General features: G+C 35.9%; 5 protein-coding genes and 1 pseudogene across 6 annotated transcripts; 1 reads left to right on the plus strand and 5 right to left on the minus strand.

The window, feature by feature from the left end:
* Positions 1 to 9,427: 9,427 nt before the first annotated feature.
* On the minus strand, positions 9,428 to 14,148 carry LOC141604629 (uncharacterized). 2 transcript variants are annotated; one of them, XM_074423056.1, is made up of 10 exons: positions 13,556 to 14,148; positions 13,010 to 13,046; positions 12,768 to 12,882; positions 12,525 to 12,570; positions 12,324 to 12,422; positions 11,509 to 11,577; positions 11,119 to 11,425; positions 10,829 to 10,980; positions 10,416 to 10,607; positions 9,428 to 10,305 (listed from the first exon to the last, which is right to left on the minus strand). In XM_074423056.1, exons 1-10 carry the CDS (start codon positions 13,994 to 13,996, stop codon positions 10,303 to 10,305), a joined length of 1,461 nt encoding a protein of 486 aa, XP_074279157.1. In that variant the 5' UTR covers positions 13,997 to 14,148; the 3' UTR covers positions 9,428 to 10,302. The 2 variants fall into 2 exon arrangements, with proteins under 2 accessions (XP_074279157.1, XP_074279156.1); XM_074423055.1 differs by having other exon boundaries at positions 9,428 to 10,607.
* A 6,104-nt stretch (positions 14,149 to 20,252) lies between these two features.
* LOC141604631 (uncharacterized) lies at positions 20,253 to 24,389 on the plus strand. The gene is made up of 9 exons (XM_074423058.1): positions 20,253 to 20,535; positions 20,706 to 20,732; positions 21,644 to 21,723; positions 22,650 to 22,722; positions 23,243 to 23,300; positions 23,541 to 23,592; positions 23,697 to 23,721; positions 23,812 to 23,903; positions 24,014 to 24,389. The coding sequence occupies exons 1-9, from the start codon at positions 20,416 to 20,418 to the stop codon at positions 24,066 to 24,068; spliced, it is 582 nt and encodes a 193-aa protein (XP_074279159.1). The 5' UTR covers positions 20,253 to 20,415; the 3' UTR covers positions 24,069 to 24,389.
* A 454-nt stretch (positions 24,390 to 24,843) lies between these two features.
* Positions 24,844 to 30,882, minus strand: LOC141604630 (putative protein phosphatase 2C 27). Its single transcript, XM_074423057.1, has 4 exons — positions 29,904 to 30,882; positions 28,069 to 28,263; positions 27,532 to 27,737; positions 24,844 to 25,898 (listed from the first exon to the last, which is right to left on the minus strand). The coding sequence occupies exons 1-4, from the start codon at positions 30,123 to 30,125 to the stop codon at positions 25,343 to 25,345; spliced, it is 1,179 nt and encodes a 392-aa protein (XP_074279158.1). The 5' UTR covers positions 30,126 to 30,882; the 3' UTR covers positions 24,844 to 25,342.
* Positions 30,883 to 31,451: 569 nt separating this feature from the next.
* Positions 31,452 to 42,615, minus strand: LOC141606951 (uncharacterized; annotated as a pseudogene).
* A 4,728-nt stretch (positions 42,616 to 47,343) lies between these two features.
* On the minus strand, positions 47,344 to 51,873 carry LOC141604643 (glyceraldehyde-3-phosphate dehydrogenase B, chloroplastic). Its single transcript, XM_074423078.1, has 9 exons — positions 51,489 to 51,873; positions 51,017 to 51,121; positions 50,123 to 50,284; positions 49,851 to 50,018; positions 49,105 to 49,265; positions 48,921 to 48,982; positions 48,494 to 48,543; positions 47,901 to 48,307; positions 47,344 to 47,651 (listed from the first exon to the last, which is right to left on the minus strand). Exons 1-9 carry the CDS (start codon positions 51,591 to 51,593, stop codon positions 47,513 to 47,515), a joined length of 1,359 nt encoding a protein of 452 aa, XP_074279179.1. The 5' UTR covers positions 51,594 to 51,873; the 3' UTR covers positions 47,344 to 47,512.
* A 782-nt stretch (positions 51,874 to 52,655) lies between these two features.
* LOC141604645 (uncharacterized) lies at positions 52,656 to 58,026 on the minus strand. The gene is made up of 5 exons (XM_074423079.1): positions 57,786 to 58,026; positions 56,150 to 56,264; positions 55,459 to 55,555; positions 54,251 to 54,343; positions 52,656 to 53,028 (listed from the first exon to the last, which is right to left on the minus strand). Exons 1-5 carry the CDS (start codon positions 57,847 to 57,849, stop codon positions 52,885 to 52,887), a joined length of 513 nt encoding a protein of 170 aa, XP_074279180.1. The 5' UTR covers positions 57,850 to 58,026; the 3' UTR covers positions 52,656 to 52,884.
* Positions 58,027 to 58,943: the final 917 nt, after the last annotated feature.

Consider the following 58,943-nt stretch of genomic DNA (forward strand, 5'->3'; position numbering starts at 1 on the left):
ACTAAAATCAATGAATGTTTCAAAAATGAGGGGTTAATATGATTAAATATGTATGATTATGAATTTAATTATTGTATTCTATATTGATTATAAAATATAATGAGAAGATTATTATTCATTAGCTTTTTTAGGAAGATTTCTACCCATTTTTTCAAATTTTGGGTTGTTAACTTGTTATATCTCCAACTCTCCAGTCTCTGAACACAAATTCTTGTTTCAACCGGAATATCCGCCAAACATAATAAAATATGGGTCAAATAGATGGATAACACACACAAAAAAAATGCCTATAGGATGACCGACTTTTGTCCCGTCCATCTATACGAGATAATATTTGGCCTGTTTTACACTTATGACGAATATAGCTGTCATAAGTGAGAGACAACTTGTCTTAGAATACAATAAGAAGACCATGAGGGGTAGAGTTCGCAAGTGTGTGGGTATGATATCATTATAGTTGTCATTAGTATTATTTTGGAGGATTATTATGATTATAAATTTATGATTTATAAAGGTTTTTATCTATATGTTGTTAATGATATTCCTAATTTAAAAATAATTTGAAGTCAACTCTTATTCCTAAATAGGGTTTGATTAATATCAAAACATGAATTTTACAAGTTAATTATTGGATGGTAAAATATAAGAAAAATAGGTATCCGAGTTATAAATTACTTTGGGAGTACTTCACCAGTTCCAATTGTGTACTTCTGAAAAAATATACTCCATAAAACCAAACGGAATGGAGGAAGTACGTACCTAGGGATGGCAGTTCGTGCCTCAGCAAGGTGGGTGGCACGGCGAGGCACGAGCCCAGGCACGGTCAGCACGGCACGGGTGGAGTTCTCGAGGTGGCACAAGCACGGCACGACCGTGCTTGGGCCGGGCTGCGACACCAAAATCTTGAATATCACGTGCCCAGGCACGGCACGGCCCATTCACGGCCAGGCACGACACGCACCAGGCATGCGGGCCTGGCACGAACTGCCATGGCACGCTAGTGGTTGTTTATAGCCATTAGAATTAGCCGTTGAGGTTGGAGTTGGATGATGAATTGATGATGGCTGGCTGCTGACTTCTTTTTCTCCTTCCTCTGTTTTGTTGCAACGGTTGTTTTGTTTATTTTTTATTTTTATTTTTTTTTATAATTCCAAACTCTATAAATACAACCTTAATTCAATTCATTTCTTCACAATTCAATCCATCTCTTATTCTCTTCTACTTATCTTAATTCATATAATTTTACAATATAACTTATAAATATATAAAAATCTTATATAAAATAATTAGTTATAAAAAATAATTAGTTAATCGGGTTTGTTGAACCGGAACATCGGATTTTATAATAATCAAGTTGTTGAATCGGGTTCAAGCAAGGGTTCAATTCTTTATTTCGATATTCCGAATTTCGATAGCTTTGTTTGCATTTTCTAACTCTTACTTTTTACTATATTGTTTTAATTTTTGTTTGTTGAGTTAAATTTAGTTAATTAATTCTATTTAAATATTAGTTTGTCTTTTAAAATTTAATTATAATTATGGACTCACAAAACTCGTCTAAGAGGTCATGTCATATTAGTGAGTCGGATTCACCAAACCCCGAACCACCATTAAACATGAACCAATATATGAATTTTAACCGTCACCACTTGAAAACATGCATTTTGCAAATACTATTTTCGAAAATCAAGCTTTTGAAGGACCTAGTACAATGCCTATTTTACCACCTTTTGTGACCGGGGGGGATAAGACCACCGTCCGAACATGGGTCATCTACCGAGACATCACTACCCCAAACACAACCCGAACAACCCGTAGAAGATGTATGGTGTACCGAACAAGAAATGGACGAAATACGTAAAAAGGGTCATTCTAGTGAAGCATGGAGTCATTTTTTTAAGTGTAAAACTAGAGCAGTTTGCAAATGTAGATATTGTGATCGCATATTTAGTTGTGCTACTACGGGTGGTACCGGTCATCTAAATCGACATTGGAAAAGTTATACTAAACGAATCCAAAGTGACCAACCTACAATGGACCAATTCGTGACTCACCCCGATAACCAATCATCCAATTATAATTACGATGAATATTCCACCCAATTGGCTAGAATGATTATTCAAACGGAAAAACCGTTTGCACTAGTTGAACATCGTGCTTTTAACAAATATGTTAAAACAAATCAACCCCGCCACAAAGAAACAAGTAGACGGGCCGTTAGAAATAAAGGCATGGTATTATTTTTGACGGCACGACAAAACCTTATTTCTGAGTTTGAAAAGACTAAATGTAAATTTAGTATAACTGCTGATGGGTGGGATTCGGGCGTCGAGTATTCGTATATATGCATTACCGCTCATTGGTTGGATGACACTTGGACTATGCAAAAACGAATCATTTACTTAGCTAAATTAGAATACCCTCATAATGCCGAAAATACACATGCAATTATCATGAACGGTATTAATGATTACGGACTTGCATCTAAAATTTTAACTTGTACTTTTGATAATGCATCTACCATGAATTATGTTGCTAACAAGTTAAAAGCTAGTTTAAATGATGTTATTTTAGATGGTGATTTGTTGCATGTTAGATGTGCATGTCATGTTTTAAACTTATGTGTTAAAGATGGTCTTGAAGGCATTAAAACTTATCATGCGAAATTTAAAAATATTGTTATGCATTTTAACTCGGCAAAGTGGAGATTTAAACAATGGAAAGATTTTTGCGAGGCCGTAGGATATAAATGCATAAAATTTCCCGACGAAAATAACACTAGGTGGAATTCTATGTACATTATGTTGAGTGCTATGATTCCCTATAAAGAACCTCTTACTACTTTTTGGAACCGTTCTTTTCCCGATAACTTGTTATTAGAGGAGGATTGGACGAAAATTTCATTGTATATTGATTTATTAGGTGCTTTTAACTTTGCAACTCTCTCTTTTTCACATGTTTATAAACCTACCGCTCCTTATTTCGTTGGTAATGTTATTCCTATTGCGTAACTTTTTAACAATTATCGTCAAAATGCTATGTTTAGCGGGTTTCTTCCAAAAATGGAGCAAAAGTGGCTCAAGTATTGGTCCTATATTTCCATTGTTTACGTTTTTTGTATGATTTTAGACCCTAGGTGGAAATTAGAGGAAACCATACAATTATTTGGTGTTTATAGGAGTCTATTACGTTTACCGTTTGACGAAGCTCAATATAGAGAAAGAATTAGTTCGCAATTTTTACTGTATATAACCATTACGAGTCTGTTATTGGCAACTTCACTCGTGTTTCTTCTCATCCTACTTCTAGTGCAGGTACTAGTGGTGGTGCTATTCAAGGAGCGAGCTTGACCGCTCTTAAAGGTTTGATGAGTCGAGTAAGGCCGAGTCGACAACAATCTACTCCAACATCCAACTTGGCCGAGTATCAAATGTACACTAGCTACGATTATATGCGAGGTATGACCGAAGAAGAGTCAAACAACCTTGACCTTTTGCAATGGTGGTGAAATCAAAGGAGGTCGCTTCCGGTGATGTCGGCAATAGCAAGGGACTTCTTAAGCATTCAAGTGTCTTCCGTTGCATCCGAAAGTTGCTTTAGTGGAGCAAAAAGGGTATTGGATGAAAAACGAACTCGTCTAAGATCCGATACACTTAAAATGTTCGTGTGCTATAAGGATTGGATGGATGCCGAAAATCGACAACAAGACTTTGTCGATCATGAGCACGAGCTTGATTCCGACGAAACAAGCATCCCGTCAGATTCATAGTTGCATATCATATTAAATAAACTTGTATTTTGTATTTTTTCTTATTATTATATTAGATTAATATCGTTTCTTAATCGTTTCATTGTTTTTTTAATTGAATAAACTTGTAGACGTGTAGTTACATCGTTTCATGTTTTTTTAATAAAAGATTGAGGTATTTTTTTTTAACATTGTTTATTAATCGTTTAATAAAAAACTCTTTTTTTCATCGTTTGTTAATTATTTGATTAAATCGAATATATTAAAAATACAAGTAATCAAGTACATTAATATTTAATAAAATATATATTTTATTTAAATTATTATATTAATAAACGAAAAGTACTAAAATCATACAATTATTATAAAAAGTTCTTTGTTTTTTTTTAAAACAAAAAAGGAAAAAAGCACGATGGGCCGGCCCATGAACAAGGCACGACCAGCCCATGGGCCAGGCACGGCCCAGCATGAAAATAACCGTGCCATAGGCGGGCCGCGACTGGGTTAACCAAGTATGGGCCAAGCACGGCACGGTGGGCCGAATTAGCGTGCCTGGGCCGAGCCATTTTTGGGGTAAGGCACGGTGGGCCGGTCCAGCACGGCCCACTGCCATCTCTATACGTACCTCGACTTGATCACTTTTGTTATATTCGGCTGAATGTTTTTTAATTGCACCGAGAGCTGATTTTAATTAAGTTAATCTAACGACGTTCGTGGTAACACAAGCATGCACCTAGGTTAGTCAGTTTAATCGTAACTGGAATTGATAATAATTATTCTCGTATATGAAACCGTACCTATGTGAGATTAAAATTACTTCGTACTAGATTAATAATTATTAAAAAAGAATTATGTAGTCCGGATTGTTAAAAAATCAAAGAAACAAGAGTACTAATAATTATTAAAGGAAAAAATCAACTTGTACACGAAAATAAAAAAATTATATAGTCGATTAAATGCGCCGATGAATATATTTTCATCATTGTCTTCATCAACAAATGCGTCTAATAAAGTATCTTCGTCTTCTTCATCGTCATCAAATTCAACATCAGGTTCATTATCGGTTTCATCCACATCAAGCTCAAATCGACAAAGAGCACACGAGTGACACGTACGTAGCCACTTAAGTGTGCATACATCATGAAACATATGTTGACATGGCAACCTAGCCAACCTCCTAATAATCATGTCACCACCATTACTGATATTATTATCCTCGTCATCATCATCGTCCTCATGCTCGTCATCGTTGTTGTTATTATTATTATTATTATTATTAGTATTAGTATTATTATTATTATTATTATTATTATTATTATTAGTGTCCGTCTTAAATGAGCATTTGTGCTTTTGGGTTGGATATATTTATGTTGTCAATGGAGTATTAATTAATTCATACTCCTAATTTAGCTTGAAGTCAATTCTTATTTCTACTTAAGAGTTTGTTTAATATTCGAACATGGATTTTATAAGTTTTCATAATTATTGGATGATAAATTTTAAGAAAATTATGAATACATATCCCGTATCCAAGGCTATAAATTACTCTGCAAATATTGCATCTGTTCCTTACTTTAGTACAAGGATGAAATGAAAAACATAAATTCTCATGTAAGAGAGATATATCCGTCTTAACCTTAAACCGGGTCAAATAGAATGATCAAGACAAAAAAAAAAGTTCTTAGCAAATAGCAAAATAATTGTAATAGTTGTTCTACATATATATCTAGCCGAGGGGAGCATTATTTGACCCGTTTTTCCTTAAGACGGATATATCTGTCTTAAGAAAGACCAATCGAATGAAAAACAAAACTTCATGAATATGTTGGCCATCACATTTTATTTTATCATCAATAAAAAAAAAGATGAGAAATTCAATACAAGGTGAAATACATCAATAAACACCCACATAGGTTGAACTCAAAGTCAAAAACCTAAAAAAGACAGAAGGAAATAATGGCCAATCATTGTGTAACACTTCATTTTACACGGTAGATGGAATATTGTCCTCATCACTTGTGATCTGCATATATTTCAACAAACTGTTAGTGTAAGTATTTGATTCAAACCAACATTATGAAAAATATTTATCTCAAAATCAAGGGTGAATGTAAAGTGTTCATTATAAAACGATAACAATACGAAAAATGAGATAACATTATGCATGATCGACTCGTTTCACATATCACATACGGAGTATAATATATGGGTACCTTTAGACGGACCAACCTTGGTGACAGTGACTTTTGGGTTATTACTAAAAACTACTCTCTCCAATTCGTTAATCTATTAACATTTTTCTAATTTTTTGAACGGGGTATTCTAATTAAAGTTAAACAAATGATTGAGATGAAGGGACTACGTTATGAGATTATTTTGACAAACTAATATGTGATTTGACGTAAATATTTGTGTTAAACCGCCTTAAGAGTATTCGTGCAATGTACCTGAGAGGGAGTCATAGTGAGGATAGCAAAAATGGTTGGTTTCAAGTTATCGAGTGGGCAAGAGGCAGCCATTTGTTAAATTAACAACAAATTAAAGATTTCACGTTAGTTGAAATTTATATGAATGCTAGTTTTGAATTGCTTGGTAGTATGAGCCTAACTCTTGGGCATATTTATATAGGCTACACTCTTATACTAATATAGTAGGTGATTAGTATTAGTATCATATATTCTAAGTGCATGATATTATCCATGAATCGTGAAAACCAAAGGATGTTTCAAACATGTGATAATATGATTTAATCGGATTAATTACCAAAATATAATTAGAAGATTATTGTTCATTACCTTTTTTAGGAAGGCTGCTATATATCCATTTTTGCAAATTATGGTCTGTTAACTTGTTATGTCTCCCTTCCATTCTCCGAACATAAATTTTTGTTTTAGACAGAAATATCCGTCTTACATAATAAAATATGGGTCAAATAGATGGATAACACACAAAAAAATGTCTACGGGGCGACATACTCTCGTCTGGTCCATCTATACGAGATAATATTTAACTCATTTTATACTTAAGATGAATATAGTTTTTTAATGAGACAATTGGTCTCTGAATACAATAAGAGGATGTATGAAATGATAGATGTCCAGGAGCAATGTTTTTTATTCAATAAGTAAATATTTTTTGCTAAATATATCAACAAAAATCTTTTTATTGATTAAATGGTCGAATCAAATCCAAGAGCGGCTAAGCCCAGGTGCAACCTGAGCAACGGAACTGGACCACTAGTTCTTTTGGGCCTGAGAACTTCATTCTTGATAAAACATAAAACTCGAAGTCTTAAAAATTTGAAGTTGACATGTATTAAGACTACCCTTTACCAAATTCAAATCCAACCTTACAAGAATAAAGCATATGTAGGAGCTTACAAGTTACAACGAAGAAACTACATATTATAATCTATGCAAATTTCAAGACAAAATTGTTAGTTTTTTCTTTTTTTCTTTTTTTTTTTCTTTTTTTTTTAAAAAAAAACTCTCACGCCTTAATTTTGGGTTTGACCAAAATCCTTATATTTTTACTTTTGGATCAAAGTTGTCAAATTAAAACCTTGGCTATTCAAGTTGAAACAGTTTGCTATGAAGATTTGATATATTGACAGTCAATCTTGAGGTATGAAAATATAAGAGAAGTACAAATCCGAGATTATAGATTACTTCGAGAGTACCTCGTCAGTTCTATTTAAGGTGTACAGTTTTTTGGAAAAATTTCGATCAAATTTTAAAAACTTTGACCTCTAAAAACGCAAATGAGAGAAACGAAATTAAATGACTATTATCATGAAACATAAAGGGTTAAACCAAATATTAATTGAAGACTCTTAATAACCCAGAATTCAATAGTCGATCAAATGCATTCATGAAAATCTCTTCATCGTCGTCATCATCTTCAGACTGTGCGTCAAAGAAAATATCTTCTTCTTCTTCATCGTCATCAGATTCATAATCGGATTCATCGACAGTAAGCTCAAATCGGCAAAGAGGACACAAGTGACACTTACGTAACCACTTAAGTATGCATTCATCATGAAACATATGTTGACATGGCAACCTAGCCAACCTCCTAATAATCACGTCACCACCATTACTGATATTATTATCCTCGTCATGGCCATCGTCCTCATCCTCGTCATCGTCATTATTATTATTGTCCTCATCAGTTTCACTAATAACAAGTCCCTCAAGACAAATACAACAACTCTCCTCCCTCACCTTCTCCTCCAAATCCTCCACAACCACCGTCTCGAACGGGCCCACCTCCAAAGCCACAGCAAGCTCCTCGTCCGTAATAGGTCGTTTCAAAAGATACTCGAACGAGTAAACCACGCCATGACCCCTACAATTACAAGCACACGTGTCTTTAACATTAACTAATCGGTCCATCTCATTTCTAACTTCCATGCGTAAATTTTTCAAGTTGTTGAATGGACTATAACACTTGTTGTGAAAAAAGTCGAGGAATGCCCGCTGGCATTCATTACAAAACGGGTTAATCGGGTCAGATAATACCAGGTCTGTAATTGGAATAAAGTGTGGTGTCTCTATCATTTGGTCATTACCGTTGAGGTAATACAACGACTCAAATTTTTGATAAGTGTAAGTAATTTTTAAGGTATGAACGAATTTTGGAGAAGAACACGAGGGGTAGATTTTGCAAGTGTGCGGGCATGATATCGTTATAGTAGCCATTAGTATTGTTGAGGATTATTTTGAGAGAATTAGAGATGATTTATAAAGGTTTGTGTGTGTATATATATAATATGGTGTTAATCATACTCCTAATCAAAGTTAAGCTTGAAGTCAATTTCTATTCCTAATTAGAGTTGGATGAATATCGAAACATGGATTTTAAAAGTTTCCATAATTATTAGATGATAAAAGCCCTCCAATTCATCATAATGATCTCATTTAAGATAGGCACAATACTTAAGAAAAATGAATAAAAATGAATAAAGGACAAATGTGGGGTTTGTTGATAGGAGGGAGAAGAATTATTAGGAGTTAAATAAGGAGTTGTGGGGCCAAAACATTAAGACTAAGTTTATCCACAGATCGAATATGAGTCTTAACAACAGTAAAAAGGACTCACTTTACCATTAAGACTTAACTCAGACTCTCTTATTTATTCCATTTTATCTCTCAAACCTATCAAAAATCTCAACAACAGTAAAAAGAACCCACTTTTACACAAACAAAACACTATTTACCGGTCTTAAAGTGAGTCTTGGAAATCCAAGACCCACTCTAAGACTTTGCTAAAGTTGCTTTTTCTTTACTTTTTGGCTGGTATTGTTGCTCATTCCCATTGCTCGTCCCCCCGTTAAACATAGCCTAAGAAAAGTAATAAAATAAGAGTAAAAGAATTGTTTGGGGTTTGATAATAGGAGAGAGAAATGAATAAAATAAGAGTAAAAGTTACCAAAAAAAGAAAGGGGAACATTATAGCGAATTAGAGGGAGTAAGAGAAATAGGTATAGGTATCTATTTCGTTTGATTATTTTGAGAGAATTAGAGTTGATTTATAAAGGTTTGTGTTTCTTGGATTTTGGTCTTGAGTAATTTTAAAAACTTTAGACGAAAAGTAGCTATGTGAAATAAGAATTTGCGAAAATAAAGGGTTAAGCCAAATATATTAGTTTTATTTAAGACACCTGAAGAAAAAAAATCAAGAAAACGAGCCGAAATAGCTGGTGTTGGCTTCTGGTACGATCATAAAAATTCCTGTATCACTACATCAATAATCAATAACTTGGTACAAACTAAAACCAATTCAACTACGGCGGCCTACGGGTCATTACCCTCTACAATTCTTTTCTTTCGTCTTACCCTAAAACCGAAAAAACTGTGAAAATCAGCAATAATATCAATTTCCCTCTTGAATCAAAGATTCAAACCCAATATGACGGCGAAAAATTCTGTACAGTGTTTCACCGTCTTTCTACCACCACTGTATGTCCGGCAATTAGTCAGTCACTAGAAGACTGCCAATACTTGCCTATATCTAAAACTATACTTTGACACTTCATTTTTTGGCTTAATGTTTTAAGCCAAAACATGATTGTTTTCGCAAATAGAAGTGCCCGGCATTTTGGCTCACATTTGCAGGTGAGCCGGAGTAACATAAACCTAAAAGAACTAGCATTTTCGTTCATGAATCAAAGCTGTAAGACCAAGTCTAGTTGTGGCGGAGAGCCAATTGGCAAACCGGAGTTTCTAGAGCTAGATGCTTGAAAACCACCATTAACGTCTGCAGGATAAAGCCGATCACATCTTTCTTGTATCGGCATGTTGTTCCAGTAAGGTGTCCCGAAAGCGCCTATATCAGTTTCAGGGTTCATCATACCATGGTAATCAGCTGGTGGCGAGTGCAAGTTGCTCCGGACGGCACTAGCAGAATTCTCAAAGGCGCTAGACACCATGGCGGTGTTAAAAAATGATGACGAAGTTGGTCTGGAAGTGGGGCCAGGTTGTATTACTCCGTTAATGCCGTTCAGTGAAGACCATTCACCATTATAATTTAATTCTCCAGCTCCCGCGTAATTTTCACTACAAGAAGCAGAGAGTTTGGGGACAAAAGTTGATTGTGTAAAACCCGATGGCAAAGGACTATGAGGTTTGTTATTGAAGGTGTCTTGTAACAAAGAGCTTGACTGTACCAACTTATCTGGCAAGGGAGAAAGCTGAGTCGACGATTGCTTGATTTCCTCAACCCATCCAGGACCAAAATCCACATTCAGAGGCAAGATACTTCTGAGTTTTTTCGATACAATACTCCAAACCGCAGGTCCAAGGTCTGCACCAAATCGTGCCAGGCTTCTCGCATAACTATGATCAGAGGAGGGACCTACCTGCATGAGTGAATGTTTCATATTTAGATTAGACTTTTCTGGTATAAACGAGGGCGGTTTGATGCTATCAGGTTTCACCGGTTAGGACCACCAACCCTCGATGCCTTCATGAGCTACTAGTTGACATGTTTTAGATTACAGGCATGTAAAAAGGCCAACATGTGTGACAAATGAGAGACTGAAAACAATACAAACAAATAGATATACACAATAGTACTCACCGGAATCAATTGCCGGTCAGAGCTTCCAAATGCCGCAGCTAAACAATCCTGGTCAGAATCAAATTGGGAAGAAAAATATGTGTCGCGCCTATTTTCCTCTGATCCACATGGCATTTTACCATACTTTGTTGACATGTATCTAGAAGAAGATGCTGCAGGACAGTAACAAACACATCAGTTTAAAGGAGGACGAGTAGGAAAAACAAAGATATTAAAACAAAGAAATTATGAACAAAACTCAAGAAGAGAAATGAAAAAATCAAATCGGGCAAAAGTGACCACTACATTACCTGAAAAATCGAAGGAGTTCTCAAGTTTACGAGGAAACCGGTACAAACTAGGTCCTTTCCGCAGATTATAGGAGCCTGATCTTGTTGCATCATCTTCTCGAGAAGCAGGTGTATGTGTAGGTGTAGTTGTGGCATCTGGTGGAGACTCGGCTACACTGTTATCAGCAGGTGACTTTTCAAGGAGCCGCTTCAGGTTCCTACTGCCTGGTGGTCTGCCCCTCCTAGGTTTTGGTGGTGGGTCACTTAGTCCAGCATCTTGTCTCAATGTCTCAAATTCTTTCTTCGCAAGTTCTTGGATAGCTCGAGCCTAGTGCATGTGACATTAGTTATCATGGTCGCCATATAGAAAAGTGAGACCAAGATTAAATGGTTCAAGAAGAGAACTCTTACTTGTCGGAAAAATATGGTAGATGGTGGATTATACTGCATTGCATTTGAAGAGATTAAATAAACGTCATCCTGCAACCATAGAAATCTGGACATAAAAATGAAGAACTCATCCTGGCAAACCCAATCCATGTAGTTCACTATACAGGTATCTAATACTCCGTACCAAACAAAAACTTGGAAATGTTGAGAATGAAATAAGAGTTCCAAGAACAGGCTGCCAGAATAACAGCAGATATTCGATCACCAAGGAGTCTTATTTGGCTGCTTATTCTTATGTGATCATGGAAATGCCGTTATGGTAAAGAAACATGAAGATGTACATAGTAAACCACAGCAAAAAAGAATTCCACAATGATTTAGATACTTGCGCTCTTTCTGGTTATAGTTCATATGTTCTGAATCAGTGTTATAGTAATGTCACTGAAATGCAGATGAAAATAGCACTAGCTGCGCCTTAGTCATGTATTCAAACATCACTTTTGTTAAAATGGAAAACTCAAACATCAGTGGAATTACTGACTAAACACAAAAATATCATTTTTTTCGGCATATCCCTCAGTGGAGTGCTGACTAAACACGATAAATTTCCAAACAAATCGTTTCTTATGCAAAGACACTAACTATAATAATACAACTCAAGAATATCTAGCACAGTTGTTTGCGCCTCGCGCCTCTGTTCTACTTCACATATGTGATATGTGACTACAAAAAAGCATTCCTGTTAACTTAAACACCAAATTGAATTCCATTCCATAACAATACAGCGGCACCAGAAACTGCATAAACACTTGCTCAGAACTTCTGAAATCACTAACCTCAAACTGTTCCAATGTCTTATAACGACCACGATCAAGATTACTTCTCACTGTCCCAAAATCCATTGGATTTTCTATAACCTCATGGTAATCAGGAAGCTGAAAGCAACATCAATTCAGACGTCAAACACCAAGCTGATCGATCACAACCACAACCGGCAGATTTGAATCATCTAAAGTCTAAACAACACAGCTACTTACCTCCTCCGGATCAACCGGTTCAGCAAACACTCCACGAGTATCTTTCCTACATTACACAAATATAATCACACCATTATACACTAAACAACAACACCAAGAGTACCCTAGTGCCTCAATAATTCCCGCAAATTGTTGCAGTGTACATTCGAAACCATTATGCACTAAACAGTAAACAGTAAACACCCCTGCAAAACACAATCAACGAACAAACGAAAACTGAAAAACCCAGTTACGAAAACGCACTTTTGCAGCCTATCAAGTACAAGCAACAGCAACTTTCTATCAGGCAAAGCAGTAGCATTTGCAGCAGCAGCAGAAGTTGAAGCATTTGTGGGTCCACCCAAGACCACCCTTGTCTCTGTACAATCAAAATCACAAATAATTCAAAACCAAAATCCCAAAACCCGAAACCGATATAAAATAAATACACCACCTCAAGAATATGATTGATACTACTACTATAAGATAACAAAGAGAAGAATCACCATTGTGAGTGTCAGTCGCTTTCGACCCCTTTTCATCCTGAAACTCGAAAAATATATATAAACAATTACAATCAAACTCATTATTAAATTCAACAATCAATCATATCATATCTTATCCCGATCATTTGTTTAGCTTTGATTAAAATACGCTCCCTCACAGAATTTAACAATAAAAGAATACCAATACAAGACAAATTCACCTTTTTAATTCACAGTACAAGCAGCAGTAACAATAATAAATAAAGTAAATAAAGTGGTTGCTTTTATTAAACTGGTAAAGGATAAGGAAATAAAAAAATCAAATCAAATCAAATAAATTAAATTAATTTTCATGAAAATTGAATTAAATTAAATTGAAGGTGTATATATATAAAAAATGGTGGGGCGACAAGAATAGAAAATGACAAAAACCCCTCCATTTTCTTCTAGAATCTTCGAAAAAATGCGCGAATTCCAAGGAGAATATTTATACTTATATATACACATCAAATCAAATCAAAAAAGCGGGAATTCAATTCAATTAAATTCAATTCAATTGTAACAAACCTTGGAGTGTTTATTATTAGAAGATAAACGACGGATTTTCTTAGAAACACGTTCATCATCGGAGTCGGAATCAGAACCAGAAACGGAATTACAATTGTTCAAATTGGGGGAATCGGAATCAGAATCGGAACCAAGAAGGAATTGAGCAGGTAGAATTGAGGTATTCCGTGAAGATCTGATTCTACGAGGTTGGCAATCAGAATTAGGGTTAAATTGGGGGTTTTTATTCTTGTAATCATCGTTATTATCGGCTTCGTTGCGGTGGTTGTTGTTGCGGTTGCGGAATTGTTGTTGTTGTTGTTGTTGTTGTTGTTGAAAGAGTTTGCGTTGTTGGAGATCGTGAAGAGAAGGGCGGCCTTTTTTACGTTTAGGGGGAGTGAGGAGAAGGGTGGTGGAAGATGCGGCGGCGGTGGCGGTGGTGGTGTGTGGTTGTCTAACCATTGTGGTGGTGGAGTATCATACAATGAGGAAGAGGAGGAGGATGATAGTTTGTGTTTGCCTTTGGGGTTGCTTTTCTTTGTTGTTGTTGTTGATTCTTTGCATTCTCTTGTTTTTTCTCTTTCTATCTCTTTTCTCTTTGGTTTTTGTTAGGTGATTTTTGGGGGAGTTTAGTCATGGGGTTTTGTTAATGACAATTCAGTCGGGTTTGGGTCGGGTCGGGTCGGGTCGTACTGCAGGAATTTGGATCGGGTCAAGTTATTTTGGCTCGGGTTATTTCCTGGTTGATGGTTGTTAAGATATTTGGAAGATTTGAGGTAATGGGTTTGAGGGTATTCGGGTTTGGATCGGGTCCGTACAATAAGAATTTGGATTGGTTTGAGTTATTTTGGCTCAGGTCAATCGATTTGAGGGTATTCGGGTTTTGGTCGGGTGGTACTGCAAGAATTTGGATTGGGTTGAGTTACTTTGGCTCGGGTTGAGGTAACGGGTTTGGGAGTATTCAGGTACGAGTCCAGTCAATTATGTTTCGGGTTTGAAAGAATTCGGGTGCGGGTTGAGACGGTTTTTCAAGGTCTAGTTGATGTTATGTTATGGACTACTTTAAGTTATCATGAGTTGGTTATAAATTAGACGATGTTGGTTAAGTGGATGTATATTGTATGGAGTATAACATAAGAGATGTTTGAAACATGGTTATCGGATTCGCTATGAATATGTCCTTACCAATTTGTGATTCGCTCTTATAGAATGTGAGTTATATGTATCTTGCAACTTGATAGATTGATAGAATTTGCTTTTAACAATTCGCGATTAGTAGGCTACCGAGCGAATTCGGTAACCATGGTTTGAAAAGATATTGATTATGGTTTGAGGAGTTCAGATTAGTGGTCAAAGGATTAATAGTACTATTCATATCACCAAAGTGTAACTTCTTTTTTGTTGTCCACGTGCTAAGAACTCTAGGGTTAAATGTGTTTGTTGGAGAGTAGTTTTTATGGTGAGTTACTTCTTGAAAAGGCTTGCAGGAGAAGTTGAGTTGGTATGGGATTAGTTTGAATTATGGGGATGTAACTATGTTAGGGAAAGTCAATGTAAATAGTTTTAAATTCTATAGATGGTGAAACACGTGGGAGATTTCTAAATAGAGATGAAATCTTTAAAAGTAATGTAAAATCTATTTGGGAAAATTAAAGACTAAATTTGATGCAAAAATAATCTGATTATCAAGATCATTAACTTATTACAGGTAATATCCTTGACTTATGTAACTCATGAGTGTTTATAAATATTAATAGCACTAATCATATCAACAAAGTTCATCATATGAGCTGTTATTGAAAAACTCATGGCCTATTTAGACCATATAAAGGTATAATATCGAATATTAACTTTATATAATAGTTGTAAGCCAAAGGTGTTGAAGGGAGTGGACTCCAGTTAATAACTCGATATACCACTTAAGCATCTAACACCATAAAAAATCTAATACCGTTAGAGAAAATTGACATGTTTATTGTTCGCCATGGCTAGCACATAACTGCTATAGCCTATAGGCAATGTTTGTTTTTAGATAATAACACGCAACATGGTATATCTTGTATTGAACATACTTATATACATTATAAAACATGTACAAGATAAAAATGATAAAACTCTAAATCATCATTGTCGATACCAGTTGAGAAACTATGAACACTAAAATTGCCATGTAAAATGATCGATGTTGTATGAATGCGTTTTTTTCCCCCCAAATTTATTTTCTGGAAGCACTAGATAACAATCAATACATATATATAAAGCAGAAACTTTTCAAGCGATATTAGAGAGTCCAACTTTTTTAGAATTCCTAACAAGACTAGATTTCGAAACACATTTAATAAAATTATCCTAATAAATGTAGATTTCTTAATATTTTAATAAAGTTATCCTAATATAAGTAGATTAAATTTATTTTAATAATAAGATTATTCTAATATAAATAGGTGATACTCAAAATACACAATGTAACCAATTTTATGATATATTAATTATTAATTATTATATACATTATTCATATATTATATCGAGTTAATTATATTTTACTCCCTTTTGAAATTCACATTTTTAAAATTACCGTATCCTTTTGAAATTTTTTGCTAAAATTACTAAAAATGCATTTTTCCTAAAATTACTTCAAAATTCCAATTTAAGTGACCTATTTCGTCTGTTTTTGAACTTATTCCAATTGTGCCTTAGCCAATTTATACTTTGAAAGGTATAACTATGTTGACAAATGGAGGGAGAGTTCAAAATAGGGAAAATAAGTCATAAATTGAAATTTTAAAGCAGTTTTAGAAAAAAATGCAACTTAATGGAGTAATTTTAGCAAAAAAATTCAAAAGGGAATAATTTTTAAAATGTGGATTTCAAAAAGGAGTAAAATATAATTAATTCTACTATATCTTAAATTTCATTTGTCATACTAACTGAACAGTTAACTAAAACCTAAAAATGTATCTTAAAAGGTAACTGAAAATTAAGAGATCATAATTTAATTGATTAAGCCAAAGTGCCCGAAAGGTAGCTATTTTTTTGGTAAAATGATATAAAAGGACATAATAAGTTCTCTGTATTTAATATTATAAATTGAATTAATAAAAAAACAGGTAACTTATTTCTCAAATGCTCCTCTTATTTTGGTAAATAATTTATATATCAAATAGTTACAAAAAATTAAGATAAATCAAATTTTGCTCAAAAGCTAATTTCTTTGAAATAAAGCCTAAATATGTGATTTTTCATGATCTCTCGACCTTACCTCATATCTAATTAATTACTTCTTGATGTTTTTTTTGCCAATATTTACTTATTTTGACCTTATTGTTAGTAGTTGATCTCAAGTTCCATTTTTAATATTATAATCTCCATTATAGCTATTGGTTCAGAATAAATATTAACAATTAGGCATTGTAACACAAGGTACATATATACTCCAAAATCACGAGGAACGGAATAAATAAGTAATTGGTTCAAAATAAATGTTAGCTTTCTACATAAGAATAAAAATGATTGTTAACTCTACAATAAGAAAAAGCAAATTAATTTGATAAAAAAGGAAAATCTATCACAAGTGCCCAACTATATCGCATTTATCTTGAATGTATCGAATATAAATAAAGTTTTAGACTCAAACTGAATTTTAAATCGTGCCAACCATGGTGTTATATATGGGGAAAATAATATCAGAATTATTTGAGAAAGTTATAGAATAGACGAGTATATGACATTTAAATGGAACGAAAGCGGTTATGGTTTTGAAATTTTTACTTGCGACAAGTAGGGGCATGTAATTTTTCTATTAAATACGGGTATGAGAAGGCCTACATTCGTCATGTCTTATCCCCCATTTGGCATCCTTACTTTTAGGTGTCGCTTTTGTTTTCATTATGCGAGATTTGGTCGGGTATTTTAGTTGGTGTAGACTTTGGGAGTAAGATTCATTATCTTTTAGGAATTTCACACTAAATGTATTTCATCCTCTTCGCAATGATCTTCCGTATTGCTTCCACACAATTGTTAATGCGGAAGTTTGATCATAATTTTCGACATATTAATGGTCAAAGTTATAAAAGTTTGACCTCTAAGAAGCAAGGCGGAAGAGTTTAAGAAGGGGAGAGAGTATACATGATGAATTTTTTTAATATAACTCATAATAGTATGCTCTACCAAGTGTGGTATGTCGGTTACGTTGTAGCGGAACATTAACTCCGTAAGAGAATTTTCTAACGGACTGTCTTATTATCAATCGCCCTGGAAAATTCATAGTAGAAGGGAAGATACTTACGGGTTCCAAAGTCGGCAAAAGGTACTAAACCCGAGGATAGTAATGACTTCCTCGTATACAAAGATTTTTTTCGTTTTTAAGCAGAGGCAATATACGTTGAGGCCATGCTACATAGATGTGACAAATAGATCAGGTCGTGTCGGGTTGAGGTGTCACATTTAAACGGATCACGAACTCTTTAACCCAAACCCAACCCAATTAAATCTCGTGTCGTGATCGTGTCGATCCAGTTACATTAATAGGTCATCAAACCTCAACCCTAACCCGTTAATTTCGTGTCGTATTTTCGTGTCATGTCATATTTGGAAAGTGTAAGTATATTTATGTGAGGATCAAGAAAATTTGGGATTAATTTAGTAAATAGGTTATTCGTGTCGGGTTCGTGTCTAGAGTGCTCAACCCAAACTAGCCCAATTAAATCTCGTGTCGTGTCCTTGTCGACAAACTTACATAAATGGGTTGTTAAATGTCAACTCAAACCCGTTAATTTCGTGTCGGATTCTTGTCGTGTTTTCGTGTCGTGTCATTGTTTGTCGGCTCTAATACTACGCTATAACAATAAACAAGAGTTAGGGACAGTCACTAAATCATGTTGAAATTTACCCGCCAAACCAATTTTTATTAATGGCCACCTTTATGTAGTTTTAAGAACAACGTAATACGAGAGATTAAGGTTCTACATCGATGATAGAGACCAAATGTATCAAGGCCACAAGAAGGACATTGTTTACAAAGAAGTTTTCATAATTTACCAAATTAAGATGTTATATTATATATTTTGCATGGAGTTTTTAAGGATAAGTAGTCAAAGACTATTTCGGTAAAAAAATAGATGGTGCTAAGACAATAAGAACGACAACTCTATAATTCAACTATATCTCTGAATGTTAGTATACAACTGATATAGTTAAATACCAAATGCCAGAATGCTTTTGTTGCTTTTTTGTTATAGGAACTGATGATTAATCTGTCCTCGTCTAAATCAATTGGTGAGATATTGCGAGATGTCTATAAGGAGCAAATACTCTTAATTGTAAATAGTCAAGATAAAATTATGTTGTAAGAGATCTAACATTTTCTTTCAACGCACTAAATATAGTAACATCATTCAGTTTTACGTAGTTGTAAGATAATTTGCAAAACTCATAAAGATATGTCTCCGTTATTAAGGGTTCATATTGGTGAGCTCCACCATGTTTATAAAGAAAGCGTTTTGTATTTAATTAAAAACTGGTTGTGCCTGTGACAATGAAAAAGCTAGCGACATACTTAGGGGTTGTTTGGTTACCCCTTCTAAAACACATGAATTGTAAAATAAGTGGGTTGTTTGTTTACCCAAAATCCCATGAATTAAAGTTCCATAGGAATTCTAATTCCTCCATAATTGAGGAAGTTGCTTACTTAGCTCCCCCTAGGTAAGTGGTAATTCCTATGAAATTCACTTCCCACATTCCAACCAAACAAATTTCCTCAATTTCATGTAAATTGCAAAAACATGTGAATTGGTACTTCCTTGGAACTCCAATTCCGGTTGTGAACCAAAGGACCCCTTAAACTATATCACTTGATGTTATAATAATTGATGGCAAAACTTTTATACTAAAAGCACTAATAATTTATCGGTTATCATCTATATCAATCACGATTTTTTTTCCATCAATGACAATATAGGACTTTTCTATCAACTTAAGAATATATTTTTACAGATAATTCTAATGAGGGCTAATCCTAATGAGAGCCCCGTGCATCGCACGGGCTTTTCAACTAGTTTATATGTATAAAGTTGATTTGTATTTTAGATTTTACTCATCAATTAAGAAATCAAATTTCATACAAACTACTTTATCTAGTAATCTTTTTATAATTTTGAAAGTCTCCTAAATGACACTTCTAGATGTAATAATGTAGATGCCTAAATAATCGTTAAACCTAGATATTCGATCTCATATAGATCAATCTTTGTAGATACAAACACTTTCCAAAATATACTCTTTAATTGCTCAAATGAACTTGTAAATTATGTAATCCTAAACCCTACCATTGATAGTATAAACATCAAAAAATATTACCAACTGCTTGTAAATAAATAAAATAATATTTTATAAGATAAGTCTTATTGATAAGCAAGCCAAAAAACACAAGCCTAATCTTAAAAATTGTTTTATTATTATTATTCGTTTAATTTGATAAACTCATACTTTTATAATGACAATCAACCGTATATAAATAGATCAATTAATATCACACTGTATAAGTATAATTCAAAAATCAAAATAATACAATTATTTTCATAAGCTAGAGTTCTCTATGAATCATCTCGCCGAATAAACAAGACCAATTTGACTCGTTAAATTAACAAACATGAATAATATATTTTCAAATATTACAAAAATTCCATCGGCTATATTATCCAAACTCGGATTTGAACACCTCGATCTTAAACATTGTCCATATCCTACACTTTTAATAACTTTGGGCTGGACTAACACATTCGTATAGCCCAACGACCAACTCTACTCACTCAACTTCTAAAAACTCGACCGAGTCGACTCAAGTCATCACTCGCGAGCGACACCAGAAACACAGAACTTCAACAATGGCGACCTCATCATCATCATCATCAACGTCATCATTGTTATGTATTGGAATGATCTTAATGCTATCATCATTCGCATCTTCAATTGACGACAAATGTGCTGCTTGCTTCGCTGTTGCGGTCAATTTCTCTTCATCTTTCCTTCAATCAAAACCCTAGATCTTCTTATCTTAATCAATTAGGAATATTACAATCCATTTATATGAAATTGATATCATATAAACACATCAAAATCCGCAACATTTTAATTTTGATTGTAATTGACAAAATTTGATTTTTAATTTTTGCAGGAAGAGCTCGATCGCGGTCTTGCTAATGTAAGCATCTCAATTTTTGATTTCATGTTCTTGTTGTTGTTGCAATTTGAACGTTTTCTGTTTTTGCATTTCGTGATATTTTGTTGTTGTTACCTGTGTAATTTGATGGATCAAAAACATCATTATCGATAATTATTGTGTGAGACCGTTGTATGCGTGCAACTGTATCGTAGATTTTCTTAAATGAGGTGTATGATATGAAATGAGATTGTTTGTTTTTGGGTAACTCATGGTGAAAATTAAGTCATTCTGTCTTAAAAATGCTGGCTTTTGTTCCGGGTTGAAATCGGGAGATTGCGAGTACGAGTTGACGAAGTGAATCAAACTTATGTTTTACTATGGGAGTGTTGTAAAGTGTAATACTGGAACTTGTTTTCTCTGGCATCACTAACTTCATTAGTCCCATAAGGCAGAATAGATAGCACTATAGCACTATAGGAGACGAATAGAAAGAACTAGGGCGAACAGCTAGAAGATTAACCTCGCGAAGTAAATTGGTCCCGCAAGAGTCTGAAGATGCCTGAGATGTACAAAATCTAACTAGTCATGGGAGATTTGAGGTCTTGAGGAGGAAATTGTTCATATTTATTCCGTTAGATGTAAACTCCATTGCTAAAATGACAAGGATGATATTTTTGGAGCTTAAAAATCGCATCACACTTGGTGATGATCGTGCTTATTTAGTTATTTATCCTTGTTAAGACTTGCCTATCTTTTTATCGAGTCTGTTGGACTTCTTTTGGGTTTGCCTAACCAGTCGATAGAGAAGTGCCCCGGGTTTCTTTGACTCTCTTTTCCTTCAATGTCAAATTATGGTTTTTTCTGCAATTGTCTGATTGGGTTTAGTTCTCTGCTACTCCTATAAAGCGCCCATATTTAAACTGTATTCTTTATGTACCATTGTAAATCAGGAAAAACCAAGGAATCATTTGGACTTGCGAAATCGTTTGGATTCTAAAGGTCAACGTAGGGGCAAAGTGATTGATTACAGGTACGATTGCATGTATCTTTATCATTTTCATGTTCAGATTGCTATCACACATTGTTGCCTTTAGTAGGGTATGGTATGAAACTATGGATAACATCTTGTATCTACCTCCCACGTTTTATAGAGAATTTGATCGCTAGTTGTTTTTGCTCGTCACTTAACAACAAAAAGAACTAGATGGCAACTAGAATCTTGAAATGAGAACTTGCTTTAAGACATTTGATAAATGGCTGAAATTTTTCAATTCATTTTTTTCATGCTGTACGTGTCTGAGTTGCTCTTTGATGACACCCTGTTTTTTCCCCTTCTTTTCCACTCTTCTGTGAACATGTGATATTGTTAAAGATGTTATCCTTCTCGACTTTGGCCATTCCTTATTATAAGCCTATCTGGTATCAGGGACTGATAAGCATGAATGGGTGAATAGGGCATATAGAGAGTTTTCCCCAAGTTTGTTGCACTAGATGCACGTATTTGGCTATCAGTCTTCATTTCCTCAGTTTTAGTCTGTTAGAGGGCAATTTGTCTTTGCCCATCTAAACTAATGTCATGTCCATGCATTCGGAATTGTGCATGCCTCATAGGATCATAGCTCATGCCCTTACCATTTCAATCCGTCGTGACATATATTAACTATATCACTTATAACTAAACTGAAAATAATGGGAAAACACAAATGTAGTTTATCAGAAGACTTTCATCAAATGAGTATCATCTATAAATTGCAAATTGTATTGCGATTGTAGAATGAAATTTATATTTTGTCATGATTGCATTCGATGGTCTAGGAAGGATTCTCGCTAATCTGGCAGCCTCTTGCGTCACTCTAGCTTAAGTGCTTAGTTTCACTTATTTGAAAATTTACCTTTGCAAGATTTTCTCCAATCTCAGTTAACTTTTTACTTTTACCTTTTTTGTATGTTTTGAAGAATAAGTGACCTGAGAGTGGTTGAGCTCCTGGATGGCCTTTGCGATAAGATGCTAGATTACACCCTAGAGAAGGTAAAACCTATGTTACACACTTACACTGATGCTTTTGTTCCGTTTTCAAATAAATTTGTCCACGATGGCTTGTAGCTCCGAACATTTTAGCAAGTGGCAATCATGAGATTCATGACCATGGTTTTAAATATCGGCCATGACATTGCATCACGACCAAGTTAGAAGGGTTTTGAAGGTCGGCCCAGCCGAGATCAAGTCAGAAACCGATTTCGAATTTAAGTCAAACCAAAATTTAATACTATGATAACGACTTCCAACTTTGTTCAATCGTGGGAGGGAGGGAGGGAGAGAAGAGTAAAGTAGTAAACTCAGTTTGCATTTTCTTTCTTTCCATCCGTTAAAGGGTTTGACCAGATTTACTGGAGTACAAGAAAGAAAAATAATTCCTTTTAGTCCCTTTCGTCCAAATTGTCAACCAAACGAAGAATTATGGATCCTTTGTTGCTGCTCAACGATAGAGTTGCCATGGTTAGAAATAAAACGGTTTAGTGAACGTGCTAGTTTCACAATTCTTTTGCAGATTGATTCAAAAAGAAAGGAATGGATTAGAGTCGACAGTTGGGAGAACCTCACAATCAGTATGTCCTATATTACTTGCTGGCTGAATTTCATGCTCCTTTCTCCCCTTTCTATTTTATAATTTCAGCAGTAAAGTTAACGTCACTTTTCTACTCCAGCCAATCTGATAAAATGTTCTCGTGGATTTTACCCGAATGAAAAGGGCTTGAATAAAAGAATATTTGGTTTACATTTGTATGCTTAGGATCTCAGTCTGTAGAATTTTCTGGAGATCGCTGACGTATTATATGTACTTGTAGACAAACAAGAAGCTAAAGCACATTCCAAGGATATATCATCTTACTGCGGGAGGTGGGTCTTTTACAGAAAGAGAACACTTTTCAGTATTATTTTGCCGACATTTTCTTGAATTAAGAGTTTTCTAATATATCCGTTTTAAAAAAAAAATGGAGCAGGTTGCTGGAGGAAACTGAAGATGAGGCAAGTGTCGTTCGTGTGCTCTTGTTTCATTTATTATAATGGTTATCCATGCGAAAGTAACAGTTCTGAATTTTGATTTGTGTGGTACAGTTGGCCGAGTTGATAAAGAAAGGATCTGTCAAACAAGGAGCTGTGGGTAAGGTACTTTGCGAAGATCTCAGTCAACACTGCAAGAAGACTAGGTAAGATCATTATTCATTACCCAAATGTTTCGTTGTTGTCGAGTCTGTTGAGTGTGAGAAGGCCAGGGCTTGAGTCGAATAAATTGATACTTACTGCATTCTTATTGTAGCGACTCGGAAAGTGAAAGTGACTCCGACAGCGAGGACTCAAACGATGAACTCTGAAGACATTGGATACCAAGTTTTGCAGGAAGAACTCACATTGCAGTGACAGATACGGAGTAATTGTTAATCTTAACCATAGACTTAAATTGTTGTTTACAATTGTATCTTCAGTATAACAGTATTCTTCCTTCAAAGAAAGGCTGAATTCTGGAAGAATTGTTAACGAGTCCTGTAATCTTTAGATTTTTCGGAATGATTGCTCGATATAAACATTCAAGGAGCTTTCGTCCCTGATTTTCCTGTACAATGTGCAGCTAAACAGGCTTGCTCCACAATTCCACATTGCTTATTAAATTAAAAAATTATAGATGATAATGATGTACTCCGTAATATTGCAATATTTGCATTTGTCGTACGAAAATTTTTCTACTAAAAAACTTGTACATAAATGCTGAATATCATGGGTAAACTACTGCAATAAAGTTCACACAAACGTAGGGTGGAAGATCATTGTGAAGGGGACTGAGTATAGAATTATTTATTTTAACTAGATGTTTTGAGTGATTTATTCATAATTGCTCAAAAATTATATCGAATTAGTAGGGTAAAGTTCGGGAGCCATTGATGTACTGGGGTAATGTTGTTCGGTAAATTTTGAACAAATGGTAAAAATAAATCAGTGAATTATTGGAGTGAGGGAGGGATCATTTCACAATTTTAAAAAAGCCTTACAAATGAGAGGCTCAGAGGCATATGTTTCATTCAATCGATGTCGCAAAAGTTATTGTAATATCAGTTGGTCTCCTTTACGACAGTCGTATCAGCACTTCCCTGAAAAAAAAAATGAATATAATCTGCATTAAACACTGAATAAACGTATCACTTAATCATACAACAAAGCCGCTATCTCCTACTATTTCTGATCCAAAAAATATGGACATTGCATAACTACATCCTACACAAACTACAGCCCTGAATCGAACACAATTCATCCTCAAGACGGGTACACTCTGCACCTGTTTTCAAGAATATTATAGTATCTGCTCTGGGTTACAATTGTCGCGCCATCGCTCAACGGCATTCAAATTGTTCATGTCTTCATGATCTTTTCTCCACCAACTCATATATCGTCTCCATATCCTTCGGGGATTCTTCTTGGTGGGTTAGCTCCACTTTGAGAGATTATATCCATATACAAACACAACACCACACGCAACGTCCACTGTTTTTCGTTTACTCCCTTCGATTCAGAAAGACTTGCCATTTTTCTTTTTGGCCCGAATCGTACTTGGATTCCTGAATCTGAGCGCGTAATATAGCATCTCACAGTAAATTCAGGAGATGCCATCCAAAACACCTTTCAATAGATTCAACCCCTCGGCCGATATACTCCTCCGCCGAGTAGGACGAATCTCGATCCTTGGTGGAGGATCGGAGGAAAAGCAAACCACTATGACCGTTAGATTGTCGCAAGTGTTGCGCTTAAGTGCCTCCCTCACAAGTTCTCTAGAACACCTTTCGGGATCATTGTGGGCCATAAGTTCTCTCCTTGCTATTGTCACGGCACATTGGCTGCTCATGACGTCCCAAAGGCCATCGCAAGCCAATAGAAGAAACTCATCATCCTCAGTCAAGACGGTCTCCTGCAACTCGGGCTCAGAACTCAAAGGGAAAGCAGAGCCTTTAGGACCCTTCATGTGCCAGTCTCCAAGAGCACGAGCAACCGATAGTTGCCCATTGAGGTAGCCATCATAGACTACCCCACCAAGTTTCTCAATCCTAAGCTTTTCTGATGAACAATTAGGTTTGTGGTCTTTTGATAGCTCAACTGCTTTTCCCCGTTTCCCTAACACAGCACGACAATCACCGGCATTTGCAATGAGCATTGTCCTGCATAAACAAGTCAACATAATTATAAATTTTCTGCCAATAGTATTTATAAGTGCCTATCTCCATTTCCAAAGGCGCCAAAGCCTAACTATTTTCGGCTTAGGATTATGATTTATGACGATATATACAAAAATGACACGGAACTGTATTTTTTGTATCGTGAAGTAGGAGTGCTGACATTTTTAGTGACGCGATTCTCATCATGGCTTATCCCGAAAAGTGAACAGTGTACATTCTAAGTTTCTAACCCTAAGCCATGCAGGCTCAGTGCCAATGCTGTTGTTGTAGCAGTATTTCTAAGTGTCTCATCTACACTGCCATAAGAGAGGGTGGAACAAAAAGGAATATTTATGCGCAACGACAGATAACATGCTCTGCAGTTTCATTTTAATTGACCACTTTCAAGAAATCGTGGTGCATGAGTACCAACTACCTACATTGAGAAGAAAGATTTGTTTAATCAAGGTAGATTTATTTGGAATGAAGTTTATTGCTAGTGTGTAAGGGTATAACAAGAACACAAAACTATTTTACGAAACATAGGAAAGAGCCGAGATAAAAGTAGAATAAGGACCTAACAATTAGCTGTTCTGTCCAAGTTAAGGATCTAAACTTTCAAACAAAAGACGTCACGGCCTCACCACTAACTTTGTTAACTTTTTCTTCATTGTTTTACACTTCCTTTAATAAATGAATGAACGGAATAAATAGGGACTGTTTCAGTTAAGAGCTTTGAGAAAAGACGTCACGGCCTCACCACTAACTTTGTTAACTTTTTCTTCATTGTTTTACACTTCCTTTAATAAATGAATGAAACGGAATAAATAGGGACTGTTTCAGTTAAGAGCTTTGAGAAAACATCAATGCTATTTGCAAATTCAAGATTAGCGGGTAGAGAGCTCAAGAAATCATGATAAATAAGTCAGCGGTCAGAGAGCACAAGTAATCAAAAGAGCTGCAATTCTGATTCATGTCCATAAAGTAATCAAAAGAGCTCACGCCAAAAAAATGAATGCACCATTTTTTGTACCTCTAGTTTCTAGTATATCTTTTTATTCTGCAGCTGAACCATAGTAAATAAAAATCCAATGAAGTTGTGGATGATTGTCATGACACGGAAAGCGAGACACTGATACTTGTGAGTGGATGGATGCTTGGGAGCAGTTGAAAAGGCAATGGGTTGTGGACCTTGTAGTAGAGTGACGTCGGATTAAGGACATGTAGGTTCCAACTATGTTGGCATTGGGTCTTAGAGAAGAACTTTATGGAGTTTATAAGGTAGAGTGGGGTTGATCGATACATGCTTTAGAGTTTAGTTGGGCATATGACATTTTTAGTGAGATAATTTTAGTAATCAGCAGATTCAGCGCAGTGAATTCATGGAGGCGGGGTCCAATGAAGTGGTGGAGGATGATAACAATTAGTAGGTGGTGAGCATCTGTCATTGAACAATACTCTACAGAGATCATGGGAACTGGCAAATTCTAATGCACAAGTCTTAACGGAGGAAGACTCGAGCTTCCACAATTTATAGCTCATAGATCGACAAAATCCACATAGAAAAATATAATAAATGGAAAAAAAAAAACTACGTAAAGCATGAAGGAACCAAGGGGCTCTAAAAATAGCTTACCTTTCAAATATAAGAGCGGTTAAGGCAGTGGTGCCAGAGGAAATGTCAAGCGCACTAGAATCAGCAAATGCATAATCAGCTTTTACAAAAGCACTCCTAACCGCCTTCTCCACACAAGCCGGAAAATGTGGATCCTCAACAATATACTTGAGGATGTTTTTACAAACGAACGACGCCGCATCTGTACCACCATGGCCATCAAACACCTGTTCATACAAGAATAATCTTGTTTCATATAGCCAATTAACTTAAACTACTTTACAAAATTATCTATTATAACATGTACTTTGTTCTTTATTTTGCCTCCCTAACAGTAAAGACAAAAGAAATGAAGCACGGATCTCTTAGACACTACATGATTCCTCTACCAAAGCCACACTAGAGTCTACAAGGCAGCAGCCAGCAGTACCAGCAATAAAGAGCAGGCCAGTCATCAGAGAGTGCTAACACTACAGTCATGAACCTGTTACAGTTATGCCGCTCGGAAACACAACCCAACAAAAATATGGATTTTAAGAACTTAAGATTGGAACTAACCCCATAAAATGCTCCAGGAGACGGAAAATCATCAGATGCATCAAGATGCCCACTGAGATTATCAATACAGACATGTTTATCCTCCATGTACTGCTTTGGTCCTCTCTCGGCACAGCTACCTGACCGAAATACAGGTTGAAATCCAGAATTCTCATCAGAAGCTTCATTACTGCAAACAGACCCACCATCTTGATTCTACATGAGAAAATAAATACATTACAAGTAGATTTTTGATGAATACACCTGCCACCCTACAAAAGAGGGGGAATGAACCAATGCCGTTTTCCCTCCAAATTTTTTCTATGTTGGAAGGATTTTAATTTGCCAAAATATGGGGGGGAGGGGATCCTTTTCTATACCCTCCATTTTAATTTGCTAACCAAATTAATAAAACTGCTACCCTCCTTTCCAAATACCTCAACTCAAACAAAAACTTAAGGGTTTGTTTAAATACAACCATAGAAGGAAGGGGAAGGGAAAGGAAGGGGACGTAGGCGTTTTCTTCCAAATCTTTCTTAAGTAGAAATGATTTTAACTTTGTCTAGTAGGCGAGAAAATTTACTGAGCAAACAATATAAATTGCACCTCACCCATCCCCTCCTAATCTCTCCATCCAAATAAAGGGTCAAAAAACATGATAACTGAGGACAAATCCTTATCAAGTCCAATACCAACAAGCAACAACACCTTCGTCTTTTGCCCCCACTTCTGACTTCCCAGTTCCCACATGTTAGTCCATCTCCGCTATCTTCTTAAGTCTCAACTTTCCAAGTTACTCTTTTAATAAGTAAATTAACAATGAAGTTTTTGCTTTGCAACAACAACGTTAATAGCATTGCTTTATTGCCTTACAAAACTCCTACCCTTGGCCATGCGTGGGGATCTGATTTGCGCAATCTTACCCTGCGTTGAACATGGAGAGACTGTTTTCGGGTGACCCATAATGAAAGTTTGGCTCCCTTTGTGCCAAAAAACAATGAATACAATTGGCTACTCTAAACACTTGAACAACATGATAGTGGCGGGAGTTATAAGCTTTTATGTTCAGCAAGTCCAGACACCAAGAATGTTTTCCCAAATGATACCCCCTCCCTAATTTCCCCTTTTTCCTCTGAGGTCGCCCCACTATAAGTTCTATTTACGATTCAAGGCACTCATACATTGCAGGTCAGAATGAATCAAGCAGCACCAATTAGAAGCGGCAAAGAAAAATTGGCTATACACTAACTACAAGAAATCAGCTGTAGAAACGATCAGAGATTGACTAATTTTACTTTCGACACGTGCAATAAAATGCATCCCTTTACCCTTACAGTACGACACAGGCAAAAGCCATAGAGGCACTGCGTAATGTTGGTATACATGGTGCAATAAAATGCCACCTACAACGCTACCTATTCCAATTCCTCGTTCCAGCTACATATTCTGGCAGTAGGTAGGCAATCTTGTATCTGACGTCTTTACAAGTAGCCGCAAAATATACACAGAGTAACCACTATTCAAATCCAGTTGCGAAGATATGTTCTTCAACTACTCATTACTCATATACATGTCCACATGAGCCAGTTTCATAGTCATATTCTAAGATATTACACAAATACAGACCATATTATCGATCTATCCTAAACTCTGCAGTCGATTTCCTTTTCTTCAACAAGATATCAACCGATTTCAACCCATTTAAAACATGATTTCATCTTGGTTATAAACCATACCAACACAACAAATCACACTAAGAGACACCACAAATAACATGATTATAATGCTTCAAACATACCATTCACAATAAACATAACACTTCTGTATAAGAAAGACAAGTTGGGTAAGCAATTTACCACATCAGCGGTTGCACAAAGCGCGAAGGAGCTCATCGAATGACGGACAAGAGAGATGTGTCTTGGGGGCTTGGCATTGCTTAATTGATTCACATTATCACTATCATCTAAATTAACATCTTTTAACGTTGATACAACATTACTATTATTGTTATCCTTACTATTACTGAAACCACTTTCTAAAATTGCATATGGGGGTGAAAACTCAGCACCTGCCGCCATAGTTTCGATCTCACATATACAATTTCTCCCTATCTTTTACAACAACTACAACAAGAACCCTAATTTGATATGATTCAACAAAAAACTGATCAAATTGCTACAACAAGAACCCTAATTTGATATAATTTATATAAAAATTGATCAAATTGCTAATTTAAATCAAACCCACCTCCAGAAATCAAGAAAAAAACAAACCCAGATCAGTAAATCACTTGTCCACAAACCCAGAAATCATGAACAGGGAATAAATAGATCAAATACCTAATTCCCCAAATTCTACAACAAAAAATCCTCAAGTAACAAACTTTTTATATCAAATCTATAGTATAGATCAAGAATCGAAATGGGTTGAAAAAATTTCAGTCGATTATGATCAAAAGGTGGATGAAATCAATCAATCAATCAATTATGAAACCCTAAAAATCAAAATTAATTAACTTCCTCCTAAATTTAAAACAAAAAAGATTAGGTCTTTTATGATGAATTACCAAAAAGTTAGAATAAGAAAATACAATAAATTAGAGATGATTGATAAGATGAAAAATGGGTGAAATCAATCAATCAACCAATTATGAAACCCTAAAATTCAAAATTAATTAAATTTCCCAAATTTAAAAACAAAAAGATTGGATCTTTTAACATGAAATCACAATTAAATAGAGAATTTAAGAGATTAGAGAAGTTTGATTAGAGAGAGAAAGTGAGGTAAGCCACAAAATGAATCTCTGAAATTAGAATTGAAGAGAGAGAAATTGATTTTTTTTTTTTTTTTTTTTTTTTTTGGTACATCGAAGGACCGGCATTTTTAGAGTCCCCGGTGGACTTAGAGAGAGAGAAATTGATGAACACAAAAAAAAAAGAGGGAAAAATTGATAAACAAAAAGTATGTGACACGTGGTGATATGTGGTTGGATTGTCTTTGATGTGGGACCATTGTTTTTGACCGTTGGATGTGTTTGGCTCCTTGGTTGGTTAGGTTGGTTACTGGCCGTTAACTTTGAGGGATTGATGGCTTATGGTGGTGACATGTGGAAGAGAGGATGTGTGTACAATTGATATATTATAAGTTTATAACTATTAAAATAACTCAAATCCAAAATAATTTAGTTTCATGTAAAGTAAAGTGATAATCGATAATTAATAATTTTATTTGAGATATTTTTTAAGATCGAGTTGACAGTTTTATATACAATGAGTCGATCAAAGTTGAATTGATAATATAAATAAGAAGTATCTTGTGGTTTAAGTACATAACCAATCTAAACTTATAAATCATACATTTTCGTTAATATGGTGGTTCTAATTTGGATTATGATTATTGTACATCTATTTGAGATATTTTTTTAGGTCTTCATAATATTGTCTTAACCATTCGTTAATGATCTCAACTTCTCTTTGACGTTGATGAACCAACCAATCTGGATCATCTTCTTCAGGTTCCATTATGTCCATTACATGAGTTCCTACGATTAATTTAACAATTGGTTAGGATAATAAAGAGATATAATAACTTAAATCTAATTTAAGAAGATATTATACTAACCGTTGATTGTATATAATGCAATTAAGCTGTCTGATAAGGTTTCCAGCACTCTGTGAACATATACATGATACAAATGCAAACAATTAGATAAGTCAAAATGGGGTTATTTTGCAAACTATTTCTTGTTCTGGGGTTACAAACTATTTCTCCCCAATTAGTCCACGTCACCAAATCTTTTTTTTTTTTTGTAGATTTTACGTAAATCGCTACTTGAAATAGCGATTTACACTAAAAGGGTGAAATTGCTACTCCAAATAGCGATTTTACCCATCTTATATAAAGAAGTGTGAAGAGAAATGGTGTTTAGGTAAATCGCTAGATGAATTAGTATGTTACACCAAATACCAAACACCAAGCACCAAACACACTTTCAACATCACCTAAGCACTCCCTATGAACACAAAATAAGAATCGGAACTAGTCGGAGTGGACATGCTCTATCGGACGCATAAAAGGAAGGCGAAACTTTGCCATAACGGTGCCAAAACAGAGCACCATTGTTGCTCTTGGACCAGATTTGAACGAACCCAACAAAACACACTCTATAACAACATAAGAACCAGCCAATAAAAAAGGCCCACTAAACCCAACGACCCACCATCAAAACTCGCTCAAACCGATATAAAAAACAACACAACCAAGTTCCTGACCCACCCTTAAACCTCACGACTTAAAGAGTTAAAGTCTATACTTTATAACCATATTGGCTAGGGATTTACCTCAATAGGTATCACTAGAATTATTAACTTACATGAGGTTTTGGTCATGACTGTCGGTACTTAGCGAATTCAGAAAGTGATTAAGCTAAATCGCTATGTGAGTTGACGATTTATTTCAATATGTATCACCCCAAAGTTGGTCTTGGGTTTAAACACGAACAAGGCAAATCGCTATTTGACTTAGCGAAGTACCATCAAATTGGTAAAATTGTTAATTTTCAAATCTGAAAAAAAAAGTGATGACGTGGAGCCATTGGGGAGTAATAGCTTAAAACTGGCCCTAAAGCGAGAAATAATTTGCGAAATAACCCTATTTTGGAAAAAAGAAATCCTACGCAAATCAATTACTCATAGTTTACATACACATATGCTACGGAGTATAATTCTAGGGAAGGCGTAATTCACACCATCCCAGCGCTAGAGTTATGCTCAGTAGCTTAAATTTCGTGCATGTTACATACTACATACTCCGTACTATAGTACCATGTATGCTCGTCGCTTTATTGGGTGTAAGGTGCACCCTATAGACCCATAGTTAAACTGTATCAATATTTTTATTGATTGGGACAGAACACGTATTTTACAATTAAAAAAAAATTATTTTATTCGTCTAAATCCATCATAATCTACTTTGAAGCCAAACAATATGTTGTACTAAAATTAAATACTTACCCGGCACTACTATAAGGATCTCTTAATCCGTTTGAAAAAATAATATTACTACCAAATGTTTTCAAAATCAACTTCAAATCCTGCAATTAACACCAAGCAAGTTTTGAATGTGTTAATAAATTAAAATAAAAATATATACTCTCCGTCTTATTTATTTATTTACTTGTTTATTCTTATGAAAGTATTTTAATATAAAAGGTAAATAAATATTTGAGACGGAGTAAGTATAAACTATTGTGTCAAACATTATGTAACTATGCATTATACTAACATGTCCTCCATAGTAGGTTGTGATCCAATGTGGTCGAGGCACAACCTTATACTTGTCTTTACACTTCTTGATATAATTTGTCAAATTGAAAGTTTCATGGGGGAACATTGAATTTTTACTAGTGCCAAGAACCATAGGCATCACCATTTCACTGCACGTCTACAAAATCAAATTAAATGAAATAAGGCCAGATTCGTCCGAAATAAGATCATTACTTGTTTTATACCCGTGCAATTTTGAACGGGATTAAATATTTAATTATTTAACGAAATGTTTAAATATTGAAAATTAAAATTGCACATAATTATAAAATTTGAAATATTAATGTATATCGTTAAACATAAGTACATGGTACGGAGTATATAAATAATCTTGAAAAATTACAAATATTGGTCAATGATCTTTCTTCTTAGATAGAATTGTATCATAGAACTTATCCACATATCATATTAGATAATTGCGAAAGACAATTGCATATTAACCTTATAAACTCTCTAGTTTTATTTATATGACTATGATAAGAACCCAAGTAAAAGATGGATGTGGAAAAGATGGATCTTTCAAATAATATATAAATTCAAAACCGTAGATAACAAAATATTGTAAAGCTGAATTACCGGTGTTAGCGGCAAATCGGCTATACCCCCTTTCCGGGTTTATTAAATTTTTTTAAAATATTTTGAACTGATATGTTATTTGAGATTTATCGGAAAAAAATTACGAAGAAAACAATATATTTGTACATTCAAATAAAACAAAATAAATAAAGAAAATGAAGGAAAAATGTCAAGTTGTTTAAACTCTTATAAACGGAAATGAAAATACAAAGATATCCGGAGACATATACTTAAAGTTGGTGATAATATCTTATGTATACAAACGAAATATAAAAATGAAATATGAATCAGTTTGATTTGTAAATTAAAGTTTAATGAAGGTGATTTCTAAAAACTAATGATGTAGACGTGTATATTAATGCCTTGAAATCACAACAACCTCATAAAATTGAAACTAAATTAGGAGTCACTAAATTTGTACTTATTTTATTACCACTTTTTCTTAAAATTGTAAAATAATATCTCAATAAGCTTATTAAGAGACCGTCTCTCAGAAAATATACTCCTTTGTAGTGGGGTGTGGCTTACCTAATTTTTTGTTTGATTTTTGATAGCCAATCACAATTCTCTAATGATTTAACTTTTATATATAAATGATGGGACCAACCAAATACAATAATAAAAAGTCGAACATGGACCAACATCTAACAAAAATTCACATTCATTTATAATTGTCACCTAACATGAATCTAGCTAGTTATCTGAATCTCAATATTTTGAATCGCTAATTTGATAGCAGATTCAAAATATTGAGATTCAGATTATTCAGGCACGATGAGGTAAAAATAATCAATAATATATAAATGCAAACAAAAATACCTGCCATTCCCATCCCAAAATACTGTCACTAGTAGGGAGATTGATCTCTTGACATGTTAGGTTACTGGAGAATGCAACAATGGCAGCGTAAATTCGACTAAGTATATCGGTTCCATGGCTTCCGTTGTCAATTGCATTGCAAATGCTTGTTATAGGAGGGTAATTGTTCTGAGCCGCAGAATTATATACTTCTTGCAAGTAGTCCTTAAGTTCGCCGGTGTTGTTCAAGTGGCTATATACGAGGAGAAGTGAAAAAACCAAAATCATTAATTGATCGTTAATATATACTGTATACTATATACTATATATTATATACTCATTTTCTGTCACTATGATCTTTCTGTTTGAATTTACGAGTAATTTATTTCAACTAAGCAACAAATTAATAATTATAATATTCTTTGGAAAACGCTAGGGTAGTTTTTCAACCTTATATCATGTGTTGGATACGGATACATAGATTATTTGATAAAAGGTTTTATGTATTTGGTTAAAAACGAGGTATTGTAGTATCATGTCATATCAGATGCAGTGTTAAAAACGTGACACATTGTCATGGTAAACTATCTGAGTAACATATTTGAATTACTTACTCGCAAGTATTAAATTTCTCACTAAGGATTTGAAGACCATTTGGCTTTTGACCAATTTTATCTATCAACATCCATGAATCTCTAATGATCTCAAAGCAACTTTCACTTGTTTCCTACGAAAAAGCAAAATTGTAATTATAAAACGACCTTATACAAGAGTTTGTGTACGCTAAAACATTTCAAATAAGTTACTCTAATTAAGGTCGATTTGATGATTATAATTTGTTAAGTACGTACCTTGAAATCCTTGGTAACAACAGAGTAATATCCATGATTTGGTGGAATTATGTTGTCGAAGTATAAAATTGGAGCAGATGATGCCAATGCGCCCACAACAATATGCGGATACTTGAGCCGAAACCATGTAGCAAGCACTAGAAAGTAACAATTGACAAAATCCGATTTAGTTTGGATTTTGATTTAACCGCGTAAAAATATTCTGAAGGTAAAAATATGAGTCACGAACGAGTACATACTACATACTAGTGTACTTTAAAGTCTTTAATTAGTGACTTGGACTCGCGACATTAATTAGACCGGTGAGGCTCAAACCTGGCCTACTCGATCAATCTACTTTGTAGCAGTATCAAAATTTAAGAATTGTAATACTACCTCAATTCCGTTCAATTCACTTTAAGAATTAAACTGAATGGTAGAAGCAAAATTGAAAGTCGGAAATATATACATATACTCACTTCCACCATAAGATCCACCGATGACAATTACGGGAGAGTAATGAGCATTCAACTTTTGTTTCACATGTAAGATCAATTCTGCATAATCAGCTAGAGCTTGAGCTGAATTGAAATATCCTCGAATTTTTGCGTTTTTCATTACTCTCTCCGTCGACATGCCAAATGGTATTGATTCTCCATAGAACCGGTGCTAATAAAAATATTTTTTGAGTAAAAGATCAATTTCATTAATAATAATAATAATAATAATAATAATAATAATAATAATAATAATATGTCATGCAAGAATTGCAACAAGAATTAAAATTAACTGAATACAAATTTGTAAAACACAAGCAAGACAAACACTTCCTAAAACTAAGATCGTTATTAGATAAAAGCGCTTCTACACACCACCCTCTAAAATATCGTTGTTTCTTCATACAGCCAAATACGAGGGGATCCATAGATCTGATAATAAAGTTTCGAAAGAGATGAATCTTGACCGATCTCACAAATCGTAAACAATAATCCAATATCCATTGCAACACCATATGACTACAGATAAGACCATTGATCTTCCACATAATTCTTGAACCTCTCAAATAGAAGGATGAATCTCACACAAGATGAGGCTAAAACGCACATAAAGGTGAGGACAAATCTCCAACAAATGAGAGGCAAGAGTTATTTGCATATAATTAATAGATATTTAGTAAGAAAAACGAAAAAATTGGGGCTTACCTCCACCAAAATTGGTAGATGGTAGCCCCTAATTGATGAATTTGAAGGTTAAGGTTAGAGTTTTTAGAGAGAGGCTTTTTTTTTGGTACAAGAGAGGGGCCTTTTTAAAGAGAGATTTGTTAATTATATTTGATGGGGCATATTCTGCACCCGCTGACCAAGTCAACATATTGAGCAAGGTCAAAGATATCCACAGCAAGTCAACGACTTAGACAGCCTAGCCGACGCAGCCCGTCGGCCTGTCTCTTGGGTCTCGGCTGGTACAACGGCTAGCCGGGGCACATATCCGCGTACTCATATCCAAGGCCCCTCGGCCGGCCTGCCATAGGTCCATCGGCCGAGGGTAGAACGATCTTTCCGCCTGTTAACCACTTGGCCACTTGGCCACTACGTGACAAAAGGCGAAAGTCTATAAATACTCCTCAACCCTCGTTGAGGAAATGATCCAACTAATCCACAACTAAACCTAAATACACTATTCATCTGGTAATATCTTCCTTATCTCTCTACAATATACATTCAGCCAAGTAACAACTTATCCCTTAAGTTTACTGACTTGAGCGTCGGAGTGAGTACGCTTGGCACAAAGCCAAGCCCTCAGTTCGTTCATTGTTGCAGGAGAGGCCGAGAGGAACGATTAAGACCAAAGGAGAATCCAACTCAAGACATCATTCAACAAGCCACGGGTGGTAACTATACTTGCTCTGGAATTACACCCGGAACAATTGGCGCCGTCTGTGGGGAAAGATACTAGAAGCTAGTCACATTCATTCCCAAACAAAAACAAAACAAAAACCCACCCAAAAAGCTAAGAAGATGTCGAAACAACCAGAGAAGGTGCTGGTGGAAAATGAATTCTACCAAGACGACACCTTCCACAACTCAGAAATCGGGCAGTCCCCCACCGGCCGTATCACTGATACGACGAACGGGATGCCAAAGGAACAAGATACACCGTTGCCCGCCGACCAGGTCACCATCATGGGACATACGGTCGACGCAGCTAAGCTGAAGCTACTCTTGGACTTAATTGGTAAAACGCCGGCTCACACTGTCACACCGGCAAGAGCAGCGGAACCCGTCCAGGAGACCAGGGCCAAGAATGCGACTCCAAGAGACTTGAATGGAGCACTGGAGGAAGCTGGCCCTGTCAAGACGCCGGAGGAGCCCAGAGTGCTAGTGGTAGACCTTAGTCCTTCCCGCACTCGCGGGAGGACGTCGTCGCCGCAGCACCGACGAGGCATGCCCCAGAGGAGTGAAAGAAGCCCGACTCATCAGAGTCGGAGAAGAAGCCCGACTCACCAGAGTCAGGGAAGAAGCCCGACCCGCCACGGGGAGGGGAGCCGGATTAAGGATACGAGAAGCCGATCGCCGCGTGTCGTTCGACACGTGGTCAGACAGCCCCTCAATGACTATGTCCTTGACGTCCCGGTGCCAACTAAGCTAAAGTTGCCGCCCATATCATACAAAGGAGAAGGTGACCCAAGCGACCATGCCGAGGCCTTCGAGTCTCACATGTCGGTATGGTCACATGCCAAGCGACCATGCCGAGGCCTTCGAGTCTCTCGCCGCCGAGGTCTTCGCCCGAGCGAGAGCGAGGGTCGAAGGGGAAAGACCTCCCGTGCCGAGGAGTGACGGTGACACGAGCCGATCATCGCGAGTACCACGGCCACACCGGCCACTTAATCGATAATCGCCGCATCCAAGAATGCCATTGAAGAACGATCCGGAAGGGAGCCTCGGCAAGTATGTAGCCGAGGCCCAGAACAAAGTAAATGCAATCGAGCCAAAACCTCGATCACCTCGGCCAAAGCCGGAGTGACGGGGAACGAGCCGAAAGATGCAATCGAGCCAAAACCTCGATCACCTCGGCCGGCCGGAGCGACGGGGAACGAGCCGAAAGATGCAATCGAGCCAAAACCTCGATCACCTCGGCTAAAGCCGGAGTGACGGGGAACGAGCCGAAAGATGCAATCGAGCCAAAACCTCGATCACCTCGGCCGGCCGGAGCGACGGGGAACGAGCCGAAAGATGCAATCGAGCCAAAACCTCGATCACCTCGGCCAAAGCCGGGAGAGTGACGGGGAACGAGCCAGAAAATGCAATCGAGCCAAAACCTCGATCACCTCGGCCAAAGCCGGGAGTGACTGGGGAACGAGCCGAAAGATGCAATCGAGCCAAAACCTCGATCACCTCGGCCGGCCGGAGCGACGGGAACGAACCGAAAGATGCAATCGAGCCAAAACCTCGATCACCTCGGCCAAAGCCGGGAGTGACGGGGGAACGAGCCGGTAAATGCAATCGAGCCAAAACCTCGATCACCTCGGCTAAAGCCGGGAGTGACGGGGGAACGAGCCGAAAGATGCAATCGAGCCAAAACCTCGATCACCTCGGCCGGCCGGAGCGACGGGGAACGAGCCGAAAGATGCAATCGAGCCAAAACCTCGATCACCTCGGCCAAAGCCGGGAGTGACGGGGAACGAGCCGATATGCCTAGATATTTACAACGGCAAATAACGTAAACTCGATCACCTCGGCTAACTAAGACCGAGAGTGACGAGGGAACCACGACTTGCCCTCGGCTAATTAAGACCGAGCTTAAGAATGTATAAGTACCGTTGAGACGCAAATCTGACACCTCGGCGAATTAAGACCGAGCGTGAACGAGGACGCAATCAATAATGGTCTATAGATACGAACGCCGTCGCGCCGAACCCCGATTCCCTCGGCCAAGGCCGGGAAGCAGCGGGGCCACAACGACCGATACGCTAACATGTTTACAAAGCGGTTGTTGGGACACGCTCCTTGACAGAATGCCAATCGACGTATCTTCTTCAACACGCTCCTTGGTATCTACTTGCCAAACGGTCCACTCTCAACCCCGGTCTCGCCAACGTCTCTCTCTTTTCCACATCGGAAGTCCATTACACATCCATGTGGAGGGGGATAGGGTACGGCCTAAAGCGAAACCAAGCCGAGGTAGAAGAAGCCGGGGCAGAAAATTTTTACTTGCGCAGAATATACGCTCAACACACATCGGAGCCCATACCACGGCATAGACTACGCTGGGGGCAAATTGATGGGGCATATTCTGCACCCGCTGACCAAGTCAACATATTGAGCAAGGTCAAAGATATCCACAGCAAGTCAACGACTTAGACAGCCTAGCCGACGCAGCCCGTCGGCCTGTCTCTTGGGTCTCGGCTGGTACAACGGCTAGCCGGGGCACATATCCGCGTACTCATATCCAAGGCCCCTCGGCCGGCCTGCCATAGGTCCATCGGCCGAGGGTAGAACGGTCTTTCCGCCTGTTAACCACTTGGTCACTACGTGACAAAAGGCGAAAGTCTATAAATACTCCTCAACCCTCGTTGAGGAAAGGATCCAACTAATCCACAACTAAACCTAAATACACTATTCATCTGGTAATATCTTCCTTATCTCTCTACAATATACATTCAGCCAAGTAACAACTTATCCCTTAAGTTTACTGACTTGAGCGTCGGAGTGAGTACGCTTGGCACAAAGCCAAGCCCTCGCCTGTTCATTGTTGCAGGAGAGGCCGAGAGGAACGATTAAGACCAAAGGAGAATCCAACTCAAGACATCATTCAACAAGCCACGGGTGGTAACTATACTTGCTCTGGAATTACACCCGGAACAATATTTGAGTACGTATTGCTAATAAAAATATAATTTATGAGTTTGAAGTTAGAAATTCTTAGGTACACCTCTATTTTCATAAGCTTGAAAATATTACGTTATATATATACTAGTTGTACTAGTTGTTACTTGTTACTCCCACCAATTCAACAGAAACTTTACGTTTTTATTTTTTTGTGGAGAGTATTTTAACGAATTAACGTAAAGAATCTGTTAAACAAGGGGACTTTACTAAGCGTTTATTAAAGTGTAAATTGTGAAGTATGGAAGACAAGGCCTAATTGAAAAGGGACTATATAGATCGAGCCGAATAAGGTCTACATAAGAAAAAGCGATTCTGATACCACTTTGTAACACAAAATATATTTTATAACACCTCGTTTAATTGTATAGGGACACTACAAGAGAATGATGATTTAGCTACTAATTTAGCAACTGACCAAAACTCAGTTGCTAAATATACTCCCTCCAATTCGTTATAATGTTCCCCTTTATCTTTGACACGATACTTAAGGAATACTATTAAAAATGAATAAAGGACATTGGTGGGGTTGATGTTAGGAGAGAGAGATGAATTATTATGATTTAAATAAGGAGTTGTGAGGCAAAACATTAAGAAAAGTAATAAAATAGTAGTAAAAGAGTTGTGTGGGATTTGGTAATAGGAGAGAGGGATGAATAAAATAAGAGTAAAAGTTAACAAAAAAGGAAAGAGGAACATTACTTGAATAATCCATTTTGGGAAAAAGGGAACATTATAGCGAATAAGAGGGTGTATAATTTAGCGACTAATGTTGCGACAAAAATATATTAGTCTCTACTTTAGAGACCAAACTAAAATGGTAGCTAATTATGTCTCTATTGTAGAGACTAAATAAAGTAGGTAACAAATTTATTATCTAATTTAAGTTTTTAAATACAGAAATTTGCAAGTAGATAAGTACGTAGTTATTATAGAGACAAAACAAAGCGAGTAGCAATTTTAGTATCTAATTTAAGTTTGCATCTACGGAATTACGTTGGTAGCTAAAGTTATAGAGACAAAACAAAGTGAGTAGCAAATTTAGTATCTAATTTAAGTTTTCGGCTACGGAAATACGTTGGTAGCTAAAGTTAATTTTCATCATCATGTATTTTTTATATCATATAAAATATATGTCAATGTGAAATATACTTTTAAATTATTATTATTATTATAATCTATTTATATTATTATAACTATTTTGAAAAAAGGAACTTATAACTCACATACGTAACAATGACTTTTACTTTAAGTAAATATTCATCACCCAAAAAGTCATTAATCATCTTTTGCCTCAATGGTTAGAATGTGAGTTACAAAGTTGGAGGTCATGGGTTCGACCTCTACATGAGATGGTGCATGGACACACATGCATGTTCGGCGAGCGGCGGTCCAGTGCGGGGGCCTAGCTAAATTGGTCTCTAAGTCGGTCACTAGTTTAGCTACTATACAATTTGTGGACTCTAATGTAGGTGTAGCCTACCCCAACTTTGGTCTCTATTATTGTCGCAAAAGTAGTTATTTCATATTTGGTAGCTAATAATTAGTAGCCAATTCCGTAGCAAATTTAGCTACAAGGCTTTTAGCTACGGACCATATTCCGTCAAAAATGTCGTCTCTATTTGTAATTAGCTAGTGAAATCAAGTGATTTGTTACTAAAATATCTGTAGCTAATTGACTTTCACCTTGTAGTGGGATTATATCCTACTGGTGAAAAAGTGATACTAAAAATCGATATGTAAAAGTAACATTTGCAAATAAAGCATATACATAGTTACATACCTCTATGAAAAGCACAAGAGCTTTAAAATGTTGACTATAATTCTTCATAATCAACCCATTAATTGTAAAATTATCAAGAGATGATTCAGCTCCAAGATAAACTAATATAGGAGACTTGGACTTAGCACCTCCCCAATAGTCATAATTGATGACATACTTTTGCTTGAATGTCTTATAACTTTCAAGTTGATAATTAAATGGTCTAGAGTTTGATCATAATATAAAGCCTTAAACTCAGTATTATTTTCAGTAATTTTCGCGGTGTTGTAAATGTTTTTGGTGTGAAGTTTATGGTTGATAGACTTTGGTAAGGAAGAAATTGAGGTAGAGAACAGCAAGAGAAGCAATGAAATACATGTTAAAGGATGCATGGTAAAATGGTAATTCTTTTGGGTAATTCTATTGCCGTGGACACTCTCACGAAGAGGTAAAATGGTAATTTATAAGTGTAATATGCAATGCTTATGGTTGGAGTAAGAACATGAAGTTTTATTGTTTGTAGGTGTAATTATTAGTAGATATATCATATACTTATATACCAAGGCCTTAAGGTTCTAGCCTTCTAGGTGGCATAGAATTTTCCAATTTATGTAGTCTTTGGTCTAAACCTTTGTCGTCATCGACCAAAGATAGAAAGATGAGAAATGTAAAAGATGAATAATAGTCAAATAAACATGCCAACTCTTGTGCGCGATATTGTACTAAATATTAATTGACGTGTTAAATAAGAACTTGTATTAGAAAATATTCTCATGAAAAATGAATTTGTAGATACTTCAATGGTACTATGTCACTATATATTACGAAGTATTTTATAACTAAGGGGAAACTTTTTGTTTTTTAAAAAATTGATTTGGATTATGCTTATTAACTTTTTTTGTAAACAATGTTGTTTATTCCATTTTTCTTTTTTTAACTAGTTTTATTCTATGGCTGAAGACTCCACAACTTTTTTCTATATCTATAGTATATAAATATTAGTTTAGATCTCGCACAATCAAGCGCGATATATATGGATTTTTGCTTTTATATATTATATATTATATATATATTATGTAATATATTACTCATATGTTAGTAAGAGTAAACATTTTTTGATTAAAATATCCAATATCACATAGTTATACGAAATATTGGATCAATCAATTGTTACACGTACATGACAAGCGGTGAATATATTTATATGGTTATCATTTGAGTAATTAATCATGTGATAAAAATATGCTTTAAATAAATATAAACTATTTTATTCTAAAATTTTAAATTTTCAAATTAGTTTTATTCTTAAAAAAAAAGGTATGATTTCGTTATGTAACGCCATGCTTTGCATAATTGAAGTGTAGCTGATGTTGATGGTTTGCTTTTATGTTGAATAATTTTGGATGTAACTACGTCTCCTTAAGCCAAAACAGTATGTTGTTACATCTTTTTACAGCGGCCAAAACGAAAAAGTGTAGCTGATTGTAGATTCAATTTGATGAGCGTAGGCTGCGTAGCTGATGTTGATTCAATCTAATGACCCTCACGATAACAAAATAGCTTAATATAACTAAATTCAGATTGAGTTGAAAATATACAATGCATCGATTAAAGTTATTTATTTTTGGGTACGCAGTCGATCAAAGTTAGTTAATAATAAATTTATTGCCCCAAAGTTGAGTTGATAACATAGATAAGTATCTTATGGTTTAAGTACATACTCAATCCGAACTAATCATAATGTTCGTTAATATGGTGGTTCCGATTTAAAATATGATTATTGTACATCTATTTGAGATGTTTTTTTAGGTTTTCATAATATTGACTTAACCACCCATTAATTATCTCAACTTCTCTTTTACGTTGGTGAATCAACCATTCAGGATCATCTTCTGTAGGTTCGATTATGTCCATTGCATGAGTTCCTATGATTAATTTAACGATTGGTTAGGACAAAAAAGTGAATACAATAACTTAACTCAAATTTTAGAAGAGACATTATACTAACCGTTGGTCGTATAAACAACGATTAAGCTATCTGATAAGTTTTCCAGCACCCTGTGAACATATACGTGATACCAATGCAAGCAATTAGACAAATCCATTAGTTTACATACACATACGGAGTACAACTCTAGGGATGGCGTAATTTACACCATCTCATCCCTAGAGTTATGCTGAGTAGCTTATTTCGTGCATGTTACATACTACTCCGTACTATAGTACCATGCATGCTCGTGGCTTTAGAGGGTGTACGGTGCACCCTATAGACCCGTAGTTGAACTGTATCAGAATTTCTAATGATTGGGACAGAAGAAGTATTTTACAATTAAGAAAATCCTTTTATTCGTCTTAATTAATCCATCATAATCTAGTTCGAAGCCAAAGAATATATTGTACTAAAAAAATTACTTACCCCGAACTACTATAAGGATCTCTTAATCCGTTCGAAAAAATAATATTACTACCAAATGTTTTCAAAATCAACTTCAAATCCTTCAATTAACACCAAACAAGTTTTGAATGTGTTAATAAATTTTGAAATAAAAATATATACTCTCCATCTTGTTTATTTATTTATTTACATTTTTATTCTTATGAAATTATTTTAAAATAAAAGGTAAATAAATATTTGAGACGGAGTAAGTATAAACAACTTATGTCAAACTTTTATGTAACTATATGCATTATACTAACATGTCCTCCATAGTAGGTTGTGATCCAATGTGGTCGAGGCACAACCTTTAATTGTCTTTACACTTCTTGATATAATTTGTCAAATTGAAAGTTTTATGTGGAAACATTGATTTTTTACTAGTGCCATAAACAATAGGCATCACCATTTCACTGCATGTCTACAAAATCAAATCAAATGAGTTAAGGATTCGTCTCGAAATAATCATCATAGTTTGATCCTAAAAACAATAATTATGAGACATGCACTATTTCAGTAGCTTGTTTTAAATTTTAGGAATGTAATCCGGAATCTCCCTTATACTAAAAGAATAAGAAAACTCCAAAAAATTTCCGTCAAGATGAATTTGGCTATAATTGGGCTTATAATATATAATATCTGTAATTTGGCTTTTATTATAACATATACTCCTATGTGATTGCAGCTACTCTCCTATAGAACCGTCCTAAGTCTTTAGCCATGGGCTCTGATACCAGGTTAAATTCAACAATGGGCGAGTTACACTCTAAAATCAATTGACAATAGAGGGGTAGCCCATTGCCTTATCCTTTATCTATAAAAGCTGAAGCCAATAAAGCTCTCCTATTGGTCCATGATTTTTAAGGATTAAAAAGAAAAAAAAATTAAGGTAGGATCCCTCATGTTCATCCTACACATTTAATTACCCTCTATCCTATATTTCACTTGATTTGCTTTTCTTTTTCTTCTTTTTAAATTAGTGAGTTTACGATATTTTAAATTTAGTTTTAACTTTTTTTTTATAATTACATATTATACATATATATTTTCCTAAAATGTTAGGAATACATCTGAATGAATACAATTAAAAAAATTACAAAATGAATAAAATTACAAATTATTTGTACTGGTTTTCTTATTGATAGGTACCCAAATAACATTCCTATACAAAAAAAATGCAAGTCTCGATAAGAATTAAAGCACATTCATATAATTATAATTCATAATGTTAAGAAATATACAAAATTTAGCAAAATTTGAAGAAGATTCATATAGTTATAATGTTAAAAAAATACACATGGTAAAGATTTTAATGATTATAAAAAAGTACTAGCACTAATTTTCTTATCTTAAAAAAACCACAAGTCTTACAAAGCATTATTATGAGACAAAAACATTTATTTAGTAATCAGGCATCAACAATATCATATTTACAATTTCAATACCGTCATTTGAATTTAACATTTGAATAAAGAAGCTCAATTCATTATATGTGGTTACAATAATAAATAAGAGGCCCGATTAAATTCAATACCGTCTCTATGGACAATTTATATTATTACGATATTGAACACTTAACATCTGTTGTTACGACCGTGCATTTTTTTTTGCACGGGTGTAAAGCTAGTAAAGTGATAATTCTTCTCATCTTTTATCAATGTGACAACCTCACATGTGGAACTTTGGGTCTATTCACAATAACTGATGAGAAACTTTTTTTTTTTCAATTTAAATTGTGTTTATAAGTCTAGTTTTTTTTTTTTAACTAATATATTAATTTTAATTTTCTTATTCGTTAGGGCGTATAATGACTGGTATCCTTTTCGAGTTGGCCTACTCCTCGAATTAAGTGGAATGAATTTGTGATGCACTAATTACCGTTATGGTGGTCTTGTAGATAAGAGATAATTTGTTGAAAATGATGTGTAGACTGTTCAGGTTGCTTGATTGAATTTGCTTTTTTTTTTCCTCGATCTCTCTTAAGGTGGTTTTATTCTATGATCATAAAATGTCAATATTCTTTTACTAATAGAAAGTAATCATTAATAATAAAATGTTATAATTAAAGTTATCGCTTTTAACAAAAAAAAAAAAAAACTAATACGGAGTATAACTTTTAAATGTATAAACCATGTATGAGAAAAAGAAACATACATCAGATATACTACTTCCAACTTTTTTATTTTTGAGTATATATGTATATTTTTTGGGGTAATGCTAAATACAACCTAGTGGGTTGTATTAACCTAGTGAGTTGTATTTAAGCATTAAATACCTTCTAATTTGGGTATTAATTTAGGAATTAAAAACTAAATTATACATTAATCAATATAATTAATGCATATATTAAAAATTTATTTCCTCTTTTGGTTTCTTAAATAAAACCCACTGGGTTGTATTTATCATTACCCATATGTAATGTTTTTGAGTTTTACTGTAATTTTTTAGAGCTTAATATTTAAGTAAATAAACTCAGAAATTTTATTGTAAAACTCATAATTTTTAAAACAAAACTCAAAAAGTTTATTATAATTCGCAAAAACACTAAAATTGGTATTAATACATCAGATGTATAATCCACTTACTGACCATTTATACCTTAATAATTTTCTTTTCAAGTCTAATACACTTTCAATTCTTAACATTCAACCCGTAATTACTAATTAGTACCAAATTCAATCCGAAGTCAAGGAAAAGAATTATGTATTGTTGAAGTTTGGTTCAAAATTATTATCTTTAAACCATTTAAAGTGTTGTCTTGAAGAGCCATACATAGTAGTAGTTGATGCAATTATACATGGAGGAAAAAATTGCGAGGCGAAGAAAATAGACGAGAGTATAAATACAATAATCGTCTAACTTTCGAAAACTTTGCACTCGTCATCTGCAGGGTTGGTCTCACAGAACTCCTCCAATGGATCGCCACTTCCACCGGCTACTTTCACTCCCGGCCACTTGCTTGCCACCAGGTGCGCCAAGTCGACCACCCTTTGGCTAAAGACATCGTCAAAGTACAAATTTAAAAATCATCAGCAAGATTATGGTTTTAGTTAAAGTAGCTTTACAGTGCATATGTCAGCTAACTTAGTTGGTAAAGTCATTAGCTAGTTGGTAAAGTCATGAGCGGTGGTGCTCATGACCTGGGTTCGAAACCCGTCAACATCAAAATCGCTCTTGTGGCTCCCCTTGCACAAAAAAAAGGCTATATATGAGGAAATGTTTTAGAAGGATGAGAAATCTAACCTGTAACCCCACTCATTGTCGTACCAAGCAACGACCTTAACCATATCATCACCCATGACCATGGTGAGAGACGAGTCAATGGTAGATGACACATCAGAGCACCTGAAATCGACAGACACGAGAGGGATGTCGCACACGTCCAAGACGCCTTTCAAGGGACCTGCAGCTGCTTTCCTGAAGGCGTTGTTCACGTCCTCAGCTGATATTCCTTTCTTCGCAACGTTGACCACAAGGTCAACAACGGAGACATTAGGGGTCGGGACTCGGAGGGCAATCCCGTTGAGCTTGCCCTTAAGCTGGGGCAAGACTAAGGACACGGCCTTGGCGGCACCTGTGCTGGTTGGGACTATGTTTAGTGCTGCTGCCCTGGCTCTCCTTAAATCTCTGTGTGATGCATCTAACAATCTCTGTAGTAATCGAAATAGCACAAATCATCAAATAAGACGGTTTACATTATGAGACGGTCTATTTTTGTAAAAAGAACTAATTATTTATTGCTAATAAAGGAGTTGTCTTTTTATACAATGGGACAGTCCGTCTCACACAATAATTACTGTCAATTAGTAGACACAATATATGTTACGGAGTATTACCTGGTCACCGGTGTAGGAGTGAGTGGTGGTCATTGTTCCTTTCACAATTCCTGCAAGCAAAGACCGTCACAAGTCCGCATATCAGGTGAACGAAGGGCAACCTTCCATTAAATTTATTTATATATCGACTTTGGCACACTGGTTACGGTGTTGCTTTGTGACCGTGAGATCACGGGTTCAAGTCCTTGGAGCGGCCTCTTGCCAAAATGGCAAGGGAAGGCTTGCCCCAATTACACCCTTGTGGTGGGACCCTCGCCTAGCGGGGACGCCATCGTGCACCGGGCTGCCCTTTTTATCGACTTTTTATTTTTATTTTAAAGTTTTTCCCTTCTTTGTAAAGCGTATGGAAACGATAATTATGGATATCAGGTCTGTGCATCCACTTGAATTCTAATTGTCATATAAGATCGCTGTATCGATTGCTTACCGAGTTCTTCATCCAACACCTTAACAAATGGAGCCAAACAGTTGGTGGTGCAAGAAGCGTTGCTGCAAAACAACATTGTTTCAGTGACTTATAGGCTATTTAAGCGTATATACTCCGTATCATCAGAAGCAGGAAACCGAGCTAACAGTAATTGAAAGGAATACATATTAAAAAGATGAGAAACCTGATGATGTTAGCAACATCATGGGAGTAGTCTCCCTCGTTTACACCAACGACATAGGTGGGAATGTCGGCGCCCTTGGCGGGAGCAGTGATGATGACTTTCTTGGCACCTGCTTGGATGTGTTTCCCAGCACCAGGACCATCAACAAACACTCCAGTACCCTGCACGAGTTCATTTGTTAATCGTCCATTTTATAACCTAATACCAATCTTCCACCTTCAACGCAGCCACAGGCACACAATTATTTGGCCTTAATACGCAACAGAAAACAAAAAAGAAGCAAAATTACTGACAAAATTAATCTATTTCCTGCAGAATCAGTCTACTGATAACTCAGCTCAATTTTCGTTATGGGTCATCCATAAATAGTCTTACGCTTCACACCACATAAGTAAGGTTTGTGTACATCCGACCTTTTTATCCTACCAAAGGCGGGGAGCCTCTAAGACGGTAACAACAATGTTGTTCTATGACTTCATGCCAAACAGACCATGAGATTCACAAATCACAAGTTCACAATCTCAATCAACATATTCACGTCGACGTTATAAATTATCGACCTAACTGATGGTTTAAGAGCACAAACCGGTGTATCGAGCAGAGGAACACTAACTAATGAAACTATAAGGCACTGCAGCAACAACATTACATTATTTAAGTGCTCAAGGTAAGGTAAATAAGGCCACGCTTTGCATAATTTTTAGTGACAAAAAAAAAAAAAGTGAGAGAGAGAGAGAAGATAATACCTCAATGACAATGTCAATGCCAAGTTCAGCCCAAGGGAGCTTAAGTGGGTCTCTGCTCGAGACGACCTTTATATGCTTGCCGTCTACGCTGATGGTCTCGTTATCGACAATCTTCACATCAGCCTTGAAGGTACCCAATATGGAATCATACTTGAGCAAATGTGATGCCTACATTTTACATGCTTATTATTATTAGCACACTGTCACATAATGGACCTCTGAAAAAATTATGGGAAGCAAAAATAATGATTTCAAGTATACAAAATGCTTACATTCTTAACACCACCGCTGTCATTGACAACGACGACATCGAGTGGTGAGTCCTTACGACCGTGCCAGCACCTAAGGAAGTTTCTGCCGATACGTCCAAATCCATTGATTGCCACCTTCAACTTGGCCACAGTTTCTCCCCTAATAGGAGCTGCTCCATTAGTCTAAAAAATAATCAAAATTAGGTTACATTTCCCCTTACTAATAGACACCTAATACTCGTGTTATACACGGAAATCAGTATACATCCAACTCTCCTTACCCCGATTGAATCAATGAGGCTGTTTTATTTCACTAAACCTAATGACACTAGACACTAGACACTAGACAATTCACTATGATTTTTATGCATGTGTACGACGAATAAACGACACAATTTTCAACAGTATGATCTTAGTTAGTCTGTTTTGACGGAAATTCTGTGGAATTCAATTATATGGATTCAAATCAGAGTATACAAAGATATAATCTCAGCAAGATGTTCTTCAAGCCAAACTCTCCTACAGACTAAGAATCAATCTAGTAAGATCATCAGACACACGATTGCTACTACGTCTAACATGTGAGGCCGTAAAAACTCAAAACTACAAGATACGGAACAAATGTCAGCTATGACACTTAAGTTTAGGCCAAAACGGTTGTGTGACACACACCAGCATAAGACACTGATTAACATAGGCTAAAGCGCTAAAACCTGAAAACATTTCATCTACGAAGCAAAATGTTACTCGAACTTAACAATGATACTCAGTAACTCAGATCACCAACTTATAATCAAATCGAAACCAAACTAAAATACTTTCACATGAACAAATACTACAGTAAACACAAGTCACCCAAAATTATACTCACTACTTCAAATGGTAAGAATATTCATTTGAAGTTGCAATACAGACCTTAATGGTGAGTTGGGCAGCCACAGCATCATGAAAAGACGCTTCCCGGGTAAACATAGCGCCATTGGTGGACCGCAGTCCAGAGAAATCAGCAACATCAAGCTTCTGCATAACCCATACCAATGAATACAGTCAATCACCACCAACAACATTAACACAGTGCCTCAATGGGTCTGCTAGTAGCGGGTAAGGGGTAAGGGGAGGTCGAATGACCCAAGATGTTAGGGACACATAGAGGCTGTACGCAGCCTTACCCCTCTGTTAGGGACACATAGAGGCTGTTTCCAAATGACCCAAGATATAAATTGCTTCGAGAATTCAGACAATCACCATGAGAACAAAGATTTTAGTAAGAGCATCGAAATGTAAGTTAGCTTACCTAGTAAAGTCATCGAGTAAGGGTACTCATGACCTGGATTCAAAACTCGCAGCATTACAACAACAAATAAAAAGTAAAGAGTAAAGAGGAGACCTTGAAAGAGCATTGAGCAGGAAAAGAGTGCTGCTGAGTAATCTTAGTAGGAAGCCTTGTGGTTGTAGGGATTCTTGAAGAAGCTAAAGCTGCATGAGAACCCATGATCCTTCTTTGACAGTGGCAATAAACTAGGAGCAAGCTAAACTTACAGCTTCTTGCTGATAAACATATATACTGTACGATATCTGAAATTATGGCTCCAAAAACACTTAAGAAATGAGTGGTAAGGATGCAAATTCACAAGATCATAAAGAGATAAGATGATAGTTGGGGCCTCAGGTTCTGACTCTGAGCCACTGATTTTGTATGCCTGACAATCCAATACTTGTGGAACCCATTCAGTAGCGGATCCAGAAAATTTTCTTCTAAAATACCTATTTCTACATGAAAATATAAATTTGTTCTATTTATCAAAGAATTGGACCAAAATACACCGAAAAAAAAAATCATTTCAACTGTCCCGGGACCCCGAAAACAGGCCCATGACTCCGACACTGAGCCCATTGTCTTCTTCTTCGCAAAATAAGTGGGCAAGACAGCCTAAGACTTTCCAATTGAAAGTCTAAATGTAGTGATTTGGAGGTCTTAACCACGAGACACCCGGTATCTTACCACAAGGCTGTCTCATGGATCAACAAATACTTGCATTTCTGTTGTCGTGCACTACAATTTTTTCCGATCAATAGGTGAATTTAGACCAAAGCTACTATAGCCAATAGTTTTATTAATATCAAAGGCTATAACGAAGATGGCATGAAGCAATCAACAATCCCAAAGAGTGAGACAAACATAGAAGGCAAAAAAATCCACTCAAACAACACAAAAGAGACATCTTATAACATTGCAAACAAAAACAAGAACACCAAAGATTCAAGGTAATAAAAGAAAAACATCGGTAAACAAAGACCCGGAGATTATGAACACCACTCTTCATAAGCATCATCAATAATCTTCTTTCTCCTACTGCATCGCGCAGCGCTACATACATTTGGCCTTGAGAAGCGTCTAAGTATAATGACATAATGACGGGTAATTTATTGCCATTAAGTAGACGAGGGTGGGGAAAAGAACCGTGGCCATTAGCAAAACGTGGCAGAGATTAAGACCAAGACCACACCCTAAAATCTTGTCCCCGGTATTGGATGAGATGGGTGGAGATGACAGTGATCGGGAAAAATAAATAAGACGCATAAAAAGCACTCGGTACATTTGAGCATACAGTAAAACATACATAGCTTTTAGAATCCAAATGGAAAATTAAAGCGATATCTAAACCATGCTGAGGATAGCCCCAGTCCCTATATCATGCCATGCAAACTAGATTTGCACGTGTACTAGAACGTATGATGCCTGTTTACGAGAGCATCTTTACGGCAAATCTCGGAAATTGATCTCAAACTCCAGCTTCAATCTCTTCCATTTCATCAGGGTTGACAGCAGCTCCATTTGGGGCTCCTTCAGAACGCAGCTGAGATGAAACATTGTCGATGGCTGAATTCAACTGATCTATTTTCTCCGTCAGGATTTTCCTTGTTCTCTGTGAACAACCAGACAATAGAATATCGTCATTCACTGATAATCAGACAATTACAGCATTACAGCCCACAATTTCATGTTCGGCAAACCCTAGTGAAATGTTAATCTTCCCAACAAGACTGCATGACTATCAATTTATATATAGTGTGGATAGATTGGACGCAGGATGAAAAACTTGCTCATTATATGGTAGAAAGAGTAGCATAAGATATGAATATGGTTCGCTCATCCTCCAATTTACAAAAATGTTTAATTCCTTTTTCCAGTCATTCTTTCAGCCTATCACGTATCCAGATTACATATTTGTATCATGGCAAAAACCACAATTACATCAGAGACTTAATCCCACAACGATTTGCAGTTGGCTGACATGAACCATTGCACTTGACTAAAATCTATGTCTCATAAGTCATATCCATATGCTTGATTAAGCGCATATAGCATGCATGTATTACACTATTACCTAACTGTATCGGACATACTACAAATTAAGCAAACCGAGGTTGGAACGAGGGGCTGACCACGTATCATTATTTTTAAAATGATCCAAAAAGAAAAGATTTAGATAACCACAAACAAATTTCTAATAGAGACGGCAAAAGGAGTAGAGCTACATACTACTCCCTCCATTTCCATCAATAAACCCTATTGTTTAAACTTCTCCTCATGAATACAAAAAAAAAAAAAAAAAAAAAAAAAAATATTGACGCCCATCTTATTGACTGGGTTGGAACTTGGAACAAGCATCAAATATGGCAAAAAAACAATATTGAGTACGTAGTTTCAAGAAAAATAAGGCCAACCACTAAAAAAGATTTAAGGGTGTCTCAAACCACCTATATCACTCTAAAGCGAGACTGACCCATATCTTTCCTCCTATCGTTCTTTTAACACAATTCGGTGATTTAAATGATAAGCCGGTCATGCATAAGGAAATTGCATCCCTCAATTTCCCTTCCATCACAACTTAATAACCAAACAATGGAAATTACATCACGTCCCTTTTCCCCTTCCTTTCATTTCCCTTTAAATCCCTCCATTCAAAACTGAAGTCTTAAAAACAAATTCATCCAAGAATAAATAGTTATGTTTAACGAAACCCATAGCGGCATAGCCTACATATTTAAGATTGACCAGTCCTGACAACCACGACCAGCAGGTAACATGTATCCTATTAGGCGGTCACTGGCAAAATAACATATAATATGAAAGAAACCATTTACCTCCAAGGCCTTCTCCTCATCATAAATAAATTTTGGAAGCTTCCGCATCAAATCCTTTTTGTCAGCTCCAGCCGCAGCCAGAGCCCTACTTATCTGAATATGAAGTTTGACAGCAAAAGCATTAGTTTCTCTTGTCTTTAATTTATCTATGGACTCACATTTAAAAGCCCCTCATCGCTCCACAAGTCATGAGACTGTAAGGCATAAAGGGGATAGAGATCTTTCAACGCATCAGTATGACAGACAGGTAAAGTTTGAAATGAGCATTCCTCGAAGTGATATAAAAAAAAAACTACCTCCACAATTCCACCCAAAACTTATAGTCCCCATCTCACTTGGAGCTCAATCAATGTCAAATTTTACCATTAACTTCACCAAATATATGTAAGGAAACAATGTCAAATTTCTTATGTTGATTTGTCGAAAAAATAAGAGTTTTTTGTCAAAAACTACCTAACATTTACCTTATTTTTATAAATACTACCTAAAGTTTTTAATTTTGCGAAAAACTACCTAATAATTTTTTACTTTTGTCGAAAACTACCAAATCGAAATTAATGAGCAAATTCGACAATTTTTTTTTCCAAATTAACTAAAATTCCGACAAATAAGTCAAATGCCAATCGAATTAATCATAATTTTGTCCAAATTAGCCACAATCTCGGCCAAACTAGTCAAAATTGTAGTTAAAAAAATTGAAATAAATGTGTTAGTAGAGCTAATCAAAACAGTGGCGGTGGTTAATTACAGTAAATAATGTATGTTCAATGCCAAAAATAATGTTTTCAAGTTAGAATTTTGTCTAATTTGATCGGATTTTCCAATCTGGTAGTGTCCGACAAAAGTCAAGAAAATTTAGGTAGTTTCTCGCAAAATTAAAAACTTTAGGTAGTATTTATGAAAATGAGGTAAATATTAGGTAGTTTTTGACAAAAAACTCAAAAAATAATCTTCATGTTATCAATTTAAAAATTATAGTTACAGTATATTGTGCGAATATATCAGTCAAAGTTGACATTGTTTGACCACCTAAGTCAAATGCGAACGATATAAATGGGATGAAGGGAGTGACATTTTTACCAAAAAAAAAACATGATTGCTTTCGAACTCAAGATGCTTTGCGATTTCATGATAGGAAGGCAACAGCATGTAACAACTACATAAACAAGCTTTGAATTTTGAAACAGAAGCATGATAGGAAGACCTACCTGAGGTGCATATACAGAGGCAAGGGTACCAACTACCAGTCCTCCCAAAATGAAGCCACCAACAAACATGCCTGCATTATTAGGTCTCTCACCATCGCTGTGACACACACATACACAATATTCATGTCAGCTTGTCAAACAAGGGCATTACCAATCTGACATAAATTCAGTTCAATAACATCAAACTTCAAAATATGATATAGGTAACAAAACATTTCTGAAATAATTTTATCCTAAAATATGGGATGCAGGCTCTAATCCCCAGTCCAAACTGGATATGAATGGACAACGGGTTGCTGGGGCCCTTAGTTTACTATCCTATAACCAAAATCCAAGAAAAGTCAGTTATCAGAAGTAGAACCTTAGTTTGCTATCGCTAAGACAGAAACCATTTAAGTAGGCGCCTTGGTTGTCTATTATTACCAAAATCAAAGAGAGAGAGATCATTTTTGAATACTCTTCAAATAATTAGTTTTCCTCAAAAGAGAGATCGTAGATGTTCATCAAAGAAGGATAAGAAGCTACGTTTTCCTCAACAACAATTACCACCAAATCCAAATGGAGATAATATAAATGGGATGGAGAGCTTAGTAGTTACTACTTAGTACAGCTGTACAGCTCCATCTAGAAAGTGAAAAGCGTAAATCCGACTACCAATAAAGGTAATTCAGATCTGAGGGCAACAGAATACCTGTATGAAGCCTGGACAACGAGAGGTTTTTGTGCAGCCTTTCTGGTACGAAGTGGAGTAAGACTCACTTTAGTGGGGTACAAGAACCCGGCATCCACCGATTTCAAAGAAGAGCCTAAAACCCACGCCCAACATAATTAAGGACGTCATATCAAAACCAACAAACCAAACAACTAAAAGTGAACTTTAAAAAGGCTAAGACCAGTACAATAAAGAGCACAAGAAGCAGAACCTGAATCACTACTTTATTAACCGCCACACTAACTGAGACTACTCATACAATTTGCAAGTTATGATAACTTTCTTATAACTTCTTTATTTCTAGGGTGAACTCAATACAAAGTGACAAGGCCATCTACTTTCAAGTTTGAACAGATAGAGCATATGCACAATGCTTTGTCTTCATAATGAAATGTTTAGAATATCACGAGAGACCCAAAATAAAAGGGTGAATTATCTAACAAAGTTTAAATAGTTTGCATTCGCCATTAACAACTAAACAATTTTAAGTGAAGGCAGATATGCCATCTTGAGGTCTTGTATCCACACTTACGTAAAGGCACGTAGCACTAAGCCATTGAACAGTTGTACAAATTTTCATGCCCACTTAAATAACCCAAATATTACTCTATGTGAACATTTGTATCCAACAAAGGAACACCGAGTCAGCATCCAACCAAACCCATCCATCTTCACATTTCTACACTGCTATTACATAATTACATGCACGAAACCTCAATTTCACTTCAACTCTATTGAACAGAACATTTGCACTACTCATTAACCATTTTTTTTATCACGCCCAAGACAGACTATCCATTATCTGGTTTCACATTATTATATAATGTAGACTCGCTAAGTGGCGATTGCCGAATATGCAAAAAGCTTAATTACTCTTACAGCTCTAACTGATTTCTGATGACATCTTCCCACTGTAAGAACTATCAATTCCACATCCTCTCTAAACCCTCCTCCCCTGACAAATCTTCTTCCTTCTAGATCGAGTTGCATTACAAAATAAAACACATATCAGTATTTCACTACTCTTATGATCCACATATTTCTTCCCCGTGACCACATACATATAGAGCAAAGTAAAACCCATTTCCATTATAGCAGCATACAACCAATATCATCAATTTCCCACCTCATCCGTCTACCATACAACAGCAACACCATCACCACAGTGCCTCAAGAGTTCCCGCAAATTTCCCGCCTCATAACAACAATAGCAACCCCATTATCCAAGTGCCTCAAGAGCTCCTACAGATCGCAAGGTAAGGGGGGGTCGGATGTACACAACCTTACCCTTGTACTAGCAACATAAAAAGATTGTTTCCGAAAACATCTACCATCAGATTCCACTAAACATCCTTAAATCTTTAACAAATACCCAAATCAAAATTACATATAAGCTGATTATAAAACAAATCTATCAGTTCAGGGGTTCATCAAGCAACAATTTTACACAGTTCAACAAAATGGGTACAGCTAAAAAACATTGATTTCATCAAATCAACAACATGGGCATCAATTAAATGATCAAATATCGAACTACAAATAAAAAAAAAATAACAAATTTACAAGAAAAATTGAATCTTTATTGAAAAATTAAGGTGGGTAATGATTAATTTACCTGATGAAAGATGGGAAGGAGAGTTACGAGCCAAGATAAGAGAATTTGTTGATAGGGAAGCCATCTTTTTTATCAATTAATTTGGGTCAATTGAAAATATATGAAAATGAAAAGATGAAAAAATGAGGAAGAAAAACAAAGAGTGAATATAGTTTCGATAATGCCAATGCTTGTTCTCTATCTTTGGTGTTCACCCGGTAATTAGGATTTAGGAGATTAGTGAGCTATTGGTTGATTCGTCAATTAGTGATTTTTTTTGTTTTTTGTTTTATACTTCGTATTTTTTTTAATGACTGAGGGGTGATGTAGTCTCTATCTTTGGTGTTTACCCGGTAAACTTTCAAGTACACGTAATAGCATGCAAACATGCATATCAGGCAAGTCTCCCAAAAGTAACAGCACAACAAAAACGAAGTTCGAAAGGCATAATTAATAAAGTTACTCTCCGATCTCCACTAACATTTTTTTTTATTTTCAAACTTGGCATATTTGTTGATAATTTTGAAAATTGGATATTGCATGGACATATAATTAGTTATAGATAATATAAATACCTCGAGATAAATATTAAAATATATTTACCTGTAGATGTGGTTAAACTCTAAGATGTCAAAATGTGATTAAGCATTTAGGAAGGAATATAAAGGGTTGGATATGGTGCTTAGGCGAGTTAAAGAGCTGGAGAGGGAGAGGTCGGAGAGTGCCAAGACGGAGAGTGACACGAGGGAGAAGGTGGTGAGGATAGTGGGTTGGGAGAAGTCATTAATAGGTGAGTTGAAAGTTAACATAGGCGAAGGAAGCTAAGCTAAGGAATTAGGCTTGAAATTTGGATGGTAAGGGCCAAGATCCGAGGGTGTTAGAGTGGGGATTTAACACTCCAATTGAAGGAGCTTATGGAGCCAAGTGAGGCGAAAACGGTATTTATATATGATTGATGGAGCTAACACTCTCACGAGATGGAGGGAGTAAGTATTAACACTCTCACCATTATGTCATTAACAACATAGCAACTCTATACCTTCTCTTTCATCAATCTAGTTGTTAACTCTCTTACCAAGGAAATATGGACAAAATTTCCAAATTTTGTATTCTTTCTGGTGAGATGGGGTAGCATATGCAACCTCACCATACCAAGTGGTTACGCTATTGGTCACAGAT

Source organism: Silene latifolia, chromosome 10 (assembly GCF_048544455.1).
Source record: "Silene latifolia isolate original U9 population chromosome 10, ASM4854445v1, whole genome shotgun sequence".
NCBI lineage: Eukaryota > Viridiplantae > Streptophyta > Magnoliopsida > Caryophyllales > Caryophyllaceae > Silene > Silene latifolia.

Bases quoted from the DNA above. Each gene is read 5' to 3' on its own strand.
- LOC141604629 (XM_074423055.1), bottom strand. From the start codon at position 13,996: ATGGTTAGACAACCACACACCACCACCGCCACCGCCGCCGCATCTTCC. The intron at 10,981-11,118 runs GTAATGTAGTGG...ACTGTCCTGCAG, and splicing joins GAACTCCTTCGATTTTTCAG to CATCTTCTTCTAGATACATG. The intron at 10,608-10,828 runs GTGAGTACTATT...TCACTCATGCAG, and splicing joins CTGACCGGCAATTGATTCCG to GTAGGTCCCTCCTCTGATCA.
- LOC141604631 (XM_074423058.1), top strand. From the start codon at position 20,416: ATGGCGACCTCATCATCATCATCATCAACGTCATCATTGTTATGTATT. The intron at 20,536-20,705 runs GTCAATTTCTCT...TAATTTTTGCAG, and splicing joins CTGCTTGCTTCGCTGTTGCG to GAAGAGCTCGATCGCGGTCT. The intron at 20,733-21,643 runs GTAAGCATCTCA...ATTGTAAATCAG, and splicing joins TCGATCGCGGTCTTGCTAAT to GAAAAACCAAGGAATCATTT.
- LOC141604630 (XM_074423057.1), bottom strand. From the start codon at position 30,125: ATGGCGGCAGGTGCTGAGTTTTCACCCCCATATGCAATTTTAGAAAGT. The intron at 28,264-29,903 runs GTAAATTGCTTA...TTTCTCATGTAG, and splicing joins TTTGTGCAACCGCTGATGTG to AATCAAGATGGTGGGTCTGT. The intron at 25,899-27,531 runs GTAAGCTATTTT...TTGTTTATGCAG, and splicing joins ACCGCTCTTATATTTGAAAG to GACAATGCTCATTGCAAATG.
- LOC141604643 (XM_074423078.1), bottom strand. From the start codon at position 51,593: ATGGGTTCTCATGCAGCTTTAGCTTCTTCAAGAATCCCTACAACCACA. The intron at 50,285-51,016 runs GTCTGTATTGCA...ATTATTTTTTAG, and splicing joins CTGCCCAACTCACCATTAAG to ACTAATGGAGCAGCTCCTAT. The intron at 48,983-49,104 runs GTTTCTCATCTT...GTTGTTTTGCAG, and splicing joins GATGTTGCTAACATCATCAG to CAACGCTTCTTGCACCACCA.
- LOC141604645 (XM_074423079.1), bottom strand. From the start codon at position 57,849: ATGGCTTCCCTATCAACAAATTCTCTTATCTTGGCTCGTAACTCTCCT. The intron at 55,556-56,149 runs GTATTCTGTTGC...TGTGTGTCACAG, and splicing joins GTTGTCCAGGCTTCATACAG to CGATGGTGAGAGACCTAATA. The intron at 53,029-54,250 runs GTAAATGGTTTC...GGTTGTTCACAG, and splicing joins ATGAGGAGAAGGCCTTGGAG to AGAACAAGGAAAATCCTGAC.